The sequence below is a fragment of the Anomaloglossus baeobatrachus genome, chromosome 2 (assembly GCF_048569485.1).
Source record: "Anomaloglossus baeobatrachus isolate aAnoBae1 chromosome 2, aAnoBae1.hap1, whole genome shotgun sequence".
In the NCBI taxonomy this organism is placed as follows: Eukaryota; Metazoa; Chordata; class Amphibia; order Anura; family Aromobatidae; genus Anomaloglossus; species Anomaloglossus baeobatrachus.
Window position 1 is genome coordinate 60,252,754 of NC_134354.1, and position 72,089 is coordinate 60,324,842.

Consider the following 72,089-nt stretch of genomic DNA (forward strand, 5'->3'; position numbering starts at 1 on the left):
AGGGCAGCCCGGCCATGGGAATGAAGTGAGCCATTTTTGAGAAACGGTCCACCACAACCCATATGACTGTGTGTCCGGAGGATAAGGGTAAGTCCGTAATGAAGTCCATTGCGATATGTTGCCACGGAACAGAAGGAATGGGCAGAGGCAGGAGACGTCCATATGGTAGGTGCTTGGGTGTCTTGTTCCGGGCACAGGACGGACAGGCTGAGACGAAGGTTGTGACGTCTTTACGGAGGGATGGCCACCAGTAGTGACGGACAATCGTACTCCAAGTCTTCTTCTGACCAGCATGGCCGGCGATCTTCGAGGCATGGCCCCAGTGCAGGACTCTCTGTCTGTCAGTATCTGAGACATAGGTTTTCCCAGGGGGTATCTGAGTTAAAGCGACAGGATTCACCGGAATGATTTTGCTGGGGTTGATGATGGGCTGGAACGTCTCCTCCTCCAACTCCACGGGCACGAAGGACCTGGACAAAGCGTCTACCCGCACGTTCTTGTCCGCAGGCCGAAAATGGAGTTGGAAATCAAATCGAGCAAAAAACAAGGACCAGCGGGCTTGTCGTGGGTTCAGTCTTTGGGCTGACCGCAGGTACTCCAGATTCTTGTGGTCCGTGTATATGATTACAGGGTATACTGCTCCCTCCAAGAGGTAGCGCCATTCCTCCAAGGCAAGCTTCACGGCCAGTAGCTCCCGATCCCCGATGGTGTAGTTGCGTTCGGGTGCCGAGAAGCTCTTGGAGAAGAATCCACAAGTGACCATCTTGCCGGAGGGGGAGTTCTGCATCAACACTGCCCCGGCTCCTGAGGAAGAGGCATCCACCTCCAAGGTGAACTGTCGGTTCAATTCAGGACGATGGAGAACCGGGGAAGAAGCAAACGCCTGTTTCAAGGAGCAGAATGCGGCATCGGCCGCCGGGGGCCAGTCCTTAGGATTAGCTCCTTTCTTAGTCAAGGCAGAGAGAGGCGCAGTCAAGGCAGAGAAATGCGGGATGAATTGCCAATAATAGTTCGCAAAGCCGAGAAAGCGTTGGATAGCCTTCAGTCCGGAAGGAGGAGGCCAGTTGATGATGGCAGACACTTTCTCAGGATCCATCTGCAGGCCAGTGTCCGAGATTACATAACCCAGGAAGGGAAGAGACGACTTCTCAAAGATGCATTTCTCGTACTTGGCGTACAGACGGTTTTCTCTAAGCCTCTGGAGAACTAGCTGCACGTTTTCTCTGTGGGTCTGTAGATCTGGAGAGAAGACCAGGATGTCATCCAGATATACCATGACACAGACATAGAGGAGATCTCTGAACAAGTCGTTCACCAGTTCTTGGAAGACTGCCGGAGCATTACACAGACCAAAGGGCATGACACAATACTCGTAGTGCCCATCCCGAGTGTTGAATGCGGTTTTCCATTCATCTGCAGAGCGAATGCGAACCAGGTTATAGGCCCCACGGAGGTCCAACTTGGTGAATACACGGGCTCCTCGGAGCCGATCGAATAGTTCGGGGATAAGCGGCAGAGGGTATTTGTTTTTTACGGTGATCTGGTTTAAACCCCGGTAGTCAATGCAAGGGCGCAGATCACCTTCCTTCTTCTTGACGAAGAAAAACCCTGCTCCGGCAGGGGATGAGGACCTCCGAATGAACCCCTTTGCCAGGCTCTCGGTAATACAGGCAGACATAGCTCGTGTTTCAGCAGGGGACAAGGGGTATATTCTTCCTCTAGGAGGCGTGGTTCCTGGCAGTAAATCGATGGCGCAGTCGTAGGGACGATGAGGCGGTAGTACCTCTGACTCCTTTTTATCAAAAACGTCCGAGAAGGACCAGTAGGCAGAAGGCAGTCCTGGTAGAGACTGTGGAACCGGAGGGCATCGAACGGGCTGGATGGTTTTCAGACATCTCTCGTGGCACGAGGAGCCCCATCGGGTGATTTCACCTGTACTCCAGCTGACCGACGGTTCGTGTGTCCGTAACCATGGGAGTCCCAGCAGGATCTGATGAGACATGCGCGGGAGGACGTAAAAGGTGATCTTCTCGGTGTGCAGGGCACCGATCCGTACTTCCACAGGCTTGGTGATCAGTGAGACGGTGTCAGAGAGGGGTCTCCCATCTACAGAGGCGATCACCAGCGGTTTCTCTAGTGGGAGGACAGGCACCTGGTACTTATCCACCGTGGCCTGTTGGATGAAGTTGCCTGCTGCTCCGGAATCGAGATACGCCTCTGCCGTGAACCGGGTCTCTTCTGTAGTGACTTGAATAGTCCAGGTAACGGAGTCTGAGAGAGTCCCAGCACCTAGGGTGGCCTCTCCTACCAAGCCTAGGCTTTGGAGTTTCCAGGCTTCTCGGGACAAGAGCGTAGCAGGTGTGAGCCATCACCGCAGTAGAAGCTGAGACCCTTTGCTAGTCGTTCTGCTCGGCGTTGCTCCGACTGCCTCAGCCGGTCAATCTGCATGGGCTCGTAGGTAGACGCGCCAGGTGACGCCGACTGAGGAGCGATGGACTTCTGTGGTGGGGAGGAGTGCCGTATTGGACGCCTCTCGCGGGACACCTCTTTGGATCGTTCCTGAAAGCGAAGATCCACGCGAGTCGCTAGAGCAATCAGGGCATCCAGGGTGGAAGGCACGTCACGGCCAGCCAGCTCATCTTTAATGCGACCCGAGAGTCCTTCCCAGAAGGCGGCGGTTAGGGCCTCGTTGTTCCACCCGAGTTCCGAGGCCAAGGTGCGGAAACGAATAGCATATTGGCCCACCGATAGAGTCCCTTGACGTAGCCGGAGGAGGGATGAAGCAGAGGCGGCGGTGCGTCCGGGCTCGTCAAAGGTGTTAAGAAAAGCCTGCAGGAATTCCTGGATGTCAGTGGTCACCGGATCCTCCTTCTCCCACAAGGGGTTCATCCAGGCCAGTGCCTCTCCCTCTAGGTGGGACATCATTAACGCGACCTTGGCTTGGTCAGAGGCAAAAAGGTGCGGCAGCAGCTTGAAGTGTAGGGAGCATTGATTTATGAATCCCCTGCAGGTCTTGGGATCTCCGGCGTACCGGGGTGGTGAGGCCAAACGAAGCTTGGAAGCATCCGAGGAGGCTGCCACGGGAGCTGCGGCCGTGGATTGTACAGTGGAAACCTGAGATGCCAAGGATGTGGCCGTCGCTTGTAGCGTGTTCAGGCGGGTATCCACAGAAGACATGAAGTTCAGCATGCGGGTCTGGGTCTCGCGCTGGCGTGTGAGTTACTGCTGCAAGGCCGCTAGTGCTTCGGCGGGATCCATGGCCTGTTCTAGCTGTTACGTCCGGGTGGTGGAACCTCAGGGCCGTACACCGGTTTCCCTTGAGGAGGCAGCCAGGCAGGTCACCCCGCCAGAGGGTCTGGGTGCACGGTAGCCGAAGCACTGGTGGTAGTCAGACAGTCCGTAGGGGAGCAGGAAAGGTGGATGGAGTTCTGGACGGTAGTCCGGGTGACGAGGCTCAGAGTCCGAGGCCAGGTGGTAAGGACATATAACAATAAATTCACTGCACTCGATTTGTAAATTTGCCAGAAGGTGAAAAAACATTTATTTAATCAAGTGATCAAGCAACATCCAACGACGTTTCGACCTGCCTGGGTCTTAGTCAAGTTGCTGTATAGTAGGTGATGTTTTTTCACCTTCTGGCAAATTTACAAATCGAGTGCAGTGAATTTATTGTTATATGACTTCAGGGCATTGCCCTCTTTTCACGTGCACCGCCAGCCTCTTTAAATTGAGTGCAGACCATTGTTATGTCAGGTGGTAAGGTCAGGCGGGATCCGGAACCTGCTGAGCGATGGGACGGGTCACCAAACGGAGCCAGGGACTGGAGACTGGCGGAGCTGCAGAGGTGGTTCGGAGCGGCTGGCGTGGCAGGACAGGCTCTACGAGACAGGACAGGGTTAATACAGGCAAAGCACAAGGCAAAGCAATAAGGGACCTGAACACTAGCTTGCTAAACACGTAGAACAGGCCCCGCCCACCAGGAAAGTGAATCTTAATATACCCTGTACCTGTCTATGCAATTTCCTGTTTCTAGGTGCTGGCCCTTTAAGAGAGGGTCAATGACCGCGCGCGCGCCCTAATGCGCATGCGCGAGGCCCGGGTGCCAGAAGCCAGATGAGGGAGCGGTGAGTAGGAAGCAGGAGAGCCGGGCTGAGGCAGAGTTGCCGACGGGCGCCGGGAGCGGGGACCGGGCTGCCTGGGGACTGCAGGCGATGGAGCAGGAAGGCTGTGGAGCGGGGGACCGGGAAGCCTGGCACGGGAGCGGCGGAGCGCGACCTGAGAGCGGGGAAGCGTGGCAGGGGAGCCGGTAAGCAAGGCAGAGGGGCCGGGGAGCATGGCAGGGGAGCCGGGGAGCCTAGCAGGGGAGCCGGGGAGCGTGACACATATACACTGACATACATAGATACACATCATATATGCACACACAGAAACATTAGAGATATTTCTAATATTGGGAAGTCGGCAACAGTCTCGTTCACATCCCCCGCTTGTCTCCATCCAGCTACTCCTGGGCATGTGCCAGTGCCATGCTGATTGGTGGCCGTCACTAACAGACATGGCCGCACATAGAGTGCTGTATATACATCACAAAAGAGGCTAGGGAAGTACACATTACTGGGGGGCATACATATTACTGAGTAAAGGGGTATACAGCAATGGGGGGCAAACAGCTCCAGAGTGGGGCATACAGCTCTAGAGGGGGCAGTGGCTCTGGGGTGGGGGGGGACAAACATCTCTCAGGTAGGGGGGTGACATGCAGCTGTGGGACTATACAGCTCTGAGGTGGGGGGTGACATACAACTCTGGGGGGTATACAGCACTTGGGTGGGTAACATACAGCACTGAGGGGGTATACAGCACCGGGGTGGAGGGGACATACAACTCTGGGGGTATAACAGTCTGCAGCCCCCATATTCCTCCATATAGTATTATAAAGCCCCCATGTAGTATTTTGCAGCCCCCATATGGCAAAATGCAGCCCCAATTTCGGCACTATGCAGCCCTCATATGGCACTATGCAGCCCCCATATGGCACTATGCAACCCCCATATGGCACTATGCAACCCCATATGGCACTATTAAACCCCCATATAACATTAGGCAGCCCCCATATAGCACAGTGCAGACCCAGATAGCATTAGGCACCCTGATGTATTATACAGCCTGTATATAGCACAGTGCAGACCCAGATAGCATTAGGCACCCTCATGTAGTATACAAGCCATATATAGCACAGTGCAGACCCAGATAGTATTAGGCACCTTCATGTAGTATACAGACCATACATAGCACTGTGCAGACCCAGATGACATTAAGCACCCTTATGTAGTATACAGCCCATATATAGCACAGTGGAGACCCAGATAGCATTAGGCACCCTCATGTAGTATACAGCCCGTATATAGCACAGTGCAGACCCAGATAGCATTAGGCATCTTGATGTAGTATACAGCCTGTATATAGCACAGTGCAAACCAATATAGCATTAGGCACCTTCATGTAGTATACAGCTCGTATATAGCACAGTGCAGACCCATACAGCATTAGGCATCTTCATGTAGTATACAGCCTGTATATAGTACTGTGCAGACCCATATAGCATTAGGCCCCTTCATGTAGTATACAGCCCGTATATAGCACAGTGCAGACCCATATAGTATTAGGCACCTTCATGTAGTATACAGCCCCCATAGTTATCTGGCCACAGTGATTGTACATTTTCACTTTTACTCATTCCCCTTCTGCTCTCCGGTCTCCTCGGCGCGTCCACTGCTGTTGCTCTGTTCTCACTGCAGGCGCACAGTGATGATGTCACCGTGCTCTGCTGCTGAGCCGATACAATTAAAAGTGCAATCCTCGGCGAGGGGAGGCTGGTGACAGCGCGGGCACCGGGTCCCCCTGAACAGTTGTGACTTGTCCTGCCACTGCAAGTGCGCCACCCCCGGCAACCCAGGGCCATGGCATTTGACCGGGTTTGCAGGGTGCTAACGCCGGCCTTGACCACAGCCAAACATCCCAACTGGCATCACAAACTCTTTATCTTATTTTTCTTTCTCCCCTTCTTAAATATTATTTTTACTCCCCATTACAAAAAGCCTGTCGCCCGCACCCGGTACGGCCACATCGCTCAGAGCCACGGCCGTGACATCAGAGGCCTCCGGGGCGGCACAAGTGAAGATTTTACCATTACTGAGATAGAAGATGGCAGTTGTTACTTATGAGATTCTATGTAGATAGAATAGGGTGGTGGGATGGAGCTGTTCCTCTTGCTCCTCCCACAATCTCTAGCTCCTCACTTCACCTCTAGCGCCTCCTTCCTCCCATCATCATAGAATCTCATCAATAACTCCTGATAATGACTGATTAAAATTTGACAGAGAAAGAAGCAAATTTACTTGATAAGATATACTAAAAGTTGAATATTTTCATATGTAAAGTATTTGTAAAGAATTCTTATTCACATACATGACTTTTTTTTTTATTTTATTTCTCTTTCTTCCCTTTTTAAATATTATTTTTACTCCCCATTACAAAAATCCTGTCGCTCGCGCCTGGTACAGCCACATCACCGCTCAGAGCCACCGCCGTGACATCAGAGGCCCCTGGGGCTGCACAAATTCCCTATAGGGTTTAGTTTTCCAAACGGGGTCACATGTGGGTGTTTCTGCATTTTTGGCTCCTAAAGGGCACTACAAGTGCAACACGTTGTCCAAATTTGTGTTCTAAAAATCAACTAGCTCTCTGTCTTCTTTCCGAGCCCTGCCCACTGCCCTTTGAAATTATGTTACGTTTTAGAGGTGGATGGGTGCGTGATCGGCCTGCTGTGCTGGGATCTCTTATACCCTACTCCACCCTCTCTCAGCACAGCTGCCAGCCCTTAGTGCCAAAATTGTGGTCATGTAAAATATCATTTCCTAAGCTTCATCCTATCCAATCTGTTGGCCACGGAAATGCTGCCTTTTCGCCTGGTGGATACAGATGGTTTCCGAAAACTGATGTCAATCGCGGTACCCCAGTACAAGTTGCACAGTTGCCATTGCTTCTCTTATGAAGTTGTGACTGCACTACACCAGCATGTCACAGACGTCACCCGTTCTTAGAAAAAACATGTTTCTGACAGGGTGTAAACACTGAAACCTGGGCTAGCAAACATAGCCAGGGGTGTTACATCTCGCTGACTGAGCACTTGGTGACCCTGGTGGCTGTGGGGGCAGGCAAGGAAGGGTCTGCTTCATAATTAAATGGCAGTTTTTGGCTGGATCAAAGATTTTGCAATCTCTATTTTGATGATGAAATAGCAATTTTTTTGAAGGACCACACATTTAGCATTCTCTAGAAGATTAAATGTCAATTTGTGGCACACAACTTTCCCTAAACTGCACACACCTGCAATTCCCTATTCGAAACTATTACATTCCTGACTATTCTCATCTAAATAAAACTAAACCCACTAGCTAAGCTAACTCTCAGTCTAGCAGTAGTTGTAGTGGTGGCAGCACCGTCCCTAAACTGTAGCAATCACAAAATGGTGCCAACGATGCATATCCACATTGTATATGCAGAGGGACATTTAACTTAGGCAGCTAATGATATAAGCCCTTGTGTCTGAACGTTGTGGATGATTTCTGTGCCCTGATTGACTGCAGGAACATACAAACGTAAAGTTAAAAAAAAAAAAAAAAAAACCCAGTCCGTTGCTCCTCTGACCTTTCCCCACCCCCTCCTCTCATCAAACACGTCCCCTCGCACTTCCTACAGCACCACTATCCTAACCAATAAGGTAGAATAAAAACATTAGTGCAAGCGCAAACAGTTAACGAGCAAACTCGAACGTTGATGATTTTTCAGAAAAGTGCTCTTTCATGGGAAAATGAATCAGAATGAGCAATGCTCATGCTGAAGTTGAAATTGGTGAACCTTTTTGAACAAGTTCACTCATCTTTAGTAATGACCCTTAAATGATTTTCAGTGAGTGCTGCCTCATGACCTTCTAAAGATTTAAACCGATGGCAGCCTGAAGACTGTCTAAAGAATTGGAGTGATTGTCTCTTGGGGACCTTGAAAAGATTTTAAGTGAGAGCCACCTGATGACCCTCTAAAGATTTGGAGACAGGGATGCCTGATGACCATCAAAAGATTTTGAGCAAGGGCAACCTTGTGACCCCCAAAATATTTTGAATGAGGGCCACCTGATGAGTTTCTAAAGTTATTGAACGAGGACCACCTGATGACCCTCAAAAGATTTTAAATGAAAGCTGCTGGATGAATCTCAAAAGATTTTGAGAAAGGGCCGCCTGATTACTAGAGATGAGCGAACCGGTCCCGGCTCGGCTCGAGTTCGGTTCGCCGAACGGAGGTCTCGTTCGAGTTCGGTTCGGCGAACGTTCGACGAACCGAACTCGAACCAATAGGATATAATGGGAGGCAATCACAAACACATAAAAACGCATTATAAATGTACACATACAGTTAATAAACATTGCCATAACACTTACCGGTCCCCGCGATCCCTCCTGCACTCTGTCTCCTGCCGCTATTCCATCCGATGATCGCTGAATCCTCCCGGTGACCAGCACAGCACATGGCTTTGACGTCATGTCCTGTCCTAAGTCCTGTCATTGCACTCTCCGGTACACGGTGAACATTTGTGTATCGCCGTGTACCGGCGACATGCTCTAGCACATGGTCGACTCCCCGTTCCATTAGGTACCGGCTGACACAGCCGGTCATTAACGGAGATCACCGTTGCCATAGCAACGCAGTTAGCGGTGATGTCACCGCTAACCGCGGCTCCGGGAATCACATGAGACAGCACCGTTGCTATGGTAACGCGTCTGTCAGCGTTACCGCTGTTACTGCTAACAGCCAGCAGCACTGATCTCTCACGGAGTGAAGGCTGCACGCTGCTTCCCGTGCAGCCTTCACGGAGTGAAGGCTGCACGGGAAGCAGCGTCTTCCCCCATCAGCAGTGATGGAGCAGAGCTGCATTTGTTGAACGAGAAAGACAGAAGACCAGGATTGTGGAGGGCTGACAGGGGGTAATAAAGATGGAGTCTCTAATGTGTCTGTGAATTTATTTCTATTAAAGTATTTTTTCTCTGTGTGTTGTCTTTTTTTTAACCCTTTATTGGAGATTCTTAATGGCCGGGTCAAACGTGCCTGACATTAAGAATCTCTGGCTTAATACTAGCTAGTAAAACAAAGCTAGTATTAACTCGTTATTACCCAACAAGCCACCAGGCTTCAGCCATTTGCTTTGCCATATTTTTGTATGCTAGCCAGGTATAGCAGGCAGGTGCTGGAAGAGTTGGATACAGCGCCAGATGATTGCGCTTCTATGAAAGCGCCATTTTCTGGGGCGGCTGCGGACTGCAATTTGCAGCAGAGGCGCCCAGAAACCTCGGGCTAACCTGTGCTGCGGATTCTAATCCCCAGCTGCCTTGTTGTACCTGGCTGGACACAAAAATGGGGCGAAGCCCACGTCATTTGTTTTTTAATTATTTCATGAAATAAGTGAAATAATTAAAAAAAACGGGCTTCCCTATATTTTTGGTTCCCAGCCGGGTAAAAATAGGCAACTGGGGGTTGGAGGCAGCCCGTGGCTGCCTGCTGTACCTGGCTAGCATACAAAAATATGGCGAAGCCCATGTCATTTTTTTGGTGGGAAAAAAACTTCTGCATACAGTCCTGGATGGAGTATGCTGAGCCTTGTAGTTCTGCAGCTGCTGTCTGCTCTTCTCCATACAGACAGACAGCAGCTGCAGAACTACAAGGCTCAGCATACTCCATCCAGGACTGTATGCAGAAGTTTTTTGCCCCCTGAAAAAATTATGTGGGCTTCGCCATATTTTTGTATGCTAGCCAGGTACAGCAGGCAGGTACGGCTGCCCCCAACCCCCAGTTGCCTATTATTTACCCGGCTGGGAACCAAAAATAAAGGGAAGCCCTTTTTTTATTATTTCATGAATTTCATGAAATAATTAGAAAACAAATGACGTAGGCTTCGCCCCATTTTTGTGTCCAGCCAGGTACAACTAGGCAGCTGGGGATTGGAATCCGCAGCACAGGTTGGCCTGAGCTTTCTGGGCCCCACTGCTGCGAATTGCAGTCTGCAGCCACCTCAGAAAATGGCACTTTCATAGAAGCGCCATCTTCTGGCGCTGTATCCAACTCTTCCAGCACCTGCCTGCTATACCTGGCTAGCATACAAAAATATAGCAAAGCTCACGTCCTTTTTTTGTAGTTTTTTGGCAAAAAAAATAAAAAATGCTTCCCTGGATTTTCCATTGCCAGTGAAGGTAACACCAAGCAGTGGGGGTTAGCAGCCAGTAGCTGCTTGGATTACCCTTAGCTAGCAATACAAAAAATGCAGCGGGAGCCCATATATATTTTTTTTAATTATTTATTTAAATAACTAAAAACAAAATGGGCTTCCCTGTATTTTGATTGCTGGACATCACAGTGCTGTAAAAATAAATCTTTAAAAAAAATGACGTAGCGCTCCGCGGTATTTTTGATTCTCAGCGCAGATAAAGCAGACAGCTATGGGTTGCCACCCCCATCTGCCTGCCGTTACCTTGGTTGGCAATCAAAATAAAGGGAAGCCCATTAATTTTTTCTATTTAAAAAATAGTTAAAAAAAAATGACGTTGAGTCCCCCCATTTGTGATAGCCAGCTAGCGTAAAGCAGACGGCTGTAGCCTGAAAACCACAGCTGGCAGCTTTACCGTGGTTGGGGATCCAATGTGGAGGTCCCCTCAGGCTCTTTTTTTATAATTATTTTATAAATATTAATAAATACACAAAAAAAGTAGGGTCCCCCCCAAATTGGATCACCAGCCAAGGTAAAGCGGACAGCTGTGGTCTGGTATTCTCAGGGTGGGAAGGTCCATAGTTATTGGGCCTTCACAGCCTAAAAATAGCAGGCCGCAGGTACCCCAGACGTGGCGCATCCACTAGATGCGCCAATCCTGGCGCTTCACCCCAGCTCATCCCGTGCCCTGGTGCAGTGGCAAACGGGGTAATAAATCGGGTTGATGCTAGCTGTAAAGTCATCTGAGATCAAGCCCAGCAGTTTGTGATGTCATGGCGTCTATTAGATATCCAACATCATAAACTGTCAGTACTAACAAAAAAAAATCGACAAAAGAAATTTATTTGAAAAAACAGTCCTCAAAACATTTCCTCTTTCACCAATTTATTGTAAGAAAAAAAATAAAGGGGTCCCACAACGACTCTTGACCCTCTAGAATATAGGGGGGAGACACTCAGGGAACATATCCCCCATTTTCTAGGAGTGCAGACCCTTCATGTGAGGAGTGTGGGTGCAATGAATCTGCACTCACTCTCCCCGGGTCCACAGCAGCAGAGTCCATGTCGTAATGGTTGCTACCAAAGCTGCAATGCCCTGCTCATGAGGTAAGGGCATGCCTAATCAGGAGAACTATTCTACATTTCCAAATATTGGTATTTGCTGATATTATTGCTATTCCACCTACTATATATTGGGGATAGGATCTTGGAGATGGAATACCCCTTTAAGTCCAGTTATCCAGCTGAATGAATACTTAACAAAAGAGCTCGCTATTTAGATGTGTTTTCTTGTGGTGTATAACGGACTCTCATGTTTGGTAGTCGTTCAGCAAAGAAACTATAAAAGCAAATCCCTTCATTTGGAAATGTAGTATATAGCTCTCCGGATCAATTATGCTCCTTACCTCATGAGCAGGGCATTGCAGTAATAATAATAATTTATTCATTTATATAGCGTTATTAATTCCATAGCGCTGTATGTCTTTGGAGTGTGGGAGGAAACCGGAGTACCCGGAGGAAACCCACGCAAACACGGGGAGAACATACAAACTCCTTGCAGATGGTGTCCTTGGTGAGAATTGAACCCAGGACCTCAGCGCTGCAAGACTGCAGTGCTAACCACTGAGCCACCGTGCCGCCCATTTAGCTTACAGATGCATAACCACCACTCACTGTGTCTGAACACAGGAAGCTGAGCTGACAGCCGCTCTGTGCATGCGACAGCGTCTAGTGTGAAGGAGAGGGCCGTGGGGGGATCAACGCTGCACAGGTACCGTGGGACACCGGGGAACACCGGTGGGGTTATAGCGGGTGACCTGGCAGGGCCTGGGGAGGAGTTTTCTGTCGCATGTGTCATGGCACATAAGACAGAAATCAGAGGAGTAGGGTGAATGCGGCCGGCGCGCTGCTGTGCGCGCGGCCATCTTGGATTTCTGGGAGGGCATCATGGGGGGCACTTTGGCGACACCGGGGGACCGGAGGGGACATGGGAGGAGATTTATCATGTTTGTTCATGCCAGAGGGGAGATAAATAATTTTTTACCGGTGCTGTCATTTACTGTAACGTGATCATCGGTGTACGGTGTATACCTGTGATCACGTGAGCGGGAACCGGAAAAACCATCCTGAATCATGATCTCCAGGGTCTCAGCTAGCCCTGAAACCCCGGAGATTTTCTGACGCTGGGGGGCGTTATTCACTTATTTCTGCCTGCTGTTTATAAACGGCAGATCAGAATAAGGCTACATTAACACGACCGATCCATTTTTGCGGTCTGCAAAAAACAGTCCGTTTTTTTTCATGGGTGCATCCGTGTGGCATCCGTTTCCGTTCCGTAGACGGTCCGTATGTCATCTGTTTGTCATCCGTGTGCCTTCCGTTTTTTTTGTGTACTGCAAAAAAACTGAAGGAGGGAAAATACATAAATTTACCCAGGATCCATAGCTTCATCCTACATGAGGTGGTCACATGTTCACTCCAGTGCCATTTTCTACTGCTTTTCACAGCGTAAAGCGCTCTGGGGATTTTCTTGTGCTAGTGCACTTCATATCAGTCTTTTCTGTCATTATAATGGCAGAAAGACACATAATGTCTAACTCTCCTGCATTTTGTAATTTTGCACCCTTTGGTGCCTTTCATGTGGCACTAAGGGGTGCTTAGCTTTGTATTTAGCCAAAAAAATGAAAAAAAAATGACGTAGGGTTCCCCTTATTTTTGTAGTAAGCTAGGGTAAAGCAGACGGCTGCAGCCTGCAGACCACAGCTGGCAACCTCACCTTGGCTGGTAATCCAAAACTGAGGGCACCCCACGCTGTTATTTTAAATTAAATAAATAATTAAAAAAAAAAACATGTAGGGGTCCCCCCAAAATTGGATCACCAGCCAAGGTAAAGCAGACAGCTGGGGCCTGATATTCTCAGACTAGGGAGGTCCAGGGTTATTGGACTCTCCCCAGCCTAAAAATAGCAGGCCGCAGCCGCCCCAGAAGTGGCGCATCTATTAGATGTGCCAATCCTGGTGCTTCGCCCCAGCTCATCCCGTGCCCTGGTGCGGTGGCAAACGGGGTAATATATGGGGTTAATACCAGATGTGTAATGTCACCTGGCATCAAGCCCTGGGGTTGGTGAGGTCAGGCGTCTATCAGATACCCGACATCACCAACCCAGTCAGTAGTAAAAAAAATAGACGACAAACACATTTTTATTTGAAAAAGCACTCCCCAATACATTCCCTCTTTAACCAATTTATTAGAAAGAAAAACAAATCCAGGTCTGGTGTAATCCAAGGGGTTGCCATGACGATCCACATTGTCCCAGTCAATGAAGAGCAGGATGTTCCCCATTGGCTGGGAGAGCAGTGCAGTGACCTGAGCTAACATCAATGGGTCAGCCCAGGTCACTGCAGGGGATGAACAGGAGCTGCTGTCAGCGAGGTACATTACCTGCGCTGATCTCCTGCACTGCTGACAGCACCTTTCAATGAGTTCAATGACCGCCGCCTTCACAGCCAAGTATCGCGAGCGGCCCGTGACGTCACCGCCAGTCAGTCTCGGGTCGGAAGCGAGAGAAGGTGATGTGACAAGCGGCGGCCATGGAGGACAGTGAAAGCGCTGAGGTCGGGACTTCATCACCGCAGGTAAGCCGAGCGGGACCATGTGTGCAGAGTGCAGGTGGGCAGAGCCATGTGTGCTGGCGGCGGAGTGCGAAGTGGGTTGCGCTGAGGACATCAGTGTCGTGGACTGCTTGGCTGGGGACAGGTGAGTGTGAGTGTGAGTGTGTGTGTGTGTGTACATGCCGCGTGCAGGAGGGGGCGGAGTGAGCTGAGCGGGGAAGTGTGGGCTTCCTGCACGTAACTAGGATAAACATCGGGTTACTAACCAAAGCGCTTTGCTTGGATACCCGATGTTTATCTTGGTTACCAGCTTCTGGCAGGCTGCCAGCGATGGCTCCTGCACACTGTAGCTGTAAAAAGCCCTGCTTTTTGCTGCTAGAACCGTTCTCGAACGTATCTAGAACTATCGAGCTTTAGCAAAAAGCTCGAGTTCTAGTTCGATCTAGAACAGCCCTCAAAATCACTCGAACCGCGAACTGGAGAACCACGAACCGAGAACCGCGCTCAACTCTACTGATTACCCTCTATAGATTTCGAGCGAGGGTCGCCTCATGACTCTCAGAAGACTTTGAGCAAGGGCTGCCTGAAGACCCACAAAAGATGTTGAGCAAGGGCTGCCTAATATCCCTCAAAAGATTTTGAGCGAGGGCCACCTGATGACCCTATAAAAGCTTTGAGCGAGGGCTGCCTTATAAACCTTAAAAGATTTTGAGCGGGGGTCGCCTTATGACCCTTTAAAGATTTTGAGCATGAGCCACCTGATCCCCCTCAAAAGATTTGGAGCAAGAGCACCCTGATGACCCTTAAAGATTTGGAGTGAGGGCTGTATAATGGTCCTGTATTTATGGTGGAAGAAGGGGAGGACAGGAAAAAAAAGACACTATAAACTTTGTATTCTTTTTTGGGTAGGAAGGGGTGCATGGGAATGAACCAGGAAAGAACCGAACATTTGAATTGGCCTTCAGTTCAGCTACTGTCATCTGGTGGGGTTGAGAAGTCTGGGCCAATCCAGGACTTCTTCAATTTAACCCCTTCACGACCATGGACGGATCTATCCGTCATGGAGCGTGTCCCGTTAAGCCCCGCCCCCTGCCGCGGGCAGGAGGTGGCGATCGGCGCACATATCAGCTGTTTTTAACAGCTGACATGTGTGCCTGCATGTTACGAGTGGAATCGCATTCCACCCGTAACATTAACCCCTTACATCTCGCTGCCAAAGTCTGGCAGCGAGATGTATATACGCGCGGTGAAGATTTTCACTTACCGCCGCCCCCACCGGAAGTCATGTGAGTGATCACGTGACTTTTGGTGGTTGCCATGGTAGCACAGGGTCATATGATGATGCCTGCAGCTATGACGTTTCACTTTCGTTTTCACCCGGCCAGAAAAGAAAAAAAATAAAAAAAAAAACCCCTAAAAGTTCAAATCACCCCCTTTACCCCCCCATTGAAAATTAAAGGGTTAAAAAAAAAAATACAAATATTTGGCATCGCCGAGTTCAGAAATGCAAAATCTATCAAAATAAAAAATCAATTAATCTGATCGGTAAGCGGCGTAGTGGCAAAAAAATTCCAAACGCCAAAATTACGTTTTTTGGTTGCCGCAAGTTTTACGCAAAATGCAATAACAGGCAATCAAAACGTAGCGTCTGCGCAAATATGGTACGATTAGAAACGTCAGCTCGAGACGCAAAAAATAAGCTGTCACAGAGCCATAGATCCCAAAAAATGAGAACTCTACGGGTTTCGGAAAATGGCACAAAACGTACGCCACTTTTATTGGACAAGCTTCTGAATTTCTTTAACCCTTTAGATACAAGTAAACCTATACATGTTTGGTGTCTACAAACTTGCACCGACCTCAGGCATCATACCCACACATCAGTTTTACCATATAGTGAACACCGTGAATAAAACATCCCAAAAACTATTGTGCCATCACACTTTTTTTGCAGTTTTTCCACACTTGGAATTTTTTTGCTGTGTTCCAGTACACCATATGGTAAAACTTATGGCTTCATTTAAAAGTACAACTTGTCCCGCAAAACACAAGCCATCACATGGCAAGATTGACGGAAAAATAAAAAAGTTACGGCTCTCGGAAGAAGGGGAGCAAAAAACAAAAACGCAAAAACGGAAAGTACCCCAGGGCTGAAGGGGTTAATAAGAGTACAGCCGGTCAGCATTTTAAGTTGACAAGTGGATGCACCTATCAGTTATTATGCCCTCGACAGTACTAAAAAACCTCCCATGCAGGTGCCCTTTAAAAACATGCTACCAGCAGGGCAGGACAGTTTTTCCAAGTCATATAGGGACAGTTCATGCCTTGTGTCCAGCTTTGATGACCAATAGTTGTATGGCACAGAGGTGCTACAGAAGACGCTGGTGGAGTCACATAGGTACTCCATCATCTTCCAAAACTCTTCTCTCTTTGTTGGAGTACCCCGCATATCAAGGCCTCGGTGCTGGGAGCATCTAATGAAACTGTCCCAGACCTTTAATAGTGTTCTCCTGCCTCTATTGGACCTGGTGTGTGTCTCCCTCCTCTCTCTTTCTGCCCAAGGAACTTTTGTCACACTGGTGAGTGTGGACTTAACCACAGGACCAGGATCACTCTTGAGGGGCATGACTAATCTGGATTCACTAGAGCCTCTGATGGTGAGGTTAAGCTTTAGCTGGAAGGTAACCACCAGCTGCCAATCCAAAGGATCTCTCTGTACAGTAGCAGCTGAGCTCAGTGTTCAGACAGGCACCAACTGACTGAGGAACAAGCAGGATGGATTGAACAGACTGGATGACTGGTGCAGACTGGCAGGTAGGTACTGGCAGACAGGTACAATCAGGCAGGTAATGGCAAACAGGGTGGTACTGGTGGGCAGGCTGGCACTAGCAGGCAGGCTGGTACTGACAGGTTGGTAAGTACTGGCAGGCAGGCTGGTACTGACATGTACTTGAACAAATTCACAGGTTAGCAGGCACGGGTCAGTCCTTTCATCGACCACCACCTCGGCTTCCACCTTCACAGTGTAGTCCACGTAACTTGTTGACTTAACAATGTCACTTGTTTGCAACTATGTCTTAACATCGACCTCTTGAGAAATTAATTGCCTTTCCCCACCATTGTCTTCTTTTGACCATGGCAGGTCCAATATTTTGGCATCATTGCACACAATCTCCTCATGTCCCTCTTGTAACGTGCAGGGCAAGAGGCCAGAATCAATAATTGGAAATGTAAAGAGCTCCTCATAAGGTCCGAGTGAGGGATCACTTGTCTCCTGAGACTTGCCATGGTGGGAGGAAGGAGGATCGGGGTTAGGATTGAGACAACACAGTGATGAAGACAGGGTGCTGCTGGTGAAAATCTTAGTAGAATTAACTGCCCCCCAACCGATCACCTGTTGACACGGTTATGGCTTCAAGAATGATGTCCTCTTTCCCATGCAAAGTAAAACAGGAAGTTTGTTCCCTTGAATGAGCTTGTTGGCTGTACTCACACAGCAGGCACAATATTTCCTGGCCTACAGCCTTGGCCTCTACTTGCACCCTTAGCAGCACAACCACTTTCCTGTCCCTTACCTCACTTCTTGCACATGTTAAATTAGGTAGATACTATATACTGTCAGGACCGGGAGAACTGGTAGACCCAGGAGGTGGATCCGCTGGACCGAGCACCCCACTGGGGGGCAGGGTACACGGCAGCTGGAGCACTGGCGTGGCCGGGACAGCAGCCGCGTCCCAAAGTGGACGGGAAGAACAAAGGGGTCACGGCGTTCCTAAGACTGTACGGTATACTGGTACAGGTGCCGGTAGGAAAGACAAACAGTAGTCCAGGTAACGGGACACGGCACAAGGGGACCTGAGCACCTAGCTAATAATACTATGCTACAAGACACGTTGATCAGGCCCCGCCCACATGGAAAGGCCAGTCTTATATACCCAGCACAGCCTCATGTCATTTCCTGCTGCAGGTGTGCTGGGCCTATAAGACCAGGAGAGTGGGTGCGGCCCGGTCCTATACAGAATCATGTGGCTAAGACTCAGAGTCAGACTCCTGAGACCAGAAACAGGACTCAGGGGAGCATGAGCGGGAGCGGCAGGCATGACCGGCGGACACGTGAACTGGATCAGTGGGCAAGGAGCGGTGGTGCGCTGGCGAGGCTGGATCAGTGGGTACAGAGCGGTGGTGCGATACAGATACGACTGGATCAGTGGGTAAGGATCGGTGGTGCGATGCAGGAACCGGCTCAGTGGGTATGGAGGGCTGCCGGGACACCGGGAGCGTGACATAAACTTTCTGGTATTAATAAGGAAAAGACAACATGTAGCCCTGAAAAGGACTTTTGTTTTTAGATTGCAGCAATATAGGAATAGAAGGACTGTAAGGTAATAAACCCTGTCTCTAATCCAAAACTATCCCTCCTCCACCAGCTATCCCTACACTGAATACATGTATCATTGGTTTTACTAAAAAAAGGCCAGTATGTAGCCCTGAAAACGTCTTTTTTGTTAATGGTGCAGCAGTGAAATACATTTACTGCAAAACCATTTAAACACTGCCTATATGCTTGCTCTAAAGTCAGCTCACCTCCAACATCAACTCTCCCTGAACTGATTCTAGAAGACAGTGTGCCAAACATCGCATCACCAGGTCTTAAAAAGATATGATGATGCAACGTGGCCAGCTATTCTCAGTTACATGGCCCCAGCTTTACCGTGTATGGCAGGCAATCCCTGCATGTGTGTACGCTGTCTAAAAGCTGTAAAACATGCGGGGCATGGACTCAAGCATGTCACCCGAGCAAGCATGCTCCCTTATCAGTAGTAAGGACATAACGGTATAAAGCAAATTATTTGCAGAATTGTTTAAACTTGACTTTTTATCTTCAATCTGTACATAACATGTCTACAATGTATCTGATTAAATAGCATTATCTCTGTAATGTTTACAGGTATGTATTAGGATAATCTCCCAGTAATTACTTTGCAGTCTGGCCTACCCTGACCCCAATTAACGAGTCCTTGCTTGTTACAGATTTTTAAAACTGCAATATGTCTTCTGATACTAAAAAGAGCATCATTTTACATCTTCACACCTTGCAACCTGCTGAGCTGTGGTTGGACTCGTGATCAGTCGAGTGTAACTAAGTATTAGCAACATAATGTGAACATCAAAAATAAGGAAAAGACAGAATTTTGTGTTTTACAGTTTAACTAGTATAATATATCAGGTCTGGTCTCTATTTTTAACTCTACCTCTTATAAATTTTTTAATCGTTTCTTGAGTAGGACAATGTTGGGAAAAAGGTTATCTGGGGGGGAGGAATCAATATTAGTACACAAATGTTTGAAATAAGAGCACTGTATTAAAAGTGGTGACATCACAGCTTTAATTTGCACAACTCTTGAGGTTAACAGATAAAAAAGGATTAAATTAGAATTTTTAGGTTTGAAATCGTTTTAATCTTCAATGTTTTTCTTAAATTAAAAATGGGCTGATCAGGGTCTCTTTACCAGGTGCTTGACATTGTGACTCCGGGTTTCTTGCCGTCTGCTTCTAGTGGAGCATATCACATGGCTGCTGCAGTCATTCAGTTCCCACTAGTTGGCTGCAGCTTTCACATTCCATCCAGTTCTAATGCAATGTGTAGTCTGCCCGGCTGCTCACTAGGCATACAATGGCAGCAAAAGTCACATGAAGTTCCTCACCAGATAGGAGAGCCAGGACAATGGTGGGGGATGTTGTATACAAGTTTAGTATGTACAATATATACTATAATATAACAAAACATTTGAAAGTAACATTCTTTTTGACAACTGTAATAAATAAGACAGGTGTCTGCCAATATTTTATTTGAACTAAGCTATAGAGGGCATCCAACCAGAAAGCTATCACAATCTATATTGTATTCCACATTTTGCCTTAACATCTGGTTTGTTACATTGTTGGGACTGTTGTGGTATTTACTTTTGTTCTCCTGGTTGTGATTTCAGTCATGCACTATTATCTAGCTCTAATGAATAGGGATGAGCTGACCCGTGGGAATTAAGGTTCGCCTGGTTCAGCTGTACTTTAGTTTAAAGTTTGGTTCAAGACTCAGACTCGACAAGAACTTGATATTGGACCCCGAACACCGTATAAGTCATTGAGGACCTCAGCTATGTTTCTTACCATGACTAGTTATAAAAATAGAGGGGACGTCACAAGTTTTTTTTATTATTTAATGAAATAATTAAAAATTTGGCAGCCCCCCTATTTTTGATAACCAGCCATGGTAAAGCAGACAGCTGGGGACTGATATTATCAGTCTGGGAAGGTCCATGGCTATTTGGCACTTCCCAGACTAAAAATGGCAGCCCGCAGCTGCCCCTGAAGTGGCACAGTCATTAGATGTGTCAGTTCTGGCACTTTTCCCGGCTTTTCTCTATTACCCTGGTGTGGTGGTAATCAAAGTAATACATTGGGAGCTGATGTCCACTGTGAATTGACAGCTGGCATCAAGCCCAGGTTTTAGTAATGAACAGGCATCTATCAGACATTCTCATGACTAAAGGTGGTGTCACACACAGCGACAACGACAACGACGTTGCTGCTACGTCACCATTTTCTGTGACGTTGCAGTGATGTCCCGTCGCTGTCGCTGTGTGTGACATCCAGCAACGAGCTGGCCCCTGCTGTGAGGTCGCCGCTCGTTGCTGAATGTCCAGCTTCATTTTTTGGTCGTCGCTCTCCCGCTGTGACGCACAGATCGCTGTGTGTGACAGCGAGAGAGTGACGAAATGAAGAGAGCAAGGAGCAGGAGCCGGCATCTGGCAGCTGCGGTAAGCTGTAACCAAGGTAAACATCGGGTAACCAAGGTGGTTACCCGATATTTACCTTCGATACCAGCCTCCACCGCTCTCACGGTGCCAGTGCCGGCTCCTGCTCTCTGCACATGTAGCTGCAGTACACATCGTGTAATTAACCCGATGTGTACTGTAGCTAGGAGAGTAGGGAGCCAGCGCTAAGCAGTGTGCGCGGCTCCCTGCTCTCTGCACATGTAGCTGCAGGATACATCGTGTAATTAACCCGATGTGTACTGCAGCTAGGAGAGCAGGGAGCCAGCGCTCAGTGTGCGCGGCTCCCTGCTCTCTGCACATGTTGCAGCACTGTCGTTATGATCGCTGCTTCTGCTGCTGTTTGACAGCTAAGCAGCGATCATAACAGCGACTTACAAGGTCGCTGCTACGTCACAGAAAATGGTGACGTAACAGCGACGTCGTTGTCGCTGTCGTTTCATGTGACCCCAGCTTAACCCAGCAAGTATACAGATAAGAAGCACAAATAGGAAAAAATAGCTTAGTTGAATAAAGACTCTGGACAATCCCATGTTCAATAATTGATTATTTAAAAAACAATCCTCAAGGTTCTGACGTAGTCCAATCATGAATAAATACTCCCCAACACTCCATCCTTCACCAATTTATTAATTATAAAGAAATCCTTGAAGTTTTAAGGCTATGTGCACACGGTGCGTTTTTCTCGGCGTTTTTGCGCGTTTTTCGGGTGCGTTTTTGGCCTCAAAACTGCATGACTTTGCTTCCCCAGCAAAGTCTATGAGTTTTCATTTTTGCTGTCCCCACACAGCGTTTTTTTTCAGCTGCGTTTTTGTGGTGACCACAAAAACGCAGCATGTCAATTATTCCCGCGTTTTTCACTGCGCTTTTCATCCATTGAGTTCAATGGGATGTTGAAAGACGCAATGAGAAACGCAAATAGCTGCGTTTTGGTGCGTTTCTAAGACCAAAAACGCAGCTATAAGCGCAGGAGGTGGGTAGTAAAGTGACGTGTACAGGAAGAGGATTCCTTCTGTCAGTAAATACAGAAGCGTGAATCCTCCCGGTACCGTCACCGCCGCTTCCACCTCCCGTCCTGTGCATGTATGCTGCCGTGCGGCGCCATGTACAGGCAGGAGGTGGAAGCGGCTGCGAAAACAAAAGTTAACAGTAGAATAAAAAAAAAAAAGTTATACTCACCTGTCTGCAGCCTCGCGGTGCCATGCCCGCTCCCAGCTCCTGTCACGGTATCGCCGCTCCCGCTCCGGCTGTGTGCAGTCTCCCCGGGGCAGGACCTTGCTTGCAGGACCTGGCGATGGATCACCTGATGCAGTCACCTGACGCATCAGCTGATCGAGTCTCGGGCTGATGCGGGCGCCCGGCCGGTATCAGCGGATGCGTCAGGAGACTTCATCCCTGATTACCGGCAGCTGCTGCAGCGATCGGACAGGATCAGACTCCCGCCCCATCGCTCCGGGAGCTGCCGGTAATTCAGCACATAAGTGAGTATTATTTTTTTTTTTTTTTCTACTGATGCATCAGCTGATTGTATAATCGGCTTTTATACAATCAGCTGATGTGTGATGGGATTCACATCCTTTAACCTGACACATCATCTGATCGCTTTGCCTTCCAGCAAACCGATCAGATGATATTGGATCCTGATTGGACGGCGCGGGACCCTGACCCAGGATTACTGCGGAGGGGGGTTTATTTCAATAAAGATGGAGTCACTAATTGTGTTGTGTTTTATTTCTAATAAAAATATTTTTCTGTGTTGTGTTTTTTTTTTATCTTTACTAGAAATTCATGGTGGCCATGTCTAATATTGGCGTGACACCATGAATTTCGGGCTTAGGGCTAGCTGATAATATACAGCTAGCCCTAACTCCATTATTACCTGGCTAGCCACCCGGCATCAGGGCAGCCGGAAGAGTTGCATACAGCGCCAGAAGATGGCGCTTCTATGAAAGCGCCATTTTCTGGGGTGGCTGCGGGACTGCAATTCACAGCGGGGGTGCCCAGAAAGCATGGGCACCCTGCACTGTGGATTCCAATCCCCAGCTGCCTAGTTGTACCCGGCTGGACTCAAAAATGGGGCGAAGCTCACGTCATTTTTTTTTTTAAATTATTTCATGAAATTCATGAAATAATTTAAAAAAAAAAGGGCTTCCCTATATTTTTGGTTCCCAGCCGGGTACAAATAGGCAGCTGGGGGTTGGGGGCAGCCCGTACCTGCCTGCTGTACCCGGCTAGCATACAAAAATATGGCGAAGCCCACGTCATTTTTTTTTTTGGGGGGGGCAAAGAAATCCTGCATACAGTCCTGGAAGGAGGATGCTGAGCCTTGTAGTTCGACAGCTGCTGTCTGCTCTCCTGCGTACACTATTGGATGGAGGATGCTGAGCCTTGTAGTTCGACAGCTGCTGTCTGCTGTCCTGCATACACTATTGGATCGAGGATGCTGAGCCTTGTAGTTCTGCAGCTGTCTGCTCTTCTGCATACACTAGTGGAGAATGAAGAACACATTGAAGAAGGAAATGACATCAGACCTTTTTTTTTTTTGTTCACTGATAAAAAACGCAGTGAGCAAAAACGCAGCAAAACGCAGCAAAAAAACGCACCAAATCGCGGCAAAACGCGTGCGTTTTTTGCCGCGTTTTTTCGACGCAGGTGCGTTTTTGTGCGTTTTTAGCAGCCAAAAACGCACAAAAACGCAGCGTCAAAAAAACGCAGCGTGTGCACATAGCCTTACATAATCCAATAGTGTAATGTCCCAAGACGCCCATCAAATCCTATGGCACTTCATTCTCAGAACGTTCTCAGAACGAGGCTCCATAGGTCACTCGTGGTTAGAGTTGAGCGCGGTTCTAGGTTCGCGGTTCGAGGTTCTCCAGTTCGCGGCTCGAGTGATTTTGGGGGCTGTTCTAGACCGAACTAGAACTCGAGCTTTTTTGCAAAAGCTCGATAGTTCTAGATACGTTCGAGAACGGTTCTAGCAGCAAAAAAACAGCTAATTCATAGCTGGCTTTCCGCTGTAATAGTGTAAGTCACTATGTGACTCACACTGTTATGACATTTCAGTGTATAGTGTGCGGTAACAGCGCATTCAGATCACTGCTGTATGGATAATGGCGATCGCCATTTTTTTTTTTTTTCCTTGTCTTCCTTCCCTAAGCGCGCGCGTGTAGTGGGGAGGGCCAGCATGTCAGCCAATCCCAGACACACACACAGCTAAGTGGACTTTTAGCCAGAGAAGCAACGGCATGTGTGATAGGATGTCACATGTCCCTGCATTATAAAAACGAGTATCTGCCCGTCCGGACGCCATTATCTCTTCTGCGTCCTTGGTGTCAGACATCACTGGTGCAGCTCCGTCCTGAGTCCTATCGCCGATACTGCTGTATGCGCTCCATACACAGCGCTGGACAGCTTAGGGATAGCACTTTCTATCAGTCCTTTTAAGGGCTCATACGGGCAGGGTCAGAGCCATAGGTGACAGGTCCTGAAAAAAGAGTTTAACAACTACACAAGATGACAGCGTCTGTGTAGATAAGGTCAGGGATTTCCTCACTGCATTTCCCCATTAGGAGGGAATAGAAAGGCAGGCTTCCTTTCCTCTACCCAGAGACCCACAACCCTTGCACTGTACCCTCCTGTCCTCTGCACACTCCAACTCATTAGAACTAAGCCATTATACTAGCAAACACTGAGTGAACTTAGTGTCATCCTAAACGTGGCTTTTGGACTTCTGTATAGTCCCAGTAGTGCAAAGATATTTGCAGCACGTCTGCCTGCATTGCACACTCCAACTCATTATAACTAAGCCATTATACTAGCAAACACTGAGTGAACTTAGTGGCATCCTAAACGTGGCTGTTGGACTTCTGTATAGTCCCAGTAGTGCACAGATATTTGCAGCACTTCTGCCTGCATTGCACACTCCAACTCATTATAACTAAGCCATTATACTAGCAAACACTGAGTGAACTTAGTGTCATCCTAAACGTGGCTATTGGACTTCTATATAGTCCCACTAGTGCAAAGATATTTGCAGCTCGTCTGCCTGCATTGCACACTCCAACTCATTATAACTAAGCCATTATACTAGCAAACACTGAATGAACTTAGTGTCATCCTAAACATGGCTATTGGACTTCTGTATAGTCCCAGTAGTGCACAGATATTTGCAGCACGTCTGCCTGCATTGCACAGTCCAACTCATTATAACTAAGCCATTATACTAGCAAACACTGAGTGAACTTAGTGTCATCCTAAACGTGGCTATTGGACTTCTGTATAGTCCCAGTAGTGCACAGATATTTGCAGCACGTCTGCCTGCATTGCACACTCAAACTCATTATAACTAAGCCATTATACTAGCAAACACTGAGTGAACTTAGTGGCATCCTAAACGTGGCTATTGGACTTCTGTATAGTCCCAGTAGTGCACAGATATTTGCAGCATGTCTGCCTGCATTGCACACTCCAACTGATAGTTACTAAGCCATTATACTAGCAAACACTGAGTGAACTTAGTGTCATCCTAAACGTGGCTATTGGACTTTTGTATAGTCCCAGTAGTGCTCAGATATTTGCAGCACGTCTGCCTGCATTGCACACTCCAACTCATTGTTACTAAGCCATTATACTAGCAATTTATGCTGCCAGTTTAAGGGCCGTAGTTGCATTGTCAGGGATATTTATTCTTTATTATTCTGCTGTTAATAAAGCTAGACCACCGCTGCAATCTACACCACCTCTCAATTTTTACTACCACATTTTCAGTGCACAATCTTGTCGCAATCAACATGAGTGGCAAAATGACAGATGCTGGTGGAAAGGGGAAGAGGCGTGGTGGAAAAGGAAAAAAAGGGTTTGTCCGTGGGGAAGGTGGCAAAGCTCCATTATCATCTGCTGAAGGTAGACCATCTACCAGCAAAAGTAAGATGTCTACTACTTACCGTGGACAATCCGATGTGCTCCCTTTTTTACGGACACGAACAACAGGAACAAAGCTAGATGATGGCCAAAAAAGAAAATGCTTGAATGGATCTCAAGTCGTCCAACAAGTGCCCTCTCAGCCACTTCAAGTACCGCATCCAAAAAACACCAGTCCTCTGAGTTGTCAGCCCAATCAAACTTGCTTTCTCCCAGCTCTGAAGTCTCCATCAGCCCTGCACAGTATGGTGGAACTGAGATGGCTGAGTCTGCAGAGCTGTTCAGTCACACTATAGCCTGGGAATCAGAGATCTGCTCTCAAGCTACAGTGAGTACAGACCAGGAAATGGTCTGCAGTGATGCCCAGAACCTTTGTGACTCTGATTCAGGCCGTGAGGACAAAGTTTCTGAACGTAATGTTGACCCTTTGTCACAAACTGTAACACCTGTGGTTATAGACAGTGAGGAACATACTGATGACAATGAGACCCAGATACCAGATTGGGATGACAACTGAAATATTCGGTCAGGGCAAGAAGAGGCTCGGTCTGAGGGGGAGGGGAGTGCAAACACAACAATTGATAATGAAGTTCTAGATCCCACCTACTGTCAACCCCCAGTCAGGCACTCGAGGAGGTCAACAGAGGCGGTGGAGGAGGATGCAACCGATGACGAAGTTACCTTGCGCCTTCCTGGACAGAGTCGGAGCACTGGTAGCACGTCTACAACTGCATCATCAGCCACCACTCTGCCTCTGAGCACTAGTCAGGGGGGCTCAGCAGGTCGCATGCCCTCTAAGCCTTGCCTAGCCTGGTCCTTTTTTGACATAGAAAAAGATCGCCCAAATTATGTGATGTGTAAAATTTGTCGTGATTCTGTTAGTAGAGGTCAAAACCTCAGCAGTTTGACAACTTCTTCCATGAACCGTCACATGAATAAATATCATAGGTCCCGGTGGGAAGCTCACCGTGCTGCAATGCGGCCTAGCGGAGCGAACCATCCACGGCCTGCCCCTTCCAGTGCATCCGCGCGCTCTTCATTTTCTAGGACTGTGGGGACAGCTGTCACACCTGGTTTTCCACGCACAACTTCCACCACTGTAACCGCAACAGGCAGTTTGCTTGGTAGGTCATCAGTTGGTTTGGAATGGGAAACAAGTGAGTGTGTACAGCTCTCTCAGACATCGATAGCACCAACGTTGGATGAAGGCAACATCATGTCTCCACGTGCACTTTCCTCACAAACCTGCATTTTTACAGGAACACCCTACTCAACACCGTCTACACACAGCAGCCAGATCTCTGTCCCTCAGATGTGGTCAAATAAAAGGCCATTTCCTGCGACCCATGACAAAGCTAAGAGGTTGACTCTATCCCTCTGTAAGCTCTTGGCTACCGAAATGCTGCCTTTCCGCCTAGTGGACACACAGGATTTTAGAGACCTTATGTCTGTCGCTGTGCCCCAGTACCAGATGCCTATTCACCACTACTTCTCTAAGAAAGGTGTGCCCGCGCTACACCAGCATGTCGCACACAACATCACCGCTTCCTTGAGAAACTCTGTGTGTGAACGGGTGCATTTCACCACCGATACTTGGACCAGTAAGCATGGACAGGGACGTTACATGTCGCTGACTGGGCACTGGGTAACTATGGTGATAGATGGTGAAGGGTCTGCTGCACAAGTCTTGCCGTCCCCACGACTTGTGTGTCAATCCTCTGTCTGTCCAAGTTCCGCCACTGCTTCTGCCTCCTCCACCTCATCTGGGTCCTCCACCTCCGCCCCAAGCCTGCCTGGTCAGGCCACCAGCGTTCTCACTGCGCAGAAGGAATCACGCACCCCTCATTACTATGCTGGCAGCAGAGCGCAACGGCATCAGGCGGTCTTTAGCTTGACATGTCTTGGGAATAGGAGTCACACAGCTGAGGAGTTGTGGTCAGCTCTGCGGTCCGAGTTTAATAAATGGTTGTCTCCACTCAACCTGCAGCCTGGTAAGGCCGTGTGCGACAATGCTGCAAACCTGGGTGCGGCCCTTCGCCTGGGCAAGGTGACACACGTGCCTTGTATGGCTCACGTGTTGAACCTTGTTGTCCAGCAATTCTTAACACACTATCCCGGCCTAGATGGCTTTCTGACCAGGGCACGAAAACTGTCTGCTCACTTCCGCCGTTCAACCGCCGCAGCTGAGCGACTTGCATCTCTCCAGAAGTCTTTCGGCCTGCCAGTTCATTGCCTGAAATGCGATGTGGCGACACGCTGGAATTCGACTCTCCACATGTTTCAGCGACTGTGGCAGCACCGCCGAGCCCTGGTGCAATACGTCATGACATATAGCCTGGGCCAACGAGATGCAGAGGTGGGGAAGATCACCCTGATGGAGTGGTCTCAGATCAAGGACCTTTGCACCCTTCTGCACAGTTTCAACATGGCGACGAATATGTTTAGCGCTGACAATGCCATTATCAGCATGACAATTCCAGTCATTTACATGCTGGAGCACACGCTAAACACTATTCGGAGTCAGGGGGTGGGACAACAGGAAGGGAAGGAACTACAGGAGGATTCATATGCGCAAGGGACAACAACATCACCAAGGTCCAGACGTTCATCATCACCAACGCAGCAGGCATGGGACCATGGGGGACAGGGATCAACAAGGGCGCATAGTAGCAGGCGAAATGTTGAGGAAGGTGCAGGAGAACATGAAGAAATGGAGGACGAACTGTCCATGGACATGGAAGACTCAGCAGATGAGGGAGACCTTGGTCAAATTTTAGTTGAAAGAGGTTGGGGGGAGATGTCAGAGGAAGAAAGAACGGGTAGCACCTCTATGACACAAACACAGCGCGGACTTGGTCCGCATGGCTGCGCAAGACACATGAGTGCCTTCTTGTTGCACTACCTCCAACATGACCCTCGTATTGTCAAAATTAGAAGTGATGATGACTACTGGATTGCCACACTAATAGATCCCCGGTACAAGTCCAAATTTTGTGACATAATTCCAGCCATAGAAAGGGACGCACGTATGCAGGAGTATCAGCAGAAGCTGTTACTCCATCTTAGCTCGGCTTTTCCACCAAACAACCGTGCAGGTGCAGGGAGTGATTCTCCCAGTTGTAACTTGACAAACATGGGACGGTCTCGTCATCTTCAACAGTCTACCCGTACCAGTAGGACTGTATCTGGTGCTGGTAACAGCAATTTTATGGAATCTTTTCATAATTTTTTTAGACCCTCTTTTGCAAGGCCACCAGAGACAACAAGTCTGACACATAGTCAACGGCTGGAGAGGATGATACAGGAGTATCTCCAAATGAACTTCGATGCCATGACTTTGCAAATGGAGCCTTGCTCATTTTGGGCTTCAAATCTAGAAAAATGGCCAGAGCTCTCCAGTTACGCCTTGGAGATTTTGTCGTGTCCAGCTGCCAGCGTTGTCTCTGAACGTGTCTTCAGTGCTGCTGGGTGTGTGCTGACAGATAAGCGCACGCGTCTGTCCAGTGACAATGTGGACAGACTAACGTTCATCAAAATGAACAAGTCATGGATCCACCAGGAATTTACTACCCCTGTGTCATCCTGGGGAGAGTAAATGCTTGTGGATTTGGAATGTGCTTGATGCAAATCAAAACATCCTGTTTGCAACTAGGGCACAAGTGCTGCCACTGATAAGGTGTCTGTGTGGCCCAATTTTTTGAAAAAAGGGAGACTCCGCTTGGAGTAACCCTTGCATGCTGTGTTTTTTAAAAATGATCCAAGATGAACAGAGCTGGGATAAGGAAAGACTTTGCTACCTACCCCGGTGTTATTCTGGGGACGGTTAAGTATGGCGTATTTTTGAATGTGCTTGATGCAAATCTAGCTGTGAAGTGTACAACTAGGGCACAAGTGCTGCCACTGAATGGGTGGGTGTGTGTGGGGCACAATTTTTGGAAAAAAAGGGAGACTCCGCTTGGAGTAACCCTTGCTTGCTGTGTTTTTTTTAAAAATGATCCAAGATGAACAGAGCTGGGATCAGGAAAGACTTTGCTACCTACCCCGGTGTCATCCTGGGGACGGTTAAGAATAGCGTATTTTTTAATGTGCTTGATGCAAATCTAAACATCCTGTTTGCAACTAGGGCACAAGTGCTGCCACTGATAAGGTGTCTGTGTGGCCCAATTTTTTGAAAAAAGGGAGACTCCGCTTGGAGTAACCCTTGCTTGCTGTGTTTTTTAAAAATGATCCAAGATGAACAGAGCTGGGATAAGGAAAGACTTTGCTACCTACCCCGGTGTCATCCTGGGGACGGTTAAGTATGGCATATTTTTGAATGTGCTTGATGCAAATCTAGCTGTGAAGTGTACAACTGGGGCACAAGTGCTGCCACTGAAGGGGTGTCTATGTGGCCCAATTTTTGGAAAAAAGGGAGACTCCGCTTGGAGTCACCTTGCGGTGTTTTACATGATTTTAGAAGGGCATGCCATGCCTATATCTGTGTCTCGACCTCTTTTTCCTCGTAACGCTGTTTTGTTTTCACATGAGAATTTGTCCTTGTCACTTTCCCATGTGTTTGTGTTGTGAGTTGTTTGTCACCTTTTGGACACCTTTGAGGGTGTTTTCTAGGTGTTGTTATGTGTTTGTGATTGCCTGCCATTGTTTCCTATGCAGTTCGAGTTCGGTTCGTCGAACGTTCGACGAACCGAACTCGAACGGGAGCTCCGTTCGGCGAACCGACCTCGAGCCAAACCGCGACCGGTTCGCTCATCTCTACTCGTGGTCTGTGGATGGTATGGAATATCTCAAAATTGTGGGAAATTCTGTGCCTGAAGCTGGCCAGGAGTGACCTTTGGAGACTCGTTCTCAAAAATTTCTGAGAATAAAGCTCCATAGGATTTGATGCATATCGTGAAATATTACACCATTGGATTAAGTCAGAACTTCAAGGATTTCTCTTTAATTAATAAACTGATGAACAAGGGAGTGTGGGGGGGTTATTTATTTTTTTTTTCCTGTGTGTGTGTTTTCCAACCATACACATGCTGGGTTAGTAATGGGGGTTTCTGATAGACGCCTCTCCATTACTAATCCTTGGACTTGATGCCAGCTGTCAATTCACAACTGACATCAACCCGAAAAGTATTACCCTGATTGCCATTGCACCGGCGCAATCAGAAAGAGCGGGAAAAGTGCCAGAATTGGCACATGTAAAGGATTTGCCACTTCTGGTGCAGCTGCGGGCTGCTATTTTTAGGTTGAGAAAGGTTAAATAACCATGGAACTTGCCAGCCTAATAATATCAGACCCCTATCTTTCTGCTTTACCTTGGTTTGTTATCAAAAATAGGGAAGCCCTCATGCCATTTTTAAAAAAATATTTAAATAAATAATTAAAACATCATGGGGTCCCCTATATTTTTGATGACAAGCCATAGTAAAGCTTACCTTTGAGGGTTGCTGCCCCTAGCTGTCTAATTTACCTAAGCTGGATATCAAAAATAGGCTGGACTCCACATAATTTTTTAGTATATTGATTTATTTTGTTCACAACAGCATACAGGCATCTTCCCCATGCTGAAAAGTTTCATGATTGAAACCAGGTGTCCGGTACGAACCCCAAATTTTACAGTTCGGGTTCAATTATTCATACTAAAGAACACTGTATCTGTTCAGTGTTCATGAAGTTGATGTCATCCCGGATAGTCTTTTCAGATGTGCTCAAAAAGAATAAAACATAACACCTTCTATCCATTCAGTGTGATGACTATCCCTATTAAAACAATTTTTATATGGCTACACTACTATTCATGTTAAAGAGTTTTTTTGTGGAGATGATAATGTGACGTGTCTGAAATGTGGATGCTGCACATGTGGACAGAGTGGCATCTTGTGAGCAACTTGAAAAACATTTTCCAGATGCTGGACAAGAGGCCAAAATGGTGAATTGTTTTATTGAATACAGTAGTTCTTCTATCAGCCCAGCTACAATATCCTTTCATTGACTTCATGATGGTTCATTCTTGCATTTTGTTTGTATTAACTAAACTACTGTGTACTCAATTATTCATGGATTCTGTCAATTCTTTCCCTCGAAGTACCTGTGTTTTTAGTGAAAAATGTCATGATGCCATTTTGGAACACTATAGTGGTTGAATTAAGTAGCTGTACATGGACAGGGTTTTCCTATTCAGCACAGGTGCTTTATATTATTTCAGCACCATGGTGAAGGACAGCGCTAATTTTCCCTTTCTCGCAACTACATCCACCTATGCTGTCGTTAATGTTGGAGATCTCTTGCCTCACTCAATTGCACATGTACATAACAATGTCCTGTCTGAGTTTTGGGATAAAATGGCTCCTTGAGTTACTTATTCTTCTACTGAGCTGAAGCTCCAGCCAGGTGCCTTACTATCTCCTGCTTATCCTGATATCAATTCAACTACCAACCTTTATCTCCTCTCTTAGTCAATTAACTTCTTGTGCTAGTGAACTCTCAGCTCCACTCCTACAGGTACCTGTGAGTGATCTCCTCTCAGCTAATGCTGGTGCTGTTCAAATCAATGTCTTTGCAAGCTGAGCTCCTGATTACACAGGAGTAAAATTGCTTGACATGTAAGACATCATTTTTCATATACTTTTGATTGCTGATCTCAGTAAAAATATTGAAAGAAATCCATCATTGTTTTTTCCCAAGCAATAGACTCAATAGGCTGTCACGGGATATGATGGGATCACTAAGAACAGTGATCTGGCCCTCAGGCTTGGAGAACCCTAACTGACCCTGAACCCAAAGATTCATCGGAAGTAGGGATGAGCGAGTAGTGAAATCTTGTACTCGCTATACTCGTAATGAGTAGATCCTAATACTCAGGTACTCGTTACGAGTAGCGAGTCTAATGCAAGTCAATGGGTAATGTGAGTAATTGTCTTCTGGACTCTACAAAGCAATCTGGGGGCTGACTAAAAGGCTGAAATGGATGCATGATTTTTTAAAAGCCGGGCGATAAAAAGCCGCCAGCTTTTTTAAGCAATCAGCTGATGCACGCTCCCCACCCGGGTCCTTCGCTCCCTGATTCTGCGCTCCCCGCTGCCCGGTGCTACATCCCCACTCCCTGGTGCTGTGCTCCTCACTTGGTTCTGACTTAGGAACGGGCAAGGAGGCGACGGGGGATCGAATCACACGGCAGTAGGGAGGGAAGCACCAGGTAGGGAAGTGAGGCAGCAAGGAGGGAAGCATCGGACGGGAAAGTCATCGTGAAGTCTCTCTCTCTGTCTGTTGGTCTCTCTTTCTCTGTCTGTTGGTCAATCTCTCTCTGTTGTTCTCTCTCTTTTTCTGTCGGTCGCTCTGTGGGTCGGTCGGTCTCTCTCTCTCTCTGTCAGTCCCTCTCTCTCTCTGTCGGTTGGTCTTGCCCTCTCACCCCTTCTCTCATACTCCCCGATCACCGGCATGGCGCCGCAGAGCTGTCACACTTCTCCGATGGCTTCTCCTGCATTTGAAAATACCAGCCGCTCATTATTCCATCTCGTATTCACTGCTTTCCACGCCCACCGATGCCTATTTTATTTTTATTTTTATTTGCTGAGTTGCCAGACCCAGATCATTAGTCCGGCACTTGGGTACGTTTGAAACCGTGCAGATCCAGAAATTTACAGTCCGTTTCTGTCCATCACTACCTGTAAGGCATTCTGTGCACTTGAAGGAAATCTACTGTATGACAATTTGGACTTTATTCTCAGGAAACTTAACTATGAAGATCAAGGATGAAATTTCTCTCTTTTCTGCTTGGCCAGCAAGGAAGCTACACGAAGCACTACTCATGCTTTCTCTGTGAATGGGACAGCCGGCATATGACTCATCGCTTAAGCCAAAAAAGTTGGCCAACAAGAACATATTTGCAACATGGACCCAAAAGCACAGTTGCGGAAAGTTTAGTTGATGCTACCAAGGTTCTCCCGTTAGCTCTACACATTAAGCTGTACTGGTCTTTGTTGATTCATGTTTTGTCCAGCATGACCAATTTTGCTGCTCCCTCAACTTCACTTCTTGCTTCTTTCGCAGACCAATTTCTTGGGGGAATCCACCTAACCAGTTGATCTTAAGAGATAAATATGGCAATATATATATAAATTAAATATTGGTGCAAGTAACAGAAGAAAAATGAAATAGACAAATAAACATATGTACACACAATGGGAGTTTTAGAAGTGAACAGCATCTAGCGAAAATAGGTATTTAAATTCATAAGTGATATTATGACTATATGAATACAAACAATTTTCTTTTCATGAAAGGGTAGCTTAAGGTACAGCTCCTGCCAAGAGATATGTGTATAAAGTTTTCATGGAGAACACTTTATAAAGAACATATCATTTGCAAATCCAGTACTGTAAAATGATCCAAGTAAATGAACAGAACTATGCCTAAGTGCCTTGCAGTCACATGCTGATCCTACTCTAAGAACAGGCAACTATACCATTTCTGAACGTATGAAGTAATCTCATATTGATAAGAAGATGATGTGCTTTCTCCAGAAAAAAAAAAGAAAACAAAAACATTTCAAACTATTTTAAGTACCTTAATTTAATATGTGAACTTTTCCAACTTCCACATCAAATGACTGTACATAACTATTATAGCATGAAAAATCTTTTTATACTCAAGTTTTCCAACCAGACATTTGTAAATTCATACAGTGACAAGCAAAAGGGTAACAATGTTTAGAACTTTTGAATTTCAGGCTCCATATCTCACCATACACTACAGCTTTGAGCATGAGATTATCTTCATTCTTCATTTTATAGACAATCATCTTGGTTATCTCATACATGAATTTGATCTGCAACTATTTAGCATATGATTAGTAATTCCCGATTTTTGTCATGTCACTGCATTGTTACTGTCCTTCTCCTAAAAATCCACATTTAAATTTTTAATATTTTTTTTACTATTTTTTTACTATTTTTTTACTATTTTGTAAATTGACTTTTGGCTTTCAACACTTCCTCAATCCTTCTGAGCATGCTGTTAGTCACATTCAAGCATGTCTTCACCAAACTCTGATTCCAGGTCTCTTCTACACATTCCCAATGGTGGTGTATACTGGTCGACTCACTTGAGTATGTATTAAGCTTTTCCTTCGACTCTGCCCACAAGTATTAAATTGGGTTTAGCTCCGGGAACTGTGGGGGCCAATCTAGAACCTCTACTTCACAATTATTGAACCATTTCTTCCCCAATCTCAATGTATGGTTTGGGTTGTTGTCCTGCCAAAACACTATGTCGTCCTTTTCACACTCATAGTACTTGATTGTACAAAGTAACTAATCTTGTGTAGCTCAGCATTAAGACCACTTTCAATCCTGGGCAAGTATCCAATGTCTTTGTCTATGGAACACCCTCATGTCATTAGGCTTCTTCCACGGGACTTGACAGTTTCTTCTATTTCTCTATCCATTAGCCCATTTTCCCTTGGCTTTTGAATGGATTGATGGACTTCAATTCATATTCTTCTAACTATCATGGCACTCACATGATGCAGTCTGACAATTTTCTTGGCCAAGAGACCGCTATTGATGAGCTGGATGATGCAGTTTGTCTTTTCTTAGGAAATATTTATGATCGTATGACCTTTAGCTTGGGAATCAACCTAATAACACCCTGAGCTATTAAGGAATATGAGATCAGGTTGTAATTGTAGTATATAAGAAGAAAAATATTTTTCCACCACCAGGAAAAAAACAGTAACAATGCAGTGACAAGACAAAAATCTGCATAACTAATCATATGCTAAATAGTTACAAGTCAAATTTATGTATGAGATAGTCAGGATGCTTTTCTGTAAAATGATGGTAGTCTCATTTTTGAAGCTGTAGTGAATGGCAAGATATGGAGCCTAAAAGTAAACATTTCAAAACATTGTTGTTACCCTTTTTTCTAAACACTTTAATTGAATATTGTTAAGGTAAAAATATACATCTTTTGTGCTATAGCTGAAAGCTAACAAAGTATAGTGAGTACAATCTCTAGATGAAGGCACAAACATAAACATTTCACACTAGTGGGTAGGCAGAATTTTCAGGAGTTACACATTTAAGGGAGTTTCTCAAGTTGTCTCTTGAGCAGCTCAGTGCTATGCAGATTCCTTATTTCCTGATTTCTTTAAACCGGCTACTTCTCTTTGAGTGACTGTTCTAGTGAGCAGTTCTCCTACTACTGTTATTACATAAACACTGTCTGTCATTGCTTGATCTGAGCATATACTGTTAACATTAAATTTACACACAGCATGACATTTGAACAAGCACATGACTCAGGAAAGTGAGAGCTGTGATTGGGATAACTGTGGTGGAAAATACCAATACTCAGTATCGGGAGGAAAAGGTGATAGTGATTACATAGACCTGATAAGAGCCTTGCCAAGAGTTGAAAAGGAGAAGGAAGTGAAAAGCTTAATACTCTGCTTACCTTAAACTAAGCCATATTACGAATATAAGTTCTATCAGGAATTTTTGGACTTTTTGGAGTAAGGCTTAAAGGTAAGCTCCACCCCAAAAATAAGCCCTAGTTGTGGTTCAATAATGAAGTGTCCATGCAGCTAAAAAGGTTTAAGAATACTACAGCAGGACACTTCATTAAAGAGAACCAACCATCAGGATTTTCATATATATATAGTAAAACCAGTGCTATACTGGCGCTAGGATACTGAATGTAAGCATAGCTTTTGTTCTAAGATTGAATGTTTTATTTCAGAAATATGCACAAGTAAAGTTCCATCAATGCACTGCTATTTGATTGACAGGTGCAACATGGGTGGGAATATGTAGGTCCGGTTTTGCTATCTATTCCTACCCCTGTCTGCTGCCTGGCCTTCGTAGATGCTAGACTGTATGGGCGCCTCCCAGGTATGAATCATTTCTGTCACGTGATAGAGGCATGTTCAAAATGCAGCCTATACAGTCTAGCATTTACCAAGGCAGACAGACAGGGACGGGAATAGATAGCAAAACCCTACCCATATAGTATTGGCTTATGAAAATCTTGTTGGTTGGTTCTCTTTAAAGAAAGTAAACACCCCCAAAAGAGAGAAGACAAACCCCGCAATCATACGCACCAGAACCAGAACAGTATGTTGTGGATTGCGAGGACCTGCGGTGGAACGCATCGATGACTTGCAGTGAAATGCACCAATGTGTTCCACCCCAGGTCCTTGCCTTGGTATATGCTAAACTGTATAGGCACCTTCCAGGTATGAATCATTTCTGTCACGTGATAGAGGCATGTTCAAAATGCAGCTTATACAGTCTAGCATTTACCAAGGCCAGACAGACAGACAGGGACGGGAATAGATAGCAAAACCCAACCCATATAGTATTGGCTTATGAAAATCTTGCTGGTTGGTTCTCTTTAAAGAAAGTAGACACCTCCAGAAGAGAGAAGGCAAACCCCATAATCATACTGACCAGACTCGGAACAGCACATTGTGGATTGCGAGGACCTGCAGTGTTGCGCATCGATGACCTGCAGTGGAAGGCACCAATTTGTCCCACCGCAGGTCATCCATGTGCTCCACCCCAGGTCCTCGCATTCCATAACACTGCCGCGGCCGGAAGCAATACGGTATCACCAGAAATTTCAGTGAATGTGTGTATATAGGATTTTTCTCCAATCTGATGTATGTGTGTGTGCGTGTGAGTGCTGGCTGAAAGCCGGGGAAGACCACTGTGTAGAACACAAGGATCTGCTGGCAGTGCCCGCTGTGGATCGTAGGAGGACCTGGGAGCAATGCATATGTCCGGGGTCTGGTAAGTATGATTCTCCTAGGGGTTGTCTGACTTTTTTGGGGGGTAAACTGACCCCCAACCCGTGTTTCCACAAAAATAAGGCCTACCCAGAAAATAAGCCCTAGCACATTTTGGGGGGCAAAAAGTAATATAAAACAGTATCTTATTTTCAAGGAAACATGGTATTTATATAAATCAATGGACTAGAGAGAAATGAAATGTTAGGAGTTATCTCCTTTCTTGAAATAGAACTACTGGGCAAATTCAGCAGAGGAACTAGTGGCCAAAGTCCATGGATTACACTATGTAAGATAATGGTTCTCATATTGGAAGAATGGCAGCAGATAGAAAAATCAAACCAGTTGCAGGCTTGCCTATTTTCATGCCATCTTACTAAAGCAATTTAATAACTTGAGACTACTCCTTTGACAGAAACAGAATTTAAAGCTTGGTTTATATACTACAAGAACAATAATAGTTTCTTTACCAAAAAAAATCATGCCATTTGTACCCACAATAAACACAGCTTGGCAACTAGGAAGTTTCCAACTGCTAATATGGTACACCTTGCATTGAGGAACACAACTGGTTCCATAGACATAGTCTCCATCTTCACAGGCCTATCAGTGCCGGTCACAGTCTCTCTTGTATTGCATCATGCCACAGATGACTCTAAACACCGGCCACAGTCTACTGTCTAGGTCTATGGCAGGGCTCATCCCCGCCAACCAAAGCGCCCAACACTGCTTGATGCCACAGCACTGCTCAGCATCCAGGCCAAAGCTGCCCACTCTCTGTGCCAGGCCGTAGCCTCACTTTGTAAAAAAGCCACTATCTATCCCTGTTTCAGGCTATATTGTCTCTCAAAATTAGTTTCGGAATGACTGCCAAAATACCTCTTTTACAGGCATAAAAATAAGAAAATAGCATCCCCCGACAGGTAAAAAAGTAAAGATGTCAACTGATAGTCTACTGCATCAGCCAAGATTGGAGCAAGCAAAGATCATAACCATTTAATCCCCTAGATGCGTCTGTCAATAAGAACAACAACATCTAGATGGTTAACCGAAAAAGAGGGCTCCCCCTTTAACGCCATCAAAACCCCACTCCCTGAGATTGCAATGATGTGGTCTCGATGGTAGCCATTAGAATCCAAGAGCAAGTAGTGATATCAGGGTCCGCCAGCTATGATGGCATGTTATAACGATAGCAACATTTTAGTAGAAAAATATAATGTTTAACCCCTTAAGGACGGGGCGATTTTCCATTTTTCGTTTTTGTTTTTTTGCTCCCCTTCTTCCGAGAGTCGTAACTTTTATAACTTTCTATCAATCTTGCCATGTGAGGGCTTGTGTTTTCCGGGATGAGCTGTTCTTTTGAATTAAATCATTCGTTTTTCCAAGTGTGTTAAATTTTTTTTAAAAAAGGGCAATTGCACGATTGTTTTTGGGATATTTTATTCACAGTGTTCACTATATGGTAAAACTTGTGTATTGGCATGATGCCTCAAGTTGGTACGTGTTCATAGATATCAAACATGTATACTTTTACTGTTATCTAAGGGGTTAAAAAAAATCAGACGTTTGTTCTAAAAACGAACAGTGCTTTTAGCGCTATTTTCTGAGACCCATAGCGTTCTCAGTTTTCGAGATCTGAGGCTCAGTGATGCCTTAGTTTTGGATCTTGAGGTGACGTTTTTAAATATGCCATTTTTGAACAGATGCTACATTTTGATTGTCTGTTATTGCATTTTAAATAAAATTTACAGCAATCAAAAAACATAATTTTGGCGTTTGTAATTTTTTTCTCGCCACGCCTTGTATTAATCAGATTAATTGATTTTATAGTTTGATATATCTGGTATTTCTGAACGCAGTGAGGCCAAATATGTGTATATTTTTTTATTTTTTTAAGTGTTTTATTTTCAATGGGGTGATGAGAGGTAATTTGAACTTTGGGGATTTTTTCTTTTTCCATATTTTTTAAAAGTTTTTTAAAATGTTTTATTTATTTTACTAGTCCCCCTAGGGTACTTTATGAATTTGCAGTTTGATCGACTGTGCAGTGTTCCTGTTAGAGCCAGTGCTCTGTCAGCTCTATGAGGAAATACATCATCATAGCGACAGGAGTCATCGCATGACCCATCGCTACCATGGCAACCATCAGCTCCCCATGACTACACCTCCGATGGCAGCAGGGAATGGTATGTTTCACACTGCAGCCATTTAATTTAAGCAATCACATTTTGACAGTGCGATCTAAGTGGTTAACAGGCGCAGGTGAATTGAGGATCCACCTGCACCTGTTAGCCACACATGTCTGCTGTTCAAATCAGCAGACATCTGCAGGGGTCACCATCGGCTCACCACAGCAGCCGGCGGTGATTACCCTGACATGAACAGTGATTTACCATTACGTCATTGGTCGTTAAGGGGTTACATAGTTACATAGGTTGAAAAAAGACCTAGATCCATCTAGTTCAACCTTCCTCCACCAATTATACATTTTGCCCATAAGTCACTTATAATCAACAATGTTGTGTGCACTGAAGAAATCATCCAGCCCTTTTTTAAAAGTTATTATAGTATCTGCCATTACTACCTCGTGATAGGGCATTCCACAGTCTGACTGCTCTAACTATAAAGAACCCTTTCCTATTCAGCTGCCGGAATCGCTTTTCTTCCACTCGCAGTGAGTGCCCCTGGTTCTTAGTACTGTCTTTGGAAGAAATAAGTCAAGTGCCAGTCCTTTATATTGACCACACATGTATTTATACATATAAATGAGATCTCCCCTGAGACGTCTTTTTTTCTAAGCTAAACATATCTAACTTTTTCAACCTGTCATCATATGGGAGGCTTCCATTCCTTGTAATAGTCTAGTTGCCTGCCTTTGAACTGACTCTAACTTCTGAATGTCCTTTTCAAAATGTGGAGCCCAAAACTGCATCCCATATTCCAGATGTGGCCTTACAAGTGATTTATAGAGAGGTAACAATACGTTGGGATCACGGGATCTAATCTCTCTTTTTATACACCCTAGAATCTTGTTTGCTTTTGCAGCTGCTGCTTGACATTGAGTGCTGCTGCTCAGCTTATTTGTAATGAGAATACCCAAGTCCTTCTCCTGTTCTGTAGTCCCGAGTTTACTTCCATTTAATGTAAACGCAGCTATAGGATTACTCCGTCCTAGGTGCATTACTTTACATTTATCAACATAAAATCTCATTTTCCAAGTATCTGCCCATTCTGACATCTTATCCAGATGTTTTTGTAATATTGCACTATCAAGGTCAGTTCTTAATATCCTATTGATTTCATTAATTCTATTGTGTTTTAGTTCCTGTGTTGCACCTTAAGGTTTAATAAACTACCTGATAGCATTTTTGAGATAACTGTGGAAAGATAAGGCGCAAATAGGGTCTTACCCGGTAAACACAAGGAAGTGAATACTGGCAGGTACACTCACCTGGTCTGGTTGTGCAAGTCACAACCCCTTTCGAAGCATATAAATTACGATATGATGGTGTAGGAGGCAGCGGTCCCGCAGTGAAGAGACAGTTCAAAAAGTATAGGAAAGCAGGTTGATATACCGCGCCACACCACAGAAGTCAAAAAGTTAAAAGTAAATCCCTTTTTCTTTATTTTCACAGGTCTACGCGTTTCAGGGACATATCCGTCCCCTTCCTCAGGACATTGAACAGAAAATACTATCATAGTATTTTCTGTTCAATGTCCTGAGGAAGGGGACGGATATGTCCCTGAAACGCGTAGACCTGTGAAAATAAAGAAAAAGGGATTTACTTTTAACCTTTTGACTTCTGTGGTGTGGCGCGGTATATCAACCTGCTTTCCTATACTTTTTGAACTGATAGCATTTTTGCAAATTTTGAAGGGTGCTGTTTTTATAATAATAGCAATTTGGAGGGTTGCTAAAAATAAAGGCCATGAAAGTCACTACATAACTAAAAAAGGTCTCTAAATATTATGTTTTGTACATTTACTTGGAATAAATGAAAAATGGCTGCCAAACTTTTACTCTTCTAACATTTTAATTAAATAAAAGAACATTTTAAAAATGATGCAGATGTAAAGTAGATAAAAGGGAAATGTTATTTGTTATTTTTTCTTGTGTTGCCTATATTTTCATTTTTTTAAAGAAATAAACACAAAACTTATTTATCTAAATTTGCCACTCACATAACGAAAAAAAAGCATTCTCAGAATCACTAGCGTATTTTGAAACATTCCAGAGTTATTACCCCATAAAGTGAAACGTCAGATGTGAAAAATTTGTCCTGGTCACTAAGTTAAGGCTAAGAGTTTAAGGCAGGAAAACAAGTGTTGTCTATTGAAACATCATTATTAAGGATATGTCAAGCTCAGATGTATTGTAATGTACTTTCATGACCGTGGTAATACTGCATCAGTGCTACTGTAAATTCTGATAGAAAAGTCCTTGAGTTTATATCTCTGGTAAGCCAATTTCATAAGCAGAGTCATTCTTGCTCTTGTCCATGGCAGTTGTTAAATATTAGCCCTTCTTACGAGCTCAAGGACACTTGTGGACATTGTAGGAAAAAAATACAAAGAACATCAGGGGACATCACAACATATATGCAAAAGCAATATATAGACCAGTTAGTTAACCTTCAAATTATTTACCCCAATTTTCTGTGATCTAAAATAGAAATGTATTATTAGGTGATGAACAACCCCATTCAGAGGCGTTATCGGATGGTCTGTTGAATCAGAATGCTTATTTACTTACACAGTCTCCATTTTGCTATGGTATCAATCACTACAGCAAGGAAAACAGTTTTGAAGGGCTGTAGTATGTTAAATGAGTTTTGCAGTACAACAAAATTAGTGACCTATCCTTACAAAACACAGAACTCCTGCATTTAGTGTTGGCTTTGTCTGATTTTGCAGCTAAGGCGGGCTTTGCACACTGCGACATCGGTAACAATGTGTTACCGATGCTGCAGCGATAGTCCCGCCCCTGTCGCACGTGCAATATCTAGTGAAAGCTGCCGTAGCGATTATTATCGCTATGGCAGTTTCACACGCTCATACCTGCCGTGCGACGTCCCTCTGGCCGGCGACCCGCCTCCTTCCTAAGGGGGCGGGTCGTGCGGCGTCACAGCGACGTCACACGGCAGGCGGCCAATTGAAGTGGAGGGGCGGAGATGAGCAGGATGTAAAAATCCCGCCCACCTCCGTCCGTCTCATTGCAGCCGGCGGCAGGTAAGGTGAAGTTCCTCGCTCTTGCGGCTTCACACACAGCGATGTGTGCTGCCGCAGGAGCGAGGAACAACATCGCACCTGTCGCTGCACCGGCATTATGGAAATGTCGGAGGCTGCAGCGATGATACGATAACGATGCTTTTGCACTCATTCATCGTATCATCTAGGATTTACACACTACGACATCGCAAGTGACGCCGGATGTGCGTCACTTTCGATTTGACCCCACCAGCATTGCACCTGCGATGTCGTAGTGTGCAAAGCCGCCCTAAGTCTTGATGGGTGCCAAGAATTGTACCCCAACCATTCCTATATTGAGGCTTAGGCGGGCTTTGCACACTACGACATAGCAGGTGCGATGTCGGTGGGGTCAAATTGAAAATGACGTACTTCCGGCATCGCATGCGACATCGTAGTGTGTAAAGGCTCGATGATATGATTAACGAGCGCAAAAGCGTCGTAATCGTATCATCGGTGCAGCGTCGGCGTAATCCATGATTACGCTGACGCGACGGTCCGATGTTGTTCCTCGCTCCTGCGGCTGCACACATCGCTGTGTGTGAAGCCGCAGGAGCGAGGAACATCTCCTACCGGCGTCACTGCGGCTTCCGTAGGATATGTGGAAGGAAGGAGGTGGGCGGGATGTTTACATCCCGCTCATCTCCGCCCCTCCGCTCCTATTGGCCGCCTGCCGTGTGACGTCACAGTGACGCCATACGACCCGCCCCCTTAATAAGGAGGCGGGTCGCCGGCCAGAGCGACGGTCGCAGGACGGGTGAGTCCATGTGAAGCTGCCGTAGCGATAATGTTCGCTACAGCAGCTATTACAAGGATATCGCAGTTGCGACGGGGGCGGGGGCTATCGCGCTCGGCATCGCAGCATCGGCTTGCGATGTCGTAGTGTGCAAAGTGCCCCTTAGACTGCTTCTGTCATTTAAGCTTCCCAAAACTAAGAAATGACTCCTGAAAACTTGGCAACCATTATTATTATTATTATTATTATAATAAACACATTTAGTACAGTAGTGTTGGGTTAACAAATGGCACATCATTATTATTATTATTATTATTATTATTATTACCAAGCATTTTAAATATCACCTTTTAGATCTTGTTTTTCCAACCTCATCCCCAATCCCCATGCCAAGTCACTGCACAAGGCAGTGAGCAACTGACTATCTCAAGGCCAAAACCAGCCATGACAACAAACTTCCCTTTGAACAACGAAACAGTTCCATAATAGGAGAAGATGTGATCCTAGTCACTACTTACAGATAGTATAAACGGAAGGGTAGTTAGGTAAGCCAGGGTCAGGTAACAGGAGGATATGTCAGGACTCAGGGAGTAAGCAGAAGCGCAGTCCAGTCACTGGCTGAGGGTCAGAATTTCAGTAGAGTACACAACAGATTTACGGAGCAGACAGAGACGTGGTCAGGTAGCGGTCTGAGGTCCAAAGCCAAGAGATAATGACAAGAACAGGGAGCGGGCAGAGAGGAGTCCAATAACAGTCCAGGGTCAAGAAAGTTAGATCAGAACAGAAGCACAAACACAAGCCAAGAGCATAACTGCAGAACCAGAGAGTACGACTGACAAAGCTCAGTAATGAAGCACAGCGATTACCAGGAAGATGGAACACCTGAGTAATCAGCACCCCCCAGAACCTGCATGGAATCCTGTGCTGTCAAACAACCTGCCAGCTAGTGCTCAGAGAAAAACAGCACAGCATCTCCATAAATGCAAGAGGCTCTGCACAAAGGAAACATGTCACTGCCAGCTCTGAAGTTCAGGAAGGTGCGGCAGAGCATCAGCTGTATGCAAGATTCCCTGCACAGAGAAATATGTCACTGCTGCCTCCGTAATTCAGGAAGATGCAATAGAGATTCCGCTCTTCATGTACTGGCTGATGTACCACCTAGTGAGATGATTCCCTACCTACTAAAGTGTGTTCTGAAGACAGAGGTGCCATATTGGAATTTCACTTCCGCCTCTAAGAGACATCATTCTTTAACTTTTGCAAGAGTGTGCAAGATGCTTGGCACAGAGGAATCATGACAGGAGGGATGCTCGGTGATAATCCACGATTAAAGGGGTAAGAGAAAGGGGAGATTATAGCTCACCATCCTTTATAACCCTTTAATGACCCTCCTTTGACTGTGTAGTGCCCCTGAAGCTCTGGTTGCTTCAGGGTACTGCAACTGAGTTAAGGAGCAGTATCTATCTGGGGTAAGTGAAAGTTGGATGGCCGGTGCTCACACCAGACACACACATTTCAAATGCAGTTAGATGACTTCCCCACAGGTGGAGTGGACTGTAGTGATGTGTCGGTCATGAACGAGCCGACACAAAGATCCGGCTCCCTCCCAAAGTGAGCCAGTAAAATTGCTAAACGGCTCTTTTCGCAGCTGAAACCCCGTCCACCCGCGGCTAAACCCCACCCACTCCGCAATTTAATTGGCCCCTTGTAAGTGGGTGGGGTTTAGCCATGGGTGGGTGGGGTTTCAGCGGCAGCACTATAATCTTAAATATGTGTTCACCTGGAGTGAACACATATTTAATAAGGAGCCGAGAACGATCTGAAAGATCCGACTCTTTTTGGTGAGCGGAGCCATGGAAACCGGATCACCAAAAAGAGCCGGACTGCCCATCACTAGTGGACTGGGGTGGGCAGGGAGAGTAAGCCATCCAGTAGGATGGGACTTCCCGGTGACCAGGACAACCACTGGGGGGCGGGTGCCACAAGGGGTATAAGAGGAGGTAGCCATTACACATAGAGAGCTTTCTAGAGGGATGTCCCCTGAGACCAGACTGCGTGCAGGAAAGCACCAGTGCTGGAGGGACGAGACAAAGCTCACCTTTCTGCTATGGAGCCTGGGGCCTGTGAGCTGGAGCTCAGCCCAGGTTCCTTCTGCCAGTCGCTAGACAAACAGGACATTTTCACTGACAACGGTAACCACTTGGTATTTGCACCAGATAACCAGAGACTTACTAGCAGTGAACCAGGACACTCCCAGGCAGGCAATCTCCAAAGCAGTGAATAAAAATACCTGAACCTGAGCTCTTGCCTCATTTCCATTATTTACCGGCAACGCCATCCCACGCTCCGACGCCCCCGGCCCACTACCAGCCAGCCGGCCACCCTCCTTGGGCAACCACTCCGCCTGTGAGAAGTGAATCTATCTTGGCTGCAATCAAAATCGACTCTCGGCGAGAAGAACCCTGCAGCAGCGGTCCCCTATCTGGCCGCACACCACAGGTGGCGTCACGTATAAACTTTAATTTAAATTTCCATGTAAAAATAACCCTTTTTAAAAAGCACCCAGGGCACAGAATCGGTCAACGGCCATCAAAGTGACATTTCCCTAGTTATACACCACCCGGGACCGAGTACCCCATAACCCTGAGCGACACACCTGCTTGATCCAATCACATTACCTGCATGTCCACATCTTGTAGCCGGTAATTTATTGCTACATTTCTCCCCGACTATCCATTTACAGTTGTTTGACTCTGAGCCATCAGCTATGGAGCCTATTATCCTAAGAAATGACCAACAAATCTGTTCTACTCAAAAACCATTTCAGGTTATTATTTTTTTAGCTGATGTAGGCAGCAAAGGTATACATATTTTGAATAGAGATGAGGAGATCCAACAAGATTTCAATTCACAAAATTGCATGGATTTAACTGAAAAAACTGATTTGCAGCTAAGTTACGTAATTAAAAATTTGCTATTATTCTCTGGGGTTCCTTCAGACCCAAAAGCATAATAAAAGTAACAAATATTTTTTACAAAAACCTAATACTCACATCACCTGTGCCAGCACCATTGCTGCTTTTGGTGCTTGCTGTTCACCCATCCAGTTTTCAGGTCCTCTTCTTTCTGCATACACGTGTAATGGGTGGAAAGGCGGCCATCACCAAGGTGTGCATCATCTTCGTGCCGATACAGGAAAATAGGGATCATGGCTGGATGTGTGTGTGGGTTTCTGGCTTGGTAATATGCCTTTGCAGACCACATGCTGCTGCTCGACATGGAAGGGGAGGACAAGATGGAATGGAGATGAATTAGAGAGACCAAAGTCCATAAAAAAACTTTTTGTCACTGAACAACTTGATGAGAAATATATACATAATATAGCAGTTTACAAGACTTACAGAATACTTCTCCATATTTTAGAGGCAAGAACTACACGGTTACACCTGGCAGTATAATACTTCTATTAAAAGTTAAGTAAGTCAAACCATTATAGGAACCTGCATATGCCACTGTGAGAACTGCACAGTTCGAGATGTGTCCCTATGGTTCCTCATAGGTAGTCTCAACTTTCAATTAATTTAGACTTTACTAGCTGAGCTGAGTTGCTATTACTCCTCACTTCTATTCCCAGAGTTCATTCAATGAGGGTCACACACTTCTTGCTGTGCCACTGCATCTTCAGATCCCCATAGGAGAATTCATGTCACAGTCTGGCCTTCTTCTCCTCTATGACCCTCAGGTCTGGCTACACTGCAGATTCTTATGTAATACAGAAAGCGTTTGCTTTAGACCAGCTTGCCTGAGAGATAAGAAACTCTTACTTCTGCATAGTCTTTGCTAATACATCTTACACTTAGTTCATATTTCTTTCACAACACGCTATGCAATATTGCCACCATTTCTTTCCACACAAACACCCACTTCAATGCAGGTCTGAGAGCAGCAAGACCATAGGCCTTTTCACTTTTCAATAGTTCTACCTATCTTCCTAACAACAGAAAACTGTATTTATTGTGCCCATGTAGCGCCTCCCATCCTGGGCTGGTCCCAATGGTTAACTCTGTCTGCAGCTAATGCGCTGCTGCAGAGGACAAAACAGATAAAACAGCATTCAAACCATGACAATGTATGACCTTGGAGGTCACAACACATCATAATGTCTCTTTACAATGCACTGGGACCTCTGAGGCATCATGTTTTCAATCTAGAAAAAGTCTTCCCGGCCATGACCTGGCCTCTTAGGGCATACCATGTCATGACATCATGTAACTACTGTCACACCACTGAGGCATGGAGATCTACTTTGAGACTGGAGAGAACTTTGAGGAAACCAGAAGATGGTTTATTTAAAGGGATGATGAACAAATTTGAGGATGAGAGGGCCCAGAGGGTCATGACGCTGAGCAACACCGGAGGAGCAACCGGAAGGAAACCCTTATAGGGGGATTATCCCGGCACAGCCCTAAAAGGTCAGGAAGCTGCTTGGCAATGGAATGAATCAAATAGTCCATATCATTTTGTACTACACTGTGGAATGCCGGCTCAGTCGAGGAAGGAATCCGGAATGCTTTGCACCATTCTGGCGAAACGGATCCAGCCAGAGAAAAAATCTGAGATGCTCTGCACAATCCTTTTGCGAAGCAGATCCAGCCATAGAAGGAATCCGGAATGCACTGCACCAAACTGGCAAAGCAGATTCAGCCGTTGAAGGAATCTGGAATGCTCTGTACCGACCATGGAGGTTAAACAGCAGAAGTGGAATCCAAAGTATGCAGTGTAGCCAGGAATGACGGGCCGTCAGCAGGAGATACTGCGGAGAAAGAGAAGTAAGTTTCTTGCACAACAGAGCACAGTCAGTGAGCACAGAGCATTTTAGTAGAGGGCCTGAACCCAAGCAATGCTCCAAAGGAATGAGCACATTGCCCAGGCACCACCCTTTTCCCTACAGGGCAATTCAGGGCTGTTCCTTTAACTTAAAGCAGAGTTCAGTGCGCGCTTCCTAAGCGTGCTTCTAGAGTATCTGCTAAAAGAAAGCAGGTTCCGGGAGGAGAAAGGAGGTGGGTGAACGTGCAGCACTGCAGATAGGGTGAGTGATACATCACAAAGAAACGGCGAAACCAGCAGCGGAGGCTGACTCAAATGCAGGAATGGAGGTTTGGAAAGAACATCGATCTCCCTGCCCAGGTAAGACCGCTCCCGCGAACGAGGGCATGGCAACTACAATGTGCTGTCATGTCCAAGACCTGGTCAAGGCCAGACATCTTTTTCTAAAGTAAATACATTGAAGTGTTGCTGTGGAAAGAAGAAGCCCTGAAAACTGGGCAATGAGCAGAGGAGTCAGCAGGAGTGGTGGGACAGTTGAACAATGAGGTTTTTTTCTTTTCTGACGTTTTGCTGGGCCTCTACAGCTGACAAAAATGGTGGCCAAATGTGGCTGTTATTTTCCTGAAATCACTTTGATCATTTTACAGATATTCTGCATTGTGAAGAATATGAAAATTTGTAAAATTCTAAAAGAATTCAATTCCACTCAAACAAATTCCCTCATCTCTCATTTCCATCTGTACTTATAGCTATAAGTTATCTTTATATATTTAAAGGACAATTGAAAATTCCTTACAAGTAATTGCAGACAACTTACATTTCTTCCATTTATTACAATATACTTAACTTGCGGTCCTGATTTAATTCATCGTAAAACCTGCTCGTACCTTGCATTCTCAAACAGATTTAACTACGTACAAGCAAAGAATATGACCAGCAAGCTCATGTGAAGTTTCTTTCGGATATTTTACCCGCTGCCCCACTGTTATGAATAGAAGTGATGACTTCCCTTCCAGCAAAGACTTAGCTTCAAAAGTACAAGTAATGACTTGGGAATGTGTAATAGCATTACATAGTACATGCCAGCAATGTATAATCAGGCTCTAGAGATTTAATTGCCTATGGCACAACATACTACAAATAGAAAACTGCAATTCTTTTTAATGTAAAATTCTAGGAAAAATCCGAATATAAAATTGAAATTCAACATACCAATAATGAAAATAGTACAAAAAAAATCATGTTTTCTATACTTTATGTAGAATAATGATGATGATATAATAATTATGCATATTGATAGTAAACAAAGAACTTTTTGCCTTTAAAGAGGTCGTCTGATAAAATACCCTGTATAAATATTTATTTTTAAGCCCTATCCAGGGACGAACGTATCATTGGTGCAGGGGGCCGAAGCCCGGAGGCCACTTCCACCACTAAACCTTCAAGGGGCTTCTGTCCAAGACACATTATTGTTCTTGCACAGTGGGCCTCTTCTGTCTGTGCTCTGCTCTAACAGCTTTTGTCATTTGATTGTTTTGAAAAATTTCTGTTGTAATCCCCATACAGCTGGTTGTTATGTCTTATTTTACTTTACTTTTTGTGACATTTCATTTCAGGACAGTCTCAAATGAGACATCATCAGTAGGATCACCCTGCAGTTTCATTCTCTCAGCTTTTGTTACTCCCCTGAAACAAGATGTCAACAGGGAGTGGTGCTAGAGTTACTTAACACAGCTTCTATCACTACTATCCTCTGATGATGTCCAGAATTAATTGCAGTGCTCGAGGAAGGGTGAGTTACAGAAAATGTGGAGCTTTGATTCTATCACTGTCCTGAAATGGATAATTATCATGTGGTGGCGCTGCTGTTGTGGCGCTCCTGACCTGGTCAGGCACCACTGAGTACAGCACCCATGCTGGGGCAGTACAATACAGGTAATCCAGAAGGCTGACCGAGGTGTGGTTACATAGGCACATAGTAATCAGGTCTTCCACATTGACCTTTGAAGGGACCCCTGGGGAATCCAGGAGAGGGCGTGGCCTCCATCTTTACTCAAGAGGTGTGCTAGAGAGCCTGGTTGCTAAGTTGCGTAGGCAGGCACAGATGGGAGGGAGTAGTGAGCCAGTCAGTGAAGCTGAGGCAGAGCAGTCGCAAGGAGGAAACCTGGAGGCTGTCACTAGTCAGACACTGCAGGTGCAGTGGTTACTGACGGGGGAGAACGGTCACCTGGTAGTGCCGCCCAAAATCCACCCAAGGCTGGAGTGCAAAGGGGTGGCTGAGTACGGGGACTGCCAGGCGAGGACCAGGCCCGCACGGGGTTACAGGTCCCCAGACCAGGGGCCCATTCAGTTGGCCTGCTCAACCTGTAGGTGGGGGTACTTCATACCTTCCACCAAAACACCACAGAGTCCGGAGCCATGTAGCAACGAGAGGGCCCATAGTTCACCAGAGGCAAGCAGCCAGAGTTACCTGGTCCAGGCTACAAGCAGATAGGCCGAAAAAGGGGAGAACAGGCAGCAGCAACTTCCCTGGGTAACCCCGTAGGACTACAAGTCTGGGTCACCACAAAAACACAAGGGCTAGGAAGGCGAGTCAGTAATTAGCCTCATAAGTCAGCCTGAAGGAGCCTGGTTCCCCTCCTGGTTCATCACAGCCTCGCCCGGGTTACTCACCCCTGCCACCTGAAGTGAGTAAAAACCCTGAAAGACATTCTGGCTGTGCATGTGAGTCATTCTGAGACCTGTGGTTCCACACACCAACACCGGGCCCTGGGGCAAGCCTCACTCTCGGGAGGCCACTGCATCTAGCTGCACCCAACATCAGCCCCAGGTGTCCCCTAATCTGCAGTGGCGGTCACCCTGACCGCAATACCGAGAGTGACGTCACGAATCATAAAGAAGTCAACTTACCCGTGACCTGGAGGACCCAGGACGCGCTGTCCCTGAAGACCCTGAGACAACCTGAAGGTAACGGGGCGGCACACTGTCATTTACCCTACTTCTGTCACCACCACCTCCTTTTAGCATCCTATTTCAGTGAAAGACGTTTTGTTGCAGGAATAAAAGAGGCTTTGTAATGGTGTTGAAAAATTTTTTAAATCAGTGGTGAAAGAAGATTGTTGGTGAGTGTGACAGAAGCTGTGTGGGGAGGGTGACAGAAGCTGTGTGGTCAGAGTGACAGACGCTTTGTGGTGAGTGTGGCAGAAGCTGTGTGGTGAGGGTGACAGACGCTGTATGGCGAGGGTGACAGAATCTGTGTGATGAAGGTGACAGAATCTGTGTGGTGAGGGTGACAGAATCTGTGTGGTGAGGGTGGCAGAATCTGTGTGGTGAGGGTGGCAGAATATGTGTGATGAGGGTGACAGAATCTGTGTGGTGAGGGTGGCAGAAGCTGTGTGGTGAGGGTGACAGAAGCTGTGTGGTGAGGGTGACAGAAGCAGTGTGGTGAGGGTGACAGAAGCTGTGTGGTGAGGGTGACAGAAGCTGTGTGGTGAGGGTGACAGAAGCTGTGTGGTGAGGGTAACAGAAGCTGTGTGGTGAGGGTGACAGAAGCTGTGTGGTGAGGGTGGCAGAATATGTGTGGTGAGGGTGGCAGAATCTGTGTGGTGAGGGTGGCAGAAGCTGTGTGGTGAGGGTGGCAGAATATGTGTGGTTAGGGTGACAGAATCTGTGTGGTGAGGGTGGCAGAAGCTGTGTGGTAAGGGTGGCAGAAGCTGTGTGGTGAGGGTGACAGAAGCTGTGTGGTGAGGGTAACAGAAGCTGTGTGGTGAGGGTAACAAAAGCTGTGTGGTGAGGGTAACAAAAGCTGTGTGGTGAGGGTGACAGAAGCTGTGTGGTGAGGGTAACAGAAGCTGTGTGGTGAGGGTGACAGAAGCTATGTGGTGAGGGTGACAGAAGCTGTGTGGTGATGGTGACAGAAGCTGTGTGGTGAGGGTGACAGAAGCTGTGTGGTGATGGTGACAGAAGCTGTGTGGTGAGGGTGACAGAAGCTGTGTGGTGAGGGTGACAGAAGCTGTGTGGTGAGGGTAACAGAAGCTGTGTGGTGAAGGTAACAGAAGCTGAGTCATAAGGGTTACAGACGCTGTGTGGTGGGGTTGTCAGAAGCTGTGTGGTGAGGGTGACAGAAGCTGTGTGGTGAGGGTAACAGAAACTGTGTGGTGAGGGTGACAGAAGCTGTGTGGTGAGGGTGACAGAAGCTGTGTGGTGAGGGTGACAGAAGCTGTGTGGTGAGGGTGACAGAAGCTGTGTGGTGAGGGTAACAGAAGCTGTGTGGTGAGGGTGACAGAAGCTGTGTGGTGAGGGTGACAGAAGCTGTGTGGTGAGGGTGACAGAAGCTGTGTGGTGAGGGTGACAGAAGCTGTGTGTTGAGGGTAACAGAATCTGTGTGGTGAAGGTAACAGAAGCTGAGTCATAAGGGTTACAGACGCTGTGTGGTGGGGTTGTCAGAAGCTGTGTGGTGAGGGTGACAGAAGCTGTGTGGTGAGGGTAACAGAAACTGTGTGGTGAGGGTGACAGAAGCTGTGTGGTGAGGGTGACAGAAGCTGTGTGGTGAGGGTGACAGAAGCTATGTGGTGAGGGTGACAGAAGCTGTGTGGTGAGGGTGACAGAAGCTGTGTGGTGAGGGTGACAGAAGCTGTGTGGTGAGGGTGACAGAAGCTATGTGGTGAGGGTGACAGAAGCTGTGTGGTGAGGGTCACAGAAGCTGTGTGGTGAGGGTGACAGAAGCTGTGTGGTGAGGGTGACAGAAGCTGTGTGGTGAGGGTAACAGAAGCTGTGTGGTGAGGGTCACAGAAGCTGTGTGGTGAGGGTGACAGAAGCTGTGTGGTGAATGTGACAGAAGGTGACTATTCTCAGAGATTACAACAAAGACACATTTGACTTCTTACATTTCCAGCATTATCTACACCCAACCTGCACAAACTCCTATCAATGATCCTCTTACTATACCATAAAATGTCCACCTCTGTGCCTCTTACAAAGCAAAATGCTTCCTTTATGCCCTCTAAATGATAATATTGCACCCTAACAAATTTTAATGCCCTTTGCAAGTGCCCTAAAGAGAGCACCAATATTTTGACACCTAGAAAGTAGTAATGATTCTAGTGTGCCCATTTTACAATCACAATACACTGACTGCTCCTATAAGAATAATGCTTTATATGTGACCACTTAACATTTAATAATGTCTCCTGATTCCCCTCATGTATAGTTCCCCTCTGTACAGCATAATGCCCCCCCCATAGCTCCCACATACACAGCATCAAAGACACACAGCTCCCTATATAGTGCCCCGCGGGACAGGTGTTTTAACCTACTCATCGCCGGGCCAGGGGTGCAGATCCTATGCATCATCACGGGGTGGCTTGGCCCGGTTCCGTGTCCCGAAGGCGTACAGGAAGAGAAGCAAGGCGATGGATGGGAGGCAGGAATGGAGGATGAGGGTGGTAGTTGGAGGTGGAGGAAGGGAGCAGCGGTTAGGACAGTCCTTTTAGGATGATCGTGACCCTACCTGTGGTATGCGGCCAGGGATGGGCCGCCGCTGCAGGGTCTCTTATTGGGGCAGATGGTGGGTGCAGCCAGGATGGTGTCGCTCCCCACAGGCTAAGCGGGATTACCCCAGAGAGAATGATGGAGGACGGGAGTGGTGGTAGTGCTGTGACGCCGTGGCCTATCAGGTCGTCACAGGGTATTGTGCAATCTGCCCTTCTGTGCAGTATCCACCTCCTCCTTGGTTACGGGTCCCCAACTTATGGTGTTACCAATACCAACCAATCAAAATCCTAGGTACACTCTGCACCACACCCACCAGACACACCAGTGGACAGAGTGGAATAGGGTCGCTCACTTGGGGGGTTGGTAAGGGGAGGTCAGGAGTGTCAGGAGTAGGTCAATGAAGCATAGGAACTGAAGGAGAGAGAAGGTCAGGAGCCAGGCTCCTTGTAAGTAGCTAGGTGGCAGATGGTGGTCTGGGCCTAGCACAATCCCCTGGTCGCAGGGGATCGTGACAAGAGGCACAGAACTGTCGAAGAGGACAGCCAGCGTCTATGTACCATTACTGGGCCTGGACCAGGGCACGACAGGGTACGTGGACCCTAGGTCAGGGAGTAGCTTCAGGCAACCTGACAATTCACCGAGGACGCTCTCCCCCTGCTCCAGAATTGGGGTACTAGCGCAACGAGGGAGATAGGACTTTCCACAAAAACGGTCCCGAAAATCCCAAGCGTGAACCCTGAGAGCAAGCTCCCACAGTTAGCCACACTGGGGAGTGGAACCCAACTAGTTTTATACTATAGGGGCCAACTAGCAAGAGAACTTAGTGCCAAGGGAAAGGTCACAGATCATCAGGCAACACCAGTGAGAACGTGACCCAAACTAGCTCCCCTCAGCGGCAGCGTTGTCCAGAACTTTGGTTTACCAAGTTGTCGGTGTCAGGTTTATGGACTGAGTGAGTACGCAATTGACCCTTTTGTCCCAACGGCACTTCCCAACTCCATCACCGAGTCCCGGGGCAACCCCCCTACCCGTGGAGGGTCACAACACCTGGCTGCCCCCGTCATCACCCCCGGGTACTCCCCAACAGCAGCGGTGGTACTCCACCTTACCACACACCATGGGTGGCGTCACGAACTTTAACTATACAACCCCCCTGTAAATACCTCCTTTTATTTGAGTGGCCGCATGACCCCCGGGTTGAGACGCCCTTCGAGCCACCGCAGATCCGGATCTGAGCAGCCCGGCTTCTGACGTGGGGGCGGCACAGTCCCCATTGGCGCTGCAGTGCTGAGCGTTAGCGCCTGTTAAAGGAGTGGCAGTGACAGGGGCTGCGGTTCGAAGTCTTTTTACTCACAGGTTATTCAAGCGATGCCTCAGAGTACTGTTCTCTGCCACGATGGGCTCCAGTCGATCCCGGATCCATCAGCAGTCACCGCCGGTGCCCATGAAAGTTTGTTAGGGAAGTGTTCCTCAGTTGCTATCCGGAACCTGGGCCGAGCCTCCTGCTCCAAGCCGTGGGCCCACGAAGAGAGAGAAACACTACTTCCAGCTGTCAGTGCTAGGTGGTATCCCAAGCTGTGCCCAGGAAGGTTCTGTCTTAATTGTGTTTGTTGCACCTACTTCTACCCCATGTGGTGCTCGCCCCAAGTGGTTGTCCTAGCGACTGGTAAAATCCCATGCTTCGTGATGGCTAAATTTCCAACCCCCTGTGAGTAAGCACCTTACTGTTGTTTGTGTGTGTTTTGTGAAGGCACCAGTAGGTTAAACCCCTCCTGACCTTGGATAGATACTGTATTATCCCTGAAAAGTGGTGTAATACTCTGTGATGCCTGAACCCCAGGGGCCCCACACAGCTTCCACTGTATAATGGCCCCGATTTGCCACTCGTACTGTATGAAGCTTCCTGTAGCACCTTCATTGTATGACAACCTCCAGTAGATCACCCAATGTATAATTGCTCCCATTAGCCCTCTCATGCAGTCTGACACCCCCCCATAACCCTTCCATGGTATGTCAGCCCTCAGTAGACCTACTCACACTCTATGATTGTTGTCATTGGTACCCCCACACTGTATGGATGGCATAAAGTATTTCTTTCGCATTGGAATATGGTCCTTAGTATTTCCCTCACACTGTAATATGACCTTCAGTATTTAACTCACAGTATAATATGGCCCCCAGTATTTCCCTCACACTGTAATGCGGCCCTCAGTGTTTACCTAATACTGTATTATGGCCCTGTGTTTACCTCAAACTGTAATGGGGTCACCAGTATTTCCCAAACATTTTTATATGGCTTCCAGTATTTCCCTTACACTGTAATATTGCACCCAGTATTTCTCCCACACAGCAATATGGTCCTAAGAATTTACCCTGCAGTGTAATATTTTCCTCAGTATTAACCCTATACTGTAATATGGCCCTCAGTACTTACCACACACTTTGATGGGGCCTCCAATATTTCCTTCACACTGTAATATGCAGCCCTCAGTATTTACCTAACACTGTAGTATGGCCCTCAGTGTTTATCTCAATATGTAAAGGGGCCTCCAGTATTTTCCCCACACTATTATTTGGCTTCTAGTATTTCCCTTACACTGTAATATTGCACCCAGTATTTCCCCCACATTGCAATATGGTCCTTAGAATTTACCCCACAGTTTAATATGGCCCTCAGTATTACCCTTATACTGTAATATGGGCTTCAGTATTTACCACAAACTGTGATGGGGTCTCAAGTGTTTCCCTCACACTGTAATATAGCCCCCAGTATTTCCTTCACACTGTAATATAGCCCCCAGTATTTCCTTCACACTGTAATATAGCCCCCAGTATTTCCTTCACACTGTAATATAGCCCCCAGTATTTCCTTCACACTGTAATATAGCCCCCAGTATTTCCTTCACACTGTAATATGGCCCTTAGCATTTACTACACAGTGTAATTTGGCCCCTAGTATTTCCCTCACACTGTAATATGGCCAGAAGTATTTCCCTCAAACTGTAACATGGCCCCTATTATTTCCCCCACACTGTATCATGGCTCTAAGTATTTCCATTTACACTGTAATGTGCCCTCAGTATTTCCTCTTCACACCGCAATGTGTTTCCCATTATTTCCTCCACTCAGTAGTATGGCCCCCAGTATTTCCTTCACACTGTAATATGGCCCTCAGTATTTCATCTACACTGCATTATGGCCCCCAACATTTTTCCCACAAGAGAAAAAACAAAACATCTTATACTCACCTACCCATAAATTCTGAGGTGTCAGCTGTCAGCTGCCAGACAGGACCGAGGCAAGGGAAGACCAATGCTATGAGATCATGACGCTGGGTCACTAAGCATCCCAGTGTGATGACATTATCACTAGGGATGATTAAATACCTCAAATATTCAGCAACGCCCATAATCGCCCAATAGGTCGCAGCTATTCGACTATTTGCGAATATTCGATGCACAACGTAAGTCTATGGGAAACCCAAATAGTTGCCGAATAGCAACTATTCTGGCTTCCCATAGACTTACATTGCGCATCGAATATTAGCATAGCGGCGACCTATTTGTCGGATATTCGTGAAGCCGAATATTGCCGAATATTTGTGATATTCGATCATCATCATCCCTAATTATCACGCTGCTCCACATCACCACCTCGACCATTAGGGGTACTTTGCACGCTGCGACATCGCAAGCCGATGCTACGATGCCGAGCGCGTTAGTCCCCGCCCCCGTCGCAGCTGCGATATCCTTGTTATAGCTGCCGTAGCGAACATTATCGCTACGGCAGCTTCACATGGACTTGTTGCGGGCGGAGGAGGGGACGCCGCGCTCTCCCTCTGCTGCTCGGGTCCGGCCGCCGCGACTGCTGCGGCCTGCTGCTGCTCGGTGGCTCGAGCGATGAGCCGGATCCCGGGGACTCTAGCGGCGCTCCTCGCCCGTGAGTGAAAGGGGGTTGTTGGGTGTGGGGATGGTTTATTGTCCGTGACGCCACCCACGGTTGTGGTGATTTATTGGCACCACCGCTGCTCTGTATGGGGATCCCGGGAAGGGTGGTATGGAGCAGCCAGTTGTTGTGTTGCCCCTCCGTGGGTAGGGGTTGGTGATCCCGGGGCCCAGTGATGAGATGGGAAAATGCAGGGCTTGGTGGGCACAGGGACGCGGGGGCAGTGCTGTGCCTTGCGGCACTGTGGTACTCACTCAGCCTGAGACGTTGACACAGTTTTACGGTAAACCACACGGCTGGAAAGACGGTTCCCACGGACGGCTGCACTTGCTCTCCCAGTAGGTAATGGTGATGTCCCTTTGACCTGCACCTAGTGTTTCTGTGTTGGTAGCGATGGGTTCCCACCGGTAACCCGCTCCCCGGCTTGGATATGGGCCGGAGGAGCCCTACTTTGCCCGAAGACGCTGGCCCCGAGGAACTGGTGCCCTGGCGGTGGCGGTGTTCCTCCTTAATGGTTGGACTTTTGCCTTCAGTCGGGACTTGGTTGTTGGGGATCGACGTCCCCTTCACTGACGGATTTGGCAAATTATGGCGACTCCTAGCCTTGCCGGTGTCCGAGAGGCCCCTGCCCTGGTGCTGACTGTCCTTCGTCTACTGCTCCAGACCGCCGGGCCACTACCCGTCCGCGGTCCTTCCAGCAACCTCCGAGCAGTCCCCCTCCAGACAATCACCGCTGTTGCTGACCTTGCTGACACTGTCCTGCACTTAGCCGGACCAACTTCAGGGCTTTCTACGCTCACTTTTACTCTTTTTCTTCCTTGCTCCACTACCACTTCACTTTCACTTAGCTGTTTACTCCTTCACTTCCCTAACCTTTCTGCCTGGTTCATCCCGCCTCCAGGGCTGTGTACTCTTCGGTGGGCGGAGCCAACCGCCTGGCCCACCCCCTGGTGTGAACATCAGCCCCTGGAAGAAGGCAACAAGGATTTTAGTAGCTTTGGTGTTACTAACTGGGATGTAGGGTGTGGTGGTGTGTTGACCTGTGACCCCTGGCTTGCCCAGGGCGTCACATTCCCCCTTAGCAAAATGCAGACCGTCCGCGGGCTGCCCGTCCAACACCGGTTTTATTTTCTGTAAATGTATAAAATGTAACATATAAAGCATAACATCATCCCACACGGGAGGCACATTTCTTAAACGTTACTAAACGGTTTTACGGGTACGGTTTCCGCTCTCTCCCACCCAAGCAACCTGGCCCTGATGCTGCCCCTAAAACCCAGGCAGCACCCCTTGACCCACAGTCCAGCACAAGTTACCCGAGCGGGATCTGTCCTTCCCCTCCAGAGGGTAGGCACCGGTTCCTTTGGTGGCTGGGCCCCAGCCTGCTCTGCTGAGGGCCCTCCCTCCAACCTGCCTCTCCAGAGGCGGCAACTGCGGAAAACAGTCCGGTAAAACAACTTATTTACAAGCCACTTAACGTTTGTGGTTGCCCTGCAAGTTCACGGGCTTGTCCATGGATAGTTCCCATGCTAACTTTTTTAAACGGTCCCCACGGGGACAACGGTGCCGGCTCCGGCCGGTTCAATCACTGTAAATCAGGTCAAGTACACGGTAATCATTTTTCATCATTCTCAAAACTTTTTAAACTTTTTCCAAACATTCAACAACACTCTGGTGGTCCCAACGGGGACTGCTGCAGCGGGCATCCGCTGCCCTTGAGGCGGCTACCACCGCAGGGGATCGGCCCACTCCGGGACCAAACGGTACATGGGGTTCTCCTTCCATTGGCAGTTCAACCCCAAACAACTGACAGCCGCTGGGAATGGCGGCAGAGGCAGCGCACCTGGGACCTCCTCTTCCATCAACGGCATTCTCTCCGGCCCCCCGGCCGCGGCGCTGATGTCCGCCTCCCACTCAATCAGGGCTGGTTCGGGGGTTTGGGTGGACTGGTCGCGACGCGGCACGGCCGCAGCGGCCCCATGCTCACGGGTACCCACTACGGCAACCATCCTGCGTATCACTGCCTTCCAGTCCATCAACTGCTGCAGGCTCTGCGCCCTCACCTTCACGCAGAACCGGCCCAACTCCCGCTCCAGCCACACAGCGGTCCCGGCGGGGAGTTCACCCGTGCCGCAGTCCTCAAAAGCTACTCCGCCCCGTTTCCCCCAGAGCTTGGGTACTCCGGTGGCGGGTATTCCCGCACTCCAATTCGAGGACGCTGCCATTTCTCCATCTGCGTCCCCCTTAGCTTCTTTCCGGCCCCTCCTTTATTGGGGCGGAGTTTTGGCCTTCGCGCCTCTGCTACTCGAGAAGACGCTCGAGCGGGAACTTTTCGCGCCAAAGATGGCGACTTCTGGAAATTTTCAGCCGGATACCTCCGGCGGTTACAAGGCGCTCGTCTACCCAACGGCAGAGCGGTAAGATCCTGTTCGTGATGCCAAGTTGTCGCGGGCGGAGGAGGGGACGCCGCGCTCTCCCTCTGCTGCTAGGGTCCGGCTGCCGCGACTGCTGCGGCCTGCTGCTGCTCGGTGGCTCGAGCGATGAGCCGGATCCCGGGGACTCTAGCGGCGCTCCTCGCCCGTGAGTGAAAGGGGGTTGTTGGGTGTGGGGATGGTTTATTGTCCGTGACCCCACCTACGGTTGTGGTGATTTATTGGCACCACCGCTGCTCTGTATGGGGATCCTGGGAAGGGTGGTATGGAGCAGCCAGTTGTTGTGTTGCCCCTCCGTGGGTAGGGGTTGGTGATCCCGGGGCTCAGTGATGAGATGGGAAGATGCAGGGCTCGGTGGGCACAGGGACGCGGGGGCAGCGCTGTGCCTTGCGGCACTGTGGTACTCACTCAGCCTGAGACGTTGACACAGTTTTACGGTAAACCACACGGCTGGAAAAACGGTTCCCACGGACGGCTGCACTTGCTCTCCCAGTAGGTAACGGTGATGTCCCTTTGACCTGCACCTAGTGTTTCTGTGTTGGTAGCGATGGGTTCCCACCGGTAACCCTCTCCCCGGCTTGGATATGGGCCGGAGGAGCCCTACTTTGCCCGCAGACGCTGGCCCCAAGGAACTGGTGCCCTGGCGGTGGCGGTGTTCCTCCTTAATGGTTGGACTTTTGCCTTCAGTCGGGACTTGGTTGTTGGGGGATCGACGTCCCTTTCACTGACGGATTTGGCAAATTATGGCGACTCCTAGCCTTGCCGGTGTCCGAGAGGCCCCTGCCCTGGTGCTGACTGTCCTTCGTATACTGCTCCAGACCGCCGGGCCACTACCCGTCCGCGGTCCTTCCAGCAACCTCCGAGCAGTCCCCCTCCAGACAATCACCGCTGTTGCTGACTTTGCTGACACTGTCCTGCACTTAGCCGGACCAACTTCAGGGCTTTCTACGCTCACTTTTACTCTTTTTCTTCCTTGCTCCACTACCACTTCACTTTCACTTAGCTGTTTACTCCTTCACTTCCCTAACCTTTCTGCCTGGTTCTTCCCGCCTCCAGGGCTGTGTACTCCTCGGTGAGCGGAGCCAACCGCCTGGCCCACCCCCTGGTGTGAACATCAGCCCCTGGAGGAAGGCAACAAGGATTTTAGTAGCTTTGGTGTTCCTAACTGGGATGTAGGGTGTGGTGGTGTGTTGACCTGTGACCCCTGGCTTGCCCAGGGCGTCACAGACTCACCTGTCCTGGGACGTCGCTCTGGCCGGCGACCCGCCTCCTAATTAAGGGGGCGGGTCATACGGCGTTACTGCGACGTCATACGGCAGGCGGCCAATAGGAGCGGAGGGGCGGGGATGAGCGAGATGTAAACATCCCGCCCACCTTCTCCCTTCCGCATATCCTACGGGAGCCACGGTAACGCCGGTAGGAGATGTTCCTCGCTCCTACGGCTTCACACACAGCGATGTGTGCTGCTGCTGGAGCGAGGAACAACATCGGACTATCGCGTCAGCGTAATTATGGATTACGCCGACGCTACACCGATGATACGATTACGACGTTTTTGTGCTTGTTAATCATATCATCTAGGCTTTACACACTACAATGTTGCCTGCGATGCCGGATGTGTGTCACTTTCAATTTGACCCCACCGACATCGCACCTGCGATGTCGTAGTGTGCAAAGTACCCCTTAGTCTCCCTGCTGTATAGCAGAGTTTAACTGTATCGGCAACCTGCACAGGCTGATACAGTTCATAGTAGCGGTAGCTCTAGACATTAGGTTCACGGTACCAGGGGCAATCACATCCTGTGCCCCAGTAGCTACAGTGCTGTGGGCTCATGGATGACAATATATGGATAAAAATAGTCAGAATCTTCTGGATTAAATTGCTTGGTCAGCCAAATGTATAAAATGTCCATTTGGTGGCTGTATGCAAAGCGGATATAATGTGCACAGAACATTGATCTAAGGAAGTCAGTGGTAATTTACATGAACCATTTTCACACATTGATCAATGGTCTGTTTGTAAAAACTTGAAACTAGAAATCCCTTTTAATATTAATCTGCACCACAATCTACAAAAATTTGCATCAAATCCACATAAGTTTCATGCAGGTTTAAAAAAAAATTGCTGTGGATTTGTAGCAATAAAAATGATTGAATTTTAAAATCTATACTGCAGGACAAATTTTGCAGAGATTCCACGCTTTTTTTTTCTTCATACTAAAAAGACTGAATCCTTTGAAATTCAAATTCATTGACATAGACAAAATTTCCCACAACATTCAATTCCCGGCAAATAAATCTGTATGAATCCCAAAGCTTGCAAGCTTGTAATTGTGAAAAAAAATACACATGAGGTAGAAGAGAAAGGAAAAGAGAACCTTGTTGATCAAAAGAGATTATAAGTGCATCTCAATAAATTAGAATATCAGTAAAAAGTTAATTTATTTCAGTAATTCAATACAAAAAGGGAAACAAATATATTATATAAAGTCATTATACACAGAGGGATCTATTCCTATATATTATATAGAGTCATTACACACAGAAGGATCTATTCCTATATATTATATAGAGTAATTACACACAGAGGGATCTATTCCTATATATTATATAGAGTCATTACACACAGAGGGATCTATTCCTATATATTATATAGAGTCATTACACACAGAGGGATCTATTCCTATATATTATATAGAGTAATTACACACAGGGATCTTTTTCTATATATTATAAAGAGGTATCACACACAGAGTGATCTATTTCAAGTGTTTATTTATGTTAATGTTGATGATTATGGCTTACAGCCAATGAAAACCCAAAAGTCATTATCTCAGAAAATTAGAATATTATATAAGACCAACTGAAAAATGATTTTACACTCAGAAATGTTGGCGCCTACTGAAAAATGTGTACAATAAATGCCTCAATACTTGGTCGGGGCTCCTTTTGCAGAATTACTGCATCAATGCTGCGTGGCATAGAGGCGATCAGCCTGTGGCACTGATGAGGTGTTATGGAAGCCCAGGTTGCTTTGATAGCCTCCTTCAGCTCATCTACATTGTTGGCTCTGGTGTCTCTCATCTAACTCTTGACAGTAACTCATAAATTCTCTATAGGGTTTAGGTCAGGAGAGTTTTCTGGCCAATCAAGCACAGTGATACTGTGGTTATTGAACAAGGTATTGGTACTTTTGGCAGTGTGGACAGGCACCAAGTCCTGCTGGGAAATGAAATTTCCATCTCCAAAAAGCTTGTCAGCAGAGGGAAGCGTGAAGTGCTCTAAAATGTCCTAGTAGATGGCTGCACTGACTCTGGTCTTTATAAAACTAAGTGGACCTACACCAGCAGATGACATGGCTCCCCAAACCATCACTGATTGTGGACACTTCACACATATTGACATCTGTCAAGTCAGTAGTCTTCCTCATGATTATGTAGCCAACTGAACCAGACTAAGGCACCATTTTAAACGCTTAGGAAGCCTTTGCAGGTGTTTTGTGGTAATTATTCTAATTTTCTGAGATTACTTTTGGGTTTTCATTAGCTGTAAGCCATAATCATCAACATTAACAGAAATAAACACTTGAAATAGATCACTCTGTGTGTAATGACTCTATATAATATATGCATTTCCAATTTTGTATTGAGTTACTGAAATAAATTAACTTTAAGTTTTTGAAGATATTCTCATTTATTGACATGCACCTGTACAATTTATGACCACTTGTTTTGGATTCTGTTTACCTCTTTCTGACTTTAATTTCAAATTTTGTCCTTTTAGAAGAAGCAATTTTGGTCAGTTAATTTGCTCACTCAAATATTTACACTGTTTCCATGTAACTGAGGTGTAGAGAGCTCTCTATATCAACAATAAGTCCTAAAGGAACCTAAACCATGTAAATCAAAGTTAAAGCCAGATTAACTTCTTTCATACAAGCTAATTTTGTGTCTCAGGCCATGTTAGTCTTCATACCTATTGCCTACCCAAACTTAATCTTCAGACCTTGGTTTTGGAGACTTAGGGGCACTTTGCACACTGCGACATCGCAGGTGCGATGTCGGTGGGGTCAAATTGAAAATGACGCACTTCCGGCATCGCATGCGACATCGCAGTGTGTAAAGGCTGGATGATACGATTAACGAGCGCAAAAGCGTCGTAATCGTATCATCGGTGCAGCGTCGGCGTAATCCATGATTACGCTGACGCGACGGTCCGATGTTGTTCCTCGCTCCTGCGGCATCACACATCGCTGTGTGTGAAGTCGCAGGAGCGAGGAACGTCTCCTACCGGCCTCACTGCGGCTTCCGTAGGATGTGCGGAAGGAAGGAGGTGGGCAGGATGTTTACATCCTGCTCATCTCCGCCCCTCCGCTCTGATTGGCTGCCTGCCGTGTGACGTCGCAGTGACGCCGCACGACCCGCCCCCTTAACAAGGATGCGGGTCGCCGGCCACAGGGACGTCGCACGGCAGGTGAGTGTGTGTGTGAAGCTGGCGTAGCGATAACTTTCGCTACGCCAGCTATCACCACATATCGCTGCTGCGACGGGGGCGGGCACTATCGCACTCGGCATCGCAGCATCGGGCTGCGATGTCGTAGTGTGCAAAGCCCGCCTAAGGCCTGTTTCACACGTCCAGCATTTCACCACTTTGCCGGATCCGCCACACTCCAGTACAGTCCAATACAGTACAATGGCATCACAACAAGTTCCGATCACATGCTCCGGTCACATGACAGCATGTGACCGGAGCTTACCGCGATGCCATTGCACTGTATTGCAATGTACTGGAGTGTGACGGATCGAAAGCGGCGAAATGACGGATGTGGGAAAACAGCCTTAAAGAAAACCTGTCAGTCTTAAAGAAAGAAAGAAAACCCAGACTTAAAAAAAAACATCCAATCTATTGTGTCTTGTTTATGCTAATCCTTTAAAAAAGTCTATTGGGCTTACATGTAATCTTTGTTGGATGAAATTGTTGTTAAACCAATTTTCCATAATACAAATGCATGTTTTTCTCCCTATCTGACATGAAATCAGAATAAACCTTTCTCATTTTAGGTCAATGAGGAATCAAAATTATTTATATTTGCCAAATGCCAGAATAATGAGAGAGAGAGAGAGAATGTTTTAAAGTATTTTTATTGCTTTCCGCAAAGTCAAAAGTTTACATACACTTAGAGTACTATGCCTTTACACTTTATGGGACAACCCATATGTCTTTGGAAGCTTCTGATAGGTTTCTTGGCAACATCTGAGTTATTTCAGACCCACCTGTGGATGTATTTGATGCACACTGGAAACACACAGTTTGTTTGTGTAACATCATGGAAAAATCAAAATAAATCAGCTAAGAGCTCAGGAAGAGAATTGTGGTCTGGTTCATTCTTCGTGCAATTTCCAGATACCTGAAGGTGACTCATTTATCTGTACAAACAGTTATACGCAAGTACAAACAAGACAGGAATGTCCAGCCTTCATACTGCTCAGGAAGGAGACGGGTTCTGTCTACCAAAGATGAACATGCTTTGGTCAGACATGTGCATATCAACCTAGGAACAAAAGCAAAAGACCTTGTAAAAATGCTGGCGCAAGCTGGTAAAATTGTATCATTAACCAAATGTGCACGGGAGCAAAGACCTTAACTTTTAGAGACATGTCTGGTGGTCTGATGAAACTAAAATTGAACTGATTGGCCATAATGACCATTGTTATATTTGGAATAAAAAGGAAGAAGCTTTGAAGCCTAAGAACAACATCCCAACTATGAAACATGGGGTGGCAGCATCATATTGTGGGGTTGTTTTGTTGCAGGAGGGACTGGTGTACTACACAAAATAGATGGCATCATGAGGAAATAAGATTATGTGGCAATACTGAAGAAGCATCTCAAGACATTAGCCAGAAACTGAAAGCTTGGACAGAAATGGGTCTTCCAAATGGACAATGATCCAAAGCATACTGCCAAACTGCTTACAAAGTGGCTTAAGATAACAAAGTCAATGTTTTGGAGTAGCCATCACAAAGCCCTGATCTCAATCCTATTGAAAATTTATGAGCAATTCTGAAAAAGTAGGTGCGAGCAAGATGACCTACATACATGGCTCAGTTACACCAGTTCTGTCAGGATAAATAAGCCAAAATTCCTACCGACTATTGTGAGAAGCTTGTGAAAAGATTTCCAAAATGTTTGACCTAAGTTATACAATTTATGGGCAATGGTACCAAGTACTAATGAAATGTATGTAAACTTGATGTTGCAGAAAGCAAAAAAAATGCCTTAAAACATTCTCTCTAGCTCATTACAGTAATCTGGCATTTGGAAAATATAAATAATTTTGGTTCCTAATTGACCTAAAACAGGAAAGGTTTATTCTGATTTCATGTCAGATAGTGAGAAAAACATGCAGATGTGTCTTTTTATATAGTGTATGTAAACTTCTAGTTTCAATTGTACCTCCTGCAATCCTCCCTAAATAGCTATTTCTACTAATCCCTATGTTCCCTCCAAGTAAAATAACTACACTAAAGCGGGCTTTACACGCTACGATATCGTTAATGAATTATGTACCGCCCCGCGGCCTCGGCTGCGACCGCCGAGCCGCTCGGGTCCGGGCTTGCGTGTGTCGGTGGCTCGAGCGCCTCCGGACCCGGGGGTCACATCGCTCTGGAAGGGTGTTTGGCGCTACTCGTGGGGAGAATGCGGGTGTTTGGGTTTTGGAGTGATTGTTCGTGATGCCACCCACGGGTTGTGGTGATGATGGACACCACCGCTGCGGTGAAGGTACGTGGACTCCTGGGAGCGGTGTAGTGGCGCAGCTAGGTGTTGACCACTCCATGGGTAGGGGATGTTGGTCCCGGGGCCCGGTTGTGAGAGGGCCGGGGTGCAGGGTACAGGGCTGCGATGCGGCCCGGTGCCGGATGGCACTGGTGTACTCACGATTAAACCACACAGAGTCACTGGTAAACCAAACGAAGGTATGAACGGGGCCCGCAGCTGGCTGCAGCTTCCTAGTCGGGTTTGCAATGTCTGCCTTTCTCCTGCACCTGTGTTTGTAGTGTGACCACTGTGCCTGGGCACTGGTAGTCTGCTCCCCGGCGTGTATGTGTCGTAGGAGCCCCTTTTGCCCCCAGGTGCTAGCCCTTGGATCTCTGGCCTCTGGCGGTGGCTACTATCCAGACGGTTGGGCTGTTGCCTTCATTCGGGACTTTGGTGGGAATGACCCCCTGAGGTCCAGACCGCAATCAGTTAATCTGACTATGGTGGTGGCATATAGCCTAGCCGGGGTCTGAGTACCCTGCCTGGTGCTCTGGTATCCATTTAGCTCCCCGGTTCGGTTCCGGCGGGCCACTACTCTGTCCAGGTCACTTACGGTTCCGCTGGTCGTATTCCCGGTCTCCTGCAGGCGGCCACTGCCATCTGCCTACCTGACTGTTGCACTCCACTGCACTGCACTGGCTCTCTGAACCGTCTGTCAGCAGACTCCTCGGGGGGCGTGTCTTTCCACCTGACTCCACCCACCTGGTGTGCCTGTCTAACACTGAGGGAGGCAATCAGGTCTTTGTGGTTGACTGATGGTACCTTTCTAGTGTGGGGGTGTATGTGGTGAGTGTTCTGACCTGTGACCCCTGGGGTCCAGGGTGTCTCAATTATCGTCGGGGTCACGGTGTTTGTGACGCACATCCGGCTTCATTAACGAGATCGCAGTGTTTGACACTTATGAGTGACCTTAAGCGATCGCAAAAGCAGTCAAAATTGTTTGCCGCGGAGAGGTCGTCCTGAAACAAAAAATCGTTTTCTGGTTATTAGCGATGTTGTTCCTCGTTCCTGCGGCAGCACACATCGCTGTGTGTGACACCGCAGGAGCGACGAACATCTCCTTACCTGCCTCCACCGGCAATGCGGAAGGAAAGAGGTGGGTGGGATGTTACGTCCCGCTCATATCCGCCCCTCCGCTTCTATTGGACGCCTGCCGTGTGACATCGCTGTGATGCCGCACGAACCGCCCCCTTAGAAAGGAGGCGGTTCGCCGGCCAGAGCGATGTCGCAGAGCAGGTATGTGCATGTGACACTGCTGTAGCAATAATGTTCGCTACGGCAGCGATCATACAATATCGCACGTACGACAGGGGCGGGTGCTATCGTGCTCGACATCTCTAGCCGATGCTAGCGATGTCGCAGCGTGTAAAGCCCGCTTTATACTCACTTCTAGTGCCAGCACCATTCCAGTGGTATTTCCACTGGCTCTCCTGAGACTTACATGACATTGTCGTGTCTTGCGATCCCTGTGGCCAATCAGTGCTGACTTATTGCTCCCCATTTTTAGTCAAATCAAGACATCAGGATGAAGTGAGAGCTGTAGCTACTTTCTTGCTTCCTCTGGATGTTAATTATGTCCATAGGAGGGGAAAGTAAAGTCAGCACTGACTGGCTACAGGGATCATAAAACATAACAATGTCACATGAGTAGTGACGGGTGAACCCGAGCTGTAAAGTTCAGGGTCCGTACCGAACACATAATGTTCGTGCACACGATCCTGAACACAAGCTTTCCTGGGAAGCTCGTGTTACAGTTGGGGTACAGTTCGGGTCAAGGGGATGTAAAAAAAAGCACATTAGTAAAAAACATTATGATTATATTTACAGGTCCCACAACGCGTCCTGCAGACTCGGTCTCCCGACTGCTTTTGCTTCCATCTCAGATCATTGCTGTACCCCTGGGTAACCACCACTCACTTACAGGACCTTCCATGACATCATAGCCATGGGACCAGTCTGGTGTGAATGTTGTACAGACATTGGCTTATAGACTGGTCACATATCTATGACGTCATGGAAGGTCCTGTTAATTACCTGTGGTATCTCCTGTACTGCTCGTCACTCGGCAGTCTTCGGCTGTTTTTGGCCATGTTCGCAGTGACATCAGGGTTCACCCTTAGCCATGGCTGCAATTACATCACATCACTCGGCACGGCGCACAGTCTCCTGACAGGAGCGGGTTGGCTGCATGTATTTCCACCTCTGTCTGAAGAGCGTCAGTCCCTATGGAGTGATGCAATGCGAGACGCAAGTGGAATCATACCCTCACTGTCACGCTGCTTCTAGCTCTATACAGAGCAATGAAGCAGAGTTGATATGGCTCTCTCGTTCTGTAGAGACGCTTGTCTTTACAGTGTGATGAAGCAGAGCTGAAAGTGCTCTACCTGTGGACTACATCGGGCTAAGGATTTTTTTATAGTAAAGATGGAGTCTCTAAATGTCTTTTTTGTTTTATTCCTAATAAAAAATTCTATGTGTTGTGTTTTTATTTTACTCTTTACTAGAAATTCATGATGGCCATGAATAATTTGTCTCGGCACCATGAATTTTGGGCTTAGTACGAGCTGAGAATACAAAGCTGGTATTAACCCTTTAATTACCCAAAGTGCCACCGTCATCAGGGCTGCTGGACGAGCCAGATACAGTGCCTGGAAATGGGAAGTCCATTTGCAAGTTTAGCATTTGGAGGCAGAACAGTTTGTTTTTTATTATTATTCCAGCCTGGGGTGGCAGGAAAATCAGTGAAATGGTAGAAAATGGCATTTAAATGATTGGGAACAGTAAAGAACAGCTATTCACATTTACTGGACACTTACTACAACACTTATCAGAGCTGTAGGCAGTACCCAGTAAATGTAAATAGCTTTTCTTTACTGTGCTACTTCATTTGACAAATGTTTTCTACCATTTCATTGATTTCTCTGCCCTCTCAAGCTCTTAATTTCAATTAAAAAATGATGTGGGGTCCTCCCTATTTTGATAGCAAGCCAAAGAAAAAGCAGCAGCTGCGGGATGATATCAGGCTGGTAATAAGCCAATATCCATTGCTCTTCCCTGCCTGATAAAATCATTCCCCAGCTGTCTACTTTAGCTTGGATTCTTATCAAAAATAGGGGACCCAATGCCATTTTTTAAATTATTTAATTAAATACAGTAATTAAAAAAACAGTGTGTGGTCCCCTCTATTTTTGATTACCAGTCAAGGTAAAAGACATCTGAGGTCCCCATTGACTTATATAGGGTTCAGGGTCTGGTGTCAACTCCATGTCAAGTCCAATTCCCGAACCAAACTTTTAACTAGAGCTCAGCTGAAACTGGCAAACCCGAACTTCCACGGATGAGCCCCTCAGATGTGTCCATTCTGCTCTCTCCCGACTCTTCCCAAATGCCCTGGTGCGGTGGAAATCAAGGACAAGGTAATTCTTTTGGTGTTGATATCAGCTGTGAATTGACAACTAACATCAAGCGCATTGGTTTATAATGGAGAAGAGTCTATCAGACACCCCCATTACTAACCCAGCATGTGTAAAGTTAAAAAATTCATATAAAGGAAAAAATATTTTATTATTGTTTTATTATATTGATTTTCTATTATTTTATACCAATTTATGTAAAAAAAAAACCATGAAGATCAGACATATTCCATGGAATTAGATGCAATACAATGATGGGAGCCTGAAAGACATAAAAAAAAAGAAGTTAAATTAAAAAATCCAAAACATAGTCCTTTATTAACCACTTAATTAGCCTCTAAAAAAAATCATACAGGTCCAACATAATCCAATGCGAATAGTGATCCCACGACATCCAATAATTCTCTAATAAAAGATAATGATCCTGATTTAAGTGAATGTAGCTCCATAGGTTACACCCAGACATTTCTCATGAGCCATGTCTTAAGTAACCCTACATGACCTCACCACTTGTGAGACATTGCAGGTCTCGAGATGCCCTTTGCGAGATTCATTGACAACAAGGAAGTCATGTAAGGTTACTTACATCATCACTGCTTTAACCAGGGGGGCAGCACTGTTCCCTCGGTGAGAGCAGTGATGATGTCAGTATCCTTAGGCTATGTCCGCATGTTGCTTTTTACCTGCTTTTTACCTGCTTTTTTGCTGCTTTTTCAACTGCAGCGTTTAATGCCAAAATGGTTGTGTTCTGCTTTTCAAGCAAAGTCAATGAGAATTTGGGTTTCTTGTCCGCACTTTGCAGTTCAAACTGCAGCCTTTTTGTTGCAGAACTTTGGTCAAAAACTTAGCTTTGCAGTGCAAAACCCAAATGGCAAAAACAATTGACATGTGAATTGTTTTTGCCATTTGGGTTTTGCACTGCAAAGCTGAGTTTTTGACCAAAGTTCTGCAACAAAAAGGCTGCAGTTTGAACTGCATAGTGCAGACAAGAAACCCAAATTCTCATTGACTTTGCTTGAAAAGCAGAACACAACCATTTTGGCATTAAACGCTGCAGTTGAAAAAGCAGCAAAAAAGCAGGTAAAAAGCAACGTGCGGACATAGCTTCATTGCTCTGGCCAAGTATTGTAGAGGGCATTGTAAGACTTGGACTTTCCCACAGGTGCTGACGCCAGTAAGTTACTGATGTCACCAATCATGAGAAATGACCAGGCTTAACTCATGCACTTGAGCCAGGCTTCGTAGCTTTTATTAGAGAATTGTTAGATGTTGTGGGGGTCACTATTCACAGTTTATTATATTGGACCTGCAGGGTTTTTTAAGGAGTTAATAAAGTGGTGAAGAGGGACTGTGTCTTGGTTTTAATTATTTAACCTATACTTGTCGGGTTATTAATGGGAGTGTCTGATAGATTCCTATTTATTATCCTATCAGCAGACTGAGTGCAATCAGTCACAGACCAGGCCAGTACAGAGAATGTGTGGGGGAATTAGTGAATTTTAATTTTGTTTAAACAATGGTGGGTGTGTATAGTCTGGCTACAACCAATCGCAGATGGTGGCACAGAGGGTGGGCAGGGAAAACAGTGAATATGCATTTTGTTTAAACAGCAGGCGAGTACAGCAGTCTGACTGCTATATTATGTTTGGGAAAGCACAATATGTATAATTTTGCTACTCTTACCCCTATTGGATTCCTTTTGCAGCCCTCAAGCCCTTACTAG